The sequence below is a fragment of the Paramisgurnus dabryanus genome, chromosome 20, assembly GCF_030506205.2.
Source record: "Paramisgurnus dabryanus chromosome 20, PD_genome_1.1, whole genome shotgun sequence".
Taxonomy (NCBI): domain Eukaryota; kingdom Metazoa; phylum Chordata; class Actinopteri; order Cypriniformes; family Cobitidae; genus Paramisgurnus; species Paramisgurnus dabryanus.
This window is the reverse complement of record NC_133356.1, coordinates 14,611,363-14,683,451: the sequence shown is the minus strand read 5'-3', so window position 1 is coordinate 14,683,451 and position 72,089 is coordinate 14,611,363. Positions and strand designations below refer to the sequence as shown.

Sequence of the window (72,089 nt, the reverse complement as noted above, 5' to 3'; positions counted from 1 at the left end):
CAGAACAACCCAATACGTTTAACCCACCTATTGGGTAAAACAAATAACCCAACGGTTTTTAGAGTGCAGGCAAAAAAATTGCATAGGTGCTTGCTTATCGCATCTAATCAGCTAACCAAACACAACTCTGCTAAATTTCCATTTTCAAACCAAACCTGCACAATAAAAATCCTCACTCATCCATAAACCTAATCTTTCCTCTCCTTATTGCATTTTAATGAAACAGTGGTGCTTCTAAGCCTTTAATTCTTTTCATTTGTTATGTTTGGACAACTCATTAGCTGTCATTTGTTATCATTAGCCAGAAGTTTTAAGCCCATCTCACCCTAGAAAAGTAACACAGATTATAGTATTTTCACTGAAAAACGTTTCCTTGTACGAACTGATACCTAAGAATGTGTAGGGGAGTGCGGGGGCACAACCTAACGCTTTTTGACTTTGGCTCTATTATTCAAAAACTATTTAAGTGTATTTTTTACACAATCAACACACACATCTCTGCTACAAATGAACACTTAAAGTTTGATTGTGGGACCTACCGTTCTCGTGCAATTACACCAAAAGTGACAGGAGTTCAAACGTTACAACTTACCCCATAGGTGGGGTTCATTGTATAACAAACAGAGGGTTTGTTATAAAACCTGCTAGAAAATGTAGTTTAAACACAAATAATTCAATAAAATTATTAGTCTATATACTAAATGTATATATAGTTTATATATCTGCCTATAATAGATAGATATCCACACATACATACATCCATGATCCTTCATCTAACCATTCTTGTATTAAGCATTAATGCATAGAAATAGATTTTTTTGAAAGGGCTGCACAATTAAAGGGGCGGTGAATTTGTCGATTTTGGTTGCAGGATGTTCATTTAACTATGATGACCTCTTATATAACAAATTATCAAGTTAAAATTGAGTATTTGATTCACCGCTCCTTTAAGACAAAAAAATCATAATTGTGAGTTATTTCTCCTGATGTTGTATTAACAGATTTTATTTTGATAACTAGTAATTAAATTGTTTTCATTTCATTATCATTGTATACTGGAGGCTTAGTTGTAACACTGTGTTACAAAATGCCATGTTAGTTTGTGCCCCGCTCACCCCTACATCGTGTGCACATAAAAACACATACTAATAAAAACTTTTCCTTGCAATGCACTGTATATTTGAATAAAGCATCTGCTGAATATGAAGATGTAGATAAAATAGACAATAGTTCACTATTTAAGCTGCCATTGATTTTTCTGCAATCAGTGCATCTTTGTTTAAAGAGTACTCCAGACATTTATAATAACTTTTAAAGGGGCGGTGAATTTGTCGATTTTATTGTTTTATACTGTTGTCTGAGGTCTACTTATGATGTTCGCATGGTTTTTACATTCAACAACATCAAAAACAATAAGTAATAGGCTATTTTGTAACATGGATTAGTGGCTCTCTGGAGAAAAGCTTCGTTTGAAGGGGCGGGCCGCAGTGAAGACCTGGACGTAAACACCCACTGCTATGATTGGACGGCTTCATTCCCCGTCATTACATGTGGGGAAATGTTATAAAAACATTAATGTGTGAAAATAGCAGCCGAACACATATATGTTTGAGCCACAAAAGATTATGGGTGCTAAAGATGATACACATAAATGACAATACGTAAGTAGAAACAAAACTTTAAACTTGATGTGACTAAAGTACCGTATTAAACACAGTAAGCGCGCATCAGATTATAAACTGCGGCTGATAAGCTCTATCAATAACTTTGTATATTTCTATTGTGCTTGTGAAGTTGCTCTTAGATACACGAAACGTTACATACCACAGTTATATGATAAAAAAGCTTTGTTGAGTGTTTGACCGTTCAAACGCAACTTGCCTAAATTACCGTATACAACACAGTAAGCGGGCATCATAATCTAAATTGCGGAGGATAAGTCCTTCCTTTGCATATTTCTACCGTTAAATTACAATCGTATTGTTAAGTGTTGTACCTTTATTAATCGTTTAATGTTTTAGTAAATTAAAACAGTCAAACATACGTGTTTAGACACAGATGTTACAACAGGACATATCAAGCGATCTCTTCTAACAAAGCAATAGTGAAACGCAGTAACTTAAATAAAGTAAAATGTCTTACTTGCTGTGTCATTTTCGTCAGATCCAATATTAGTGGTGCTTTTAATCACAGTCTCTCTGCAAATCCAGCATCGACTTGCTTCTTTACAAGTGAATCCGCACAGTACACAAGGTAATCAAACACTCCCCATGCGAGCTGGAACTCTTCAAAAACAACCTTTATCCACGCATTACATGTTATTTTCCGAGCCTCCGAATGAAAGTATTCAGCTTCTGTGTTGTTCCCACGCGGTTCTTCCACAACCCAAGACTTCGTTACCATGGTTACTCTATCATAACAGATCACCGCGTCAAAATAAAAGTCTATCAGAAAAAATTTATTTAAAAGTCATTTTGGTTACATTTGGCAATCTTTAAAGACATGTTTACTGATTGAGACACACGTGTGTCACGGGAAGCTGTGGGCGGGGCTACAAAAGTGGTCCTTGTATTTGGCTATGGGGAGGTGCTTCAATTCTACTTTGATGTCATAGATTTCCGAATTCCACACTGGAGTGTTTAGCTGGTTTGGTGCCAAAAACGGTTATATTTCAGTAGCACGGACGTTTTCAGTTCTGAAACTTGCAGGATGTTCATTTAAGTATGATGACCTCTTATATAACAAATTATCAAGTTAAAATTGAGTTTTTGATTCACCGCTCCTTTAAAGTTCCCCCTCTAACATCACCTTGCAAGTAGGGTTGGGCGATGTCCCCATAAATTGGCAGTTGACGATGGTTACGTAAACCATCGCGATGGACGATGATATCGTTAGGCGGGGGGTATTTTAATTTTTCGTTATTATATAATTTTTATTCGTTATTTTACTTTATTACTTCCACTTAAGAAGAGTTGTGCACTTTTTATTTTAATATATATTTTACATAAATACTATTCTGTACTTAAAATCTATAATTTTGTTATTTTACTATCCCAACTAATGTCTCTTTCCTATAGGTTGCACATAAGGGGAAAAGGTAGCTTTAATCCACTGAAGAAGAGTTGTGCACTTTTAAGCACCTTTTAATCTCTTTACATAAATATTTTTTTCTATTTAAAAGCTATAATTTCATTATTTTACTAACCCAACGACTCCTCCGCGCTTTCCAAATTTTGCACGTAAATATCTGTGCATATGTGCCACCAGTACTCCGTCAGAGAGCGGGTCTTCAGCACCGCGGGGAGCAGCCAGCACTTCAATCCGCAGCTTATTAAAACTAGACAAAGTGAACAGGGCCAGACACATCTAAATTTAAACATGGTCTGTGTATGTAAATCCCGCGTTTCGGTCGGAGTGTTGTTCCCGTTTTCTTGTTCTTGACGTTCCCTGAATTCTGGGTTTATATCTTAATCTGCCGCTTCAGTGCAGTATAGCCTCAATGTAACAATGAGCACGATCTCCCGAGACACTACAAAAGGCTACTAATAAATTATTAATATGGGCTGTTTTCTTGTACAAAATTAAATATTTTAAGATAAATGTACAACATGTAAAAAGACAAGATTCTAGCAATGTCAAGATTAGGGATGGGCATTTTCCAGTAATTTACTAATTTTTTAATATTTAATTTTTCGAATATTTAAGCTCTTAAAGAACGAATATTCGTTTATTTAAATTATGTTAATTAAGACATGCGTGTTTTGTATTTTTCATTTTGTCATAATTTCACAGAAGGCTTATAATTAGGAAATATCCACAGCAAGCTAAACTTATATTTAATTATTGCCATTAAACTGCCATGTGCAGTTATCCGGTTAATTTTCGAAAGAGCACCGCAAATAATAAATGTTCTCCGTTTCATTTCGTTCTCCGTGTCTGTCTCTTTATTAACAAAATAAAGTAGACTTTATAACAGAAAGCTTACAAATCTCTCATGATGTGTTGATTCGGGCGGCGGAGAAGCACGTTTAATAACACGTGAGCCCTCACTGAGCCAGTGGCCAAATACGGCGCGGCGGGGACAAACCCGGAGATAAAAGGAAAAACTTAAATTCGTCTGCAATCTGCATTGCCAAACAATCTGAAATACATACAAATTAATGTTCATGTATATTTTACATTTAAGTCTGTAAAAGACAGTAGATGAAGTGAAAAACCATTAAATAAGTTGTTACCCTTTGGTGGCACATTAAAAACAAACAAACATTCGAATAGCATTTTTTAAATTCGAATTATTATTGCCATTCGAATATCCGTGCCCATCCCTAGTCAAGATCAAATGCCCGACATTTCACAGACTAACACACGTCACGTCTCACGTCTTCTATTTAATTTATAGACCAATTCACGCAAAGATATTAGGTTAACTATAGTCTATATAGAAGAGAGTAAGTGTATGTCGACTCGCAGCGGAGTGGGGAGGGGGCGTGGCATCACGATGGTGTCTCTCCATCGTGATGTCAGTCAACCATCACGATGGACGATGATATCGTCTATCGGCACAACCCTACTTGCAAGACATTACTTGGATCCCACCAGAGGTCATCTTTTTCTGAATAGACAGTTTTCAATCCACACCTCCAGTTTTAAGGTAAGCCGTGTGCCTGATTCATTGTGTCCGACAAGAGATGTGATTGATAGTTTCCTTAATCTATTCACGACGGTAATCGAGCCCCTGTGCGTAACCTTGCATAAAAATGCAAATGAACACAAGAGAAACTGCATAAAATACAGTGAGCTGCCCAATGCAAAGATCCTTGGGTGGAGGGTGTGCATTTTTTTACCTGCATTAAAATGTGAGGCCATTTTGGGGTCTAATGAATTAGGTGAAACTATGTAGAGTAGTAGCTAAACTTGTGCAAGGCGGCCAAGGCCAAGAAATGATTAAACCTCAGCCGAACCCGAAAAGTCAAACCTGGGCATTGATCACTACCTTGTGTGCTATATAGAAGTCTCCTAAAAAAAATGTGGCCATTTTAATATCAAGGTACCCTGGTAACTAGGGTTTTATTCAACGCTCCTCCTAAATAATGGTGGTTAGTTACAAATGGAAACTCTCAAGAGTATCTTATGCTCATTCAGGTTTACAACAAAGCGTACACTGATTTTGAAAATGGTTCATTATCCTATGTAAAAGTATGTACATATTAAGCATATTTCTAAAAGTTTATATGATTGAGCGTGTCTGGATTGCTGAGGCATTTTGCTCATTAGGAATTTTTTCCCTTTACTGCATAAATAAAGTTGATTAATTAGCAAGTCAAAATTACAGAGGATGATCAATGTAGAATACATCACTGTCACGGGAGTCACTGAATTTTTCATTTATAACGCAAGCACTCTAATTACTGTGCTAGTTACTTAACAGCGTTTCCTGCAAAACTAAAAAGGCGCAGTCTAGTGCACCACTCAGCTCTGGCCTGTTGCTTGCAGCCCCGCGCATGCAACTCTACTGTGCTTCATTATTAGATTTTAGGTAATTCCTCAAAAACTCACTCTGAACTTTAAAATCCACAGCTAATATATCACAAATTCAACCAGGACACGTCATGAACACACTTCTGCTAAATAAAAAAGTGGTTTCCAAACATCAGGTATCCATACCACACCAACAAAACCAAACATATTACCATTTTAGATCATTATAGCTTACATTTAAACCAATACAATTCTTATTATAACCACTATATTCATTGAAACTTCTATAAACCTCTGTTTTATTCACCAAGAAGTTTTCATACATCAAACACCCACGTGACCGTAAATAAAGTCAATCAACATGGAGCACGTAAGTAATCTTTATCTCGTTTTTGATTTCCCATGTAAGTTACACAGACAAACGTCATTATATTTCTCTTTCTTCTAAAAGTGGCTTTACATGCCATCTGGGCTCCATTAACATCTCGCGTGGGAACAGTAATAAAAGACAGTAATCACTCATAAGCAATTTACTTTCTGAATGTTTGTACTCACAGGAAACAATATGTCGCTAAGTTTAAAAACTAATGAGTGAAATACTCAGAGGCTGCGTTCCCAGTAGACATATTAAACAATTATCACGTTAATATGAAAGATCACTTACTCACGCAATGCTCGCGTCAAGAAATTTGACGTTGTATGTATGATGCTGTTGCATTGTCTGCGACATGTGTTCACGCGTGGACATGACAGACAACCACAATCTTAAAACACGGCAATTACAGCCACAGTTTAACCGTGTAGTTAAAAGAAATAAACGTGGAAAATAAGATTAAAACGTCCTATTAAAGATGTGCACCACGTGCATATTTAAATCACTAGTGGTTGTTATCCACACTCTTAATTTTTTTAAAGTTATTCGTTACGATTTGAAAAGTAAAGCTACTAAGCAATGAAAAAGAAAAAATATCAAAATGTTTCGAAATATATTTGCTTTAAATTACCTGATAAGAAGGACGGCTTTGGAATCGCTCTGCCAATGGCACGTTGATCGTTTCACTTCAGACGGCACAGACATCAAAGTACCGTGAGAGCTATTTGAAAGCAAACTCATCCGTATGATCTCTCGAACCGCTCTCGCGGTACTTTGATGTCATTCTGTCGGTTCATGCAGTAAAGGTCGAACACATCATATAACAATGGTTACCGTGGTAAAACACTGGTTGCATTATCTTGAATGATTTCTAATCCAAGTTGCTCAGAAGTTTGCTCTATGTAATTATAAACACTCACAAATAAATATTTTACTCTTAATAACTACTGTAAATGTCCTTTAGTTAGAAAATATGGGTGAAGCAGAAAGTTTGCGCTGACATGGAAAACTTCAGAAAAAGATATTGATTTCATATAAATGTTATCTTATAAAATTTTTAACTGAAAAGGTGTGTGTGGAATGAAGATGTGAGGTAGTAACTTTGTGTGTGCGTGCGTGTGTGTGTTATGGTGCTGTCATCGGGTTGTGGTGGAGGTAAAGTGGTCTGTGGCAGCTCACTGTGACCAGTTCCTAGTGGTCAGTGGTCCAAATCCAAAAGACTAGATTGAATTTATTGCTACTGGGCTAAAGGTAACAAATACATGCAATATAAAAAGGGAGATGGTGCTATTATTCCTAGATGGATTTTGAGGCTATCTCAAAAAGGCAATCAAATGGAATAGATTGATACTGTGAGCAATATCATTATATCATCATATTTTAAGTGGACATCAGTGCAATAGTGGAATACGACTGGGTGCACTTTAATTCTGTGGAATAAAAGTAGTCTGATGTAAAGACGTAAGCGCTACGAGCAATTTATTTTACCTATGTAATAGTACAGGTAAGTCGGGACGGTGCCTTGATCCTCTAGGAGTCTTTATTAATGCTAGAGGCTGTGAGACCATTAGGACATGCACACTGATTCCTGTTTAAATCTACCTATTTGATGTGTGTGCATGTAAAAATATCTTCATCAGCCAAGGCGGTCAATAGGGATGTTGGGATGCCACAGAGGGCAGAGGAGAGGTTATAGGAGGTCATGTAGAACGACTTTTTGTGACAGCAGCCTCAGATCTCTCTCCTCACTAGACACGGCCACGCTAAACAATAGCCAGCTAGGAAATTAAACACAAACAAAGTCCCCGTGGCAACTCCAGTGTCACCATAGCAGATCCTCTCATCACCACGGATACTGAAACATCAAAGGAGATGACCTCACGCTCGGACATCAACAAAGCCTTGTTATACAGTTACAATGGACCAGAGGAGTACAATGAATTTTAACATGTTGTGAAAGATGGTTTGAAATGGCGTAATTAATAAAGTAAATAAATGAATACACAAAGCAGTTCTTCACAGAAACATTATTTTACAGTCTGTGAATAGATCTTGACTCACAAAGCAGGATTTAAATTTAGCTTAGAAAAAAAATATCTAAAATAATAAAACGTAAATTAAATTCAAATAAATATGCAATTTTTTAAAATATTTATAGGTGTTAATAGATTTATAATGTTCATTTGTCTATGCCCTAAAGGCACGAATCAGTGACATTTCAAATAACTGTTGTTCCAGCAGTAATCTCCGAGGGAAAATGGTGCGAAAGCAGAGAGAAGATTTAAGTAAATGACTGTGTCAGCCTCTATTTATTTGTGACATGACTGCCTGAGGCAGAGCCCGAGGGTAACCATTAGGACTTGGACCATAAAGGAGTCAAAGGCAGAGCTATTGCTGAAAAGTTAGTATGTAATACAGCAACTTATCAGCAAAGTGTTCCCTGTGGAGATATAGAGAGAAAGAGGGAGAGCGAGGGAGGCATTATGGGAAATGAATGCCATGCACTTGCACCCTAGGCCAAATGCATCCACTCCATTAGGGTTATTATTATCCAATGCCAAGAGGATCATATAGAAATGGTCGGTCAGTGTCACCGTGAAACAAATAATCCTAATCGGTTATGGATTAGAAATATTCGAAGAGTTAAAAATCTGCATAAAATAATGAGGCCAACATCATTTATACCCGGGAGCTCATGCTGGCCCTCAGAGGAGACGCAACACAATTTATCGCTGCAATTTAATTATAACAACGCTGCACTTAAGATAATTACATTTATTTACAAGTACACGCATACCGCACCATTTCCATCTGAAAATAATTTTCATTCCATATATTTATAAATATTAAAATGCTGTGTATTTTACAAAGACACCACAGGGAGATGTAAGTGAAGATGAAATGCGAGGCTGAATTAATTAAATGACACTAATGCGGCACGGAATAGAGGATGTGGGGTCGAAACAGTTTGTAAGGTCTGCTAGACAACTGGCGCAAGTCCCCGCGGGGTGGAGATTATGATGGGTTCTGTGTCAGTCAAACAGGGGTAACACAATAACTTCTCTAAACAGAGAAGAATGCAGCCCGAGGCACAGCACAGCCTCCGCCACGGCCTCTTCCGAAGGGGGGACCGCAGCAACCCTGGCCCTCACAAAGAATGCCTGTAATCGGCAGGTTGGCTGGGGGTGATGCCGGGCCTGGGCTCTGCTCTGCAGCAGGCCTGCCGCTATTGTCGGCCAGCCTCAAAGATGCGGGGAGGAGGTTGGGGATTTGAAGGGGGGCACCGGGGGAAGGGAGATGTTTTGAGGACCTTGTGAAAGCCTCGTGCTATTGTCTGGGCATTACAATTGCACTTTTTCTAATCCTTTGTGCTCTCCTGTTGACAGTGGATATTAAGTAAGCAGTCGGACATGGAAAGGATATGACTCCCTCTTCTGTCCTTTCCTTCTGAGGCCAACAGAGGAAAAAAACACGGGTTTACTCTCTGTCCGATACAGTGAGGGCGCAAAAGAGGCGTTAGAAGAGATTATGCTAAAAAAGATCGGGTGAAAGGGGTGGAGCACAGACCCAAACAAAGACCAAAGAGGGTCGGCATGTAAATGAGAGGAAGAGAGAGATACGAGCGAAACGGGAGAAAGAAAAAGCAGAGAGTTTTGCATCATGGAAGACACTTTTTCTGATTCTTCAAACAGATGCTGAGGCAGATGGTAGCGAATTAACAGAAAATGAGCGAAGAAGAAATGAGAAGGCTCATGACTGGTCCAGGGAGGCAAAACATTAAAAAATAAAGATTAAAGTTTGTGTGAGTATTTATGTGTGTGTGTCTACTTCAGAGATAAATAGAGAGAGAGAGAGAGAGAGAGAGAGAGTCAGTGAATACAGTAGGTGATCGTGCCCATATTTGCGTGTGTTTGTGTGAGCGAAGCAGGAGGTGGGCTTGTCCTGTTAAAACAGTTGCTCAGCTGGGGAAGAAAAGAGAATGGGTGGAGGAGCAATGCTCAGAGCTACAGTGTGCAATAATAATCAGAGGCATGAAATTACAAGGGTGATATTCCCCCATCATATACCCCATTCTGGCCCACCATCATTAATAATCAGAGGAGCAATTTATCCACACCACGCATTAACATCAGAAGCCAGATTTCCGCAAGTTGAAGGAGCATTTTGTTGGCAGCGCTTGGTGTTCCTGTAGCTTAGTTGATAGAGCGTTGCGTTTGCAAAGCTCATGGGTTCGATCCCCAGGGAACACACACATAGTGATAAAATGTGAGTGCACTGCATGTTACTTTTAATAAAAGTGTTCACACTCTAAAAAATGCTGGGTTGATTCAATGGTTTTGTAAAATATGGAAAAACCCTAATTAACTTAGAAAATGAACATTTTTGACCAAACTATAGGTGGAAACTACGCAGAATTGTTTTAGATTGTTACTGTTTGCATCACAGGTGCCAAACCTCTAACAAGTCAAGAGCTCATATGACAGTGGGAGGTATGTGATATTTATTTTTTAATCAACATTTATATGGCATGGACCAATAGAACCAGCAGTGAAGCATGAAAATCAATCATCAACTAGCTCAATTAAAGTGTTTATGGGAGAGGGTAGCTTCCAACACCTGTTTTGCAGTGTTTTACCTCTACATAATCAAAGCAGATGAAAAGAGATTAGAAAAATTAAAAATATAAACAAATTGTCGCACAATTATATATATATATAGACTGTCAGAAACGATTGTCCAAAATTGTCCCAAGTTGTCACAAGGTTCTATTATGTTTAATTTAGATACAGTATGTACCTCTGAGGTACTAATATGGACTCTTTAGCTCATTTGCATTTTAAAGGACACACCCAAAACGGCACATTTTTGCACACACCTACAAAGTGGCAATTTTAACATGCTATAATAAATGATCTATATGGTATTTTGAGCTAAAACTTCACATATGTGCTCTGGGGACACCAAAGATTTATTTGACATCTTAAAGGAGCTGTCCGCAGTGTTTCTACTTAAACTAATCCCTTTTCAATTGCCTTTGTGTGAAGGGGTTGTAATCTCACATTAAAATGATCCACTTTGCGGGTTTTGCTATTACCTCTGAAAAAATATATTATTCTTTTTATCTGAAAGTACCGGGCCGGATTTGGCGCGAAATCCAGTGACGTCACCTGCATGCGCGCTCCCGAGCCTCTCGCCTCGTCTTCTGACTTTGCGCTCAACAGCGACAACACTGATAACATACTGAAACGACCTGCTCCCAGCACAACACAAACTCCACATATTGTAAAGAAAAAAAGTTATTTGCTGAAGCTCGTAAGGCCAAACGTGAATCGGATCAACTTCTGACAAAAACACGGATTAACATTGGCAGGGCATTTGAATTATGATGAAACCTCCGCTTTGTTTTGGGTAAAAAAACGGATCCAGAGTTGGCTTTCATCCTTTTGGACAGGTAAGCTAACATTACTACAAAGCATGTCAAATATATTTCGATTATGTGCTTTAGTTTTTTAGATGTTGTTTCGGTTTGCTAGCCTTCGCTTTAGAGTGTTTGCCCAGCCGTCGTCGATCGATGACGTAAAACTGCGGACGCGTTTGTTTGCGTGCGTCCGCTTTTTAAAAGTCTTTAAACTCGTACAGTCTGACATTGATGGAAACTGAGATTATACAGTGTGACATGGACTTAACTACGATATTGATCGCAGTGTTGCAAGCAACAACCTTAAAGAACTATTTAAAATAGCACAGTATATACCGGGCTTTACTGTTATACTAAAATTGTTCAGTGTAGTTCACTAATCGTTTTCGTTAACTTGCTGTAAATTTACCTAAGTAACACCACATTACATAGGCTACATGCAGTCAATTAAACGTTGCAGTGGGAGTTTACATGAGTTTCCAGCATGTTGTGTGATGCTTTCTCCGGTGTGTTACATCTCAGTCTGGCCGTCGCTTATGAGTTTGAGCACGCGCTTGTAAACTTATTGGTTGCAATCTGAAACATCACCGCTAGAGGCCGCTGTAAATTACATACAGCGTCTTTAAAAAAGTCTTGTGCCATGGCCCCTTTAAGTTACTCCCATAAAGTAACTAATTGCGTTACTTAGTTACTTTTCAAGGAAAGTAACGCTTATGTTAGTTTTTAGTTACTTTTGCGTTACTTTTTCTTGGCTGAGGCTTTATCTCTTTCAGGCCTTGCAAGTGTTTTTTATGACTGAAAAGTTCTGCATTCAGAAATTGCATATTTCACCACAAAAATTTCGAGCTCTAGCCTGCCATCTCAGTTTATGACTCAAAGTGTTCTCACACAGGCGTGTACGCATAGAGTGCATAATGTGACTATGTTTAATTTAATTCGGTACATCATTTTTTTATCGAAATTATTTAAAATAAAAAGTAACTTGCATTACTTTTTTGAAAAGTAACTCAAATATTAATGTACACATTTAAAAAGTAATGCGTTACTTTACTCGTTACTTCAGAAAAGTAATATTATTACGTAATGCACGTTACTTGTAATGCGTTACCCCCCACACTGTTTACAGCATCTTTAGACCATTTATTTTGACAGAATTTATAAATGATTTATGTACTGGCACTGCATTGTTGATAAACACTTAAATAGGTTTAAATAATACCTGCATGAACTACATAAAACACTTAGATTCAGATCTGAAGACTCTTTCAGCTCTGAATTCAGAAGAAAATGACCTTCGGTCAATAGCTCCTTTCTCAGAAGGGACCCTTGTGAAAGTAAAGACCAGGGTGTTGTCAGGGTAAAATTGATAATAACAGGCATTGAGTGCTCTCCTCCTGCCCCGAACAGCCACATATATTCACCCCTAAAAGGCCTAATGACAGAAGAAATGCTTTGCTCTGACAACGTGTTGACTGGACATCATCAGCTATTGGCCACATACATCTTTCCTTTTGGCACACAGAGTCGGCTATAGTTTTTTGGAGGGACATGACTGTCCTGCTGTTCCACATTCAACAGGCTCAGTGGTATTGTGAGTGATGCATTGAATTTTATTAATGAGATGAATTTTAAATTAGTTTGTTGAATTACAGTGAATACATTATTTTATGTATGTATGTATTTTGATGCTGGGCTACTTTGAGGGGTTTCCATAGGCAAGTTAAATGTCTTTTCAGAGCCCGAGATTTAATAGCTCAATAAAGAGGAGGTGCTTCATGTTATGCATTAAAATATACTAAAACCATACCATTTTGCCCCCTATGTCTCAGGCCCCTAAACAATGGCTCCCTCCAGTTTGGAAATACAAGCAGGATCATTGGAGACCTGCAGATTAAATGCATATTATAGCAACCATCTTATCAGGCCCACAATGCATTCCTGGAGGCCGACGATTTTCCCGGGATTAATGCCAGTCGGGCACTTTCTCTCCGAGCGCGCTGTCATCTCAGGGATCTGAATGACTGCCACCCATTCTCGTAATCGAGAATGAGCTCATTCCCTTCTGACTGTCACCACCCCCCATTCTGCTGATGGAGGCATCTTTCATACAGACACAGCATGGCACACCAAGGGGAGAGATGCTAAATGAAGGGCAACAGGCTGAGGATAGTGGTGAGTGTGACCCCACCAGGCTTCAGGTTGACGCGCACGTGCACATCCGGCACAGGTGAGGCTGAGGGATGGATATAGTAACACTGACATTTAGAAAACACTCAGTTACCTGTAAGAAAGGACATAAAAAAAGGATGAAATTCTAGAAGGATGAAGGGGATGTTATCTGTAAAGGGCACTGTATGTATCTACAGTCCCATTAAAATAGGCAATAATGGGTTGTTGAACAGAGTTATAGCACATATAGCACAAGCTAGCCGAGTGGGAAGAATGCACTTTGTCTTTAGACATGAAAACAACAGCAGCTACAGTGTTACAATTCCATCAGGGGCCACAGTGAAATTGCTGTTTTTACATTTCTGTATCATTTTTGCCCATAAGGAATATGGATAACAAATAAAATATTCCGGCCTATTGTCTGATTTATTTCTTTTATTATCCGCAAATATCAGGCAGGCAGTTTAAAGGATAGCTCGCCTCATTCAGGGCCCTCTCGCTGGGGGCCTGACAACCTATCAAGTCGGCTTGCATAAACAGGTCAGGATTGTCTGAACATTCCAATATGTTCTACTTTAAGCGTTCAGCATGCGGAATCTCTAAGTAGAGACCGGGAGGAGAAAAAGAGGAAAAATATCCTTGGGGGAACAATGGAGGCTGCTATCTCTCAGATGACAAATGTATGCTGAACATCCTGAAATTGAGAAACAAAATGGTATTAATTTTCAAATAACAAGGGACCAGGAACTTTTCAGGTTGTCTGGCTGTTAAGAGGCTATGCTCCGAGCCCTTGCGCACTGAAAGGTTTTCTATTATTTGTTTAGGAGGCAGCGGGGATTGGTTCAGCTTGAAAGAGGGTTGTCTGTCTGCGTTGATGACACAGTGGGGCCCATGAGCTCTAAGTAATTGACCATTAATGAACTACAAAAGAGTGCCCACTGAGGAATATCCACAAGGGCTCATGGGATATCATAATAGAGGCAATAAAGAGGTGTGGCTTCAATCCATTAACATTACTCCCAGGACTACAATGGGATTTTAAATAGCCAATCAATAAAAGACATCATGACGTTATGCTAATTACGTGACCTTTAGATTACGGAAATCTGTGGATTTCTGGAAACATGTGGGAGATGAAAAATAAGTCGATCACGTTGTTAAGGAAACAAGCAGCTGGGACACTTATTTGATTTTCACAAAAGTTAGGCATATATATCTGTATAATATAAATATTTAAGATTATGGAAACAACGTGCAGATTTTAAATAAGGACAATTTACAATCACAAATTGCATCTGACTTTTACTAAAGTAAATTGCAGAATACCACACCAGCCAGTTTAACTTTTATTTTTTTCACTACTGTAGTTTATACGACACTCTAAAATGGATATCATTACATATCACATCGCTTCCATACAAATACCAAGTAATGTCCTTGAAGGCTAAATAAAAATGGTTCATCATTGGCGAACAAATGGCAAGAGAAATTTATGGCGGCTGATGTCCCTCATCATTACTGCAAAGTACTCAGTAAAATTTCATCGTAACTTTCAGGGAAATAAATAAATTTGGCCCCCTGACCTTGAGGAAAAATGCCAGAGCGGTGATGATGGCCCCTATCTCTTTCCATCACCATCTCTCATTCGCACAGTGTTTCCAAACATACAAGCGGGCTAAAGATATTCCACCTTGATTCGCTCTACACGCGGCCCCTAGAGAGAGACGGTCCCTGCGCCGAGGCGCCCTGTGCCGCCCAATCTCAGGCTCTGGCAGAGGAAAGGAAATGACAGCGCAGGAATATGCAGTGAGCCTCACTTTAAATCAAGATAAAAGACAGAAATGGAAAATAATGGGAGGAACAAACCCCTGGACGGTTCAGTCCCCTAATGGAAACACATGGCTGAAGGCTGAGGTGTTGTCAGCAGCCTGCGCCGTGACATTCCTTTTTGATAATCTGGCCTGCCATAAAATTAGAATAGCAAATACCTCCTGACAAAGATGCATGTTCCCCCTCTATTGTGCCATCATAAAAAACTCGGCTGGTGACTCTGAACGCCACAAACTTCAATTTAAATTTACAGCGCCGCGAAAGAAGAAGTGATATGCACTCAAAAATTTTAATAACCTATTAAGTTACGACTTCAATTTCATTTTATGAATATTTTCCTTGGGGAGCGCAGCTATCACCAGAGAAAGATAGAAATTTAAAAAAGATAAATAGTGCCATTAATCTACAACATTTCTCTTCCATTATCCTTGAGATGAGGAGTTATTTTTGCTCAGATCCTCACGTAATTAGCTCCTTACACTTGATTCACAAGCCAGAAAATGACCATGTTCAGAAAATTAAAAATTTGTCATTAAGTGGAATTTAACATAATACCATTTATCTTTATATATTCCCCGGCTGACAAGCGTCTGCGAGGGAAGTTGATCAGGCTTCAGTGAAACAAATATCTCAAAACAAAGGCATGCGTAAGCCTTGAAGCACTTGCATTCAAATGCACAACATTAGATTCTTACAAATAACACATATAGTAAGGGTGAGGGGGTTATATTATCATGCATTATATAGAATTTTAAGAAGTACTGTTCTTAAATATTATATAAAATTATGAAAAAAATCAATATATTTTTATATCAATGAGGTATGCATTATTTTATATAGGTGGGTGTTTCCAGTTTCGTTGCTTTCTTTGTTTGCTTGTTCATTTTTACTCTGTAGCAAGCAACAGCAGCACAGCTAATATCTAAAAATTAAATGTCAGTCACTACAAAACTTGTTAGACTTTCAGATGAGAGATAATGTTAGGAAGTTTTTAAAATCTAGTTATTGTTTGTCTCTTGGGCATTAAACACAAATTTGGTAAGATCATGACTATGGAGCTCACAGCAGGCTGCCCCATAATATCTAATGGGTCATCAAAGGGAATTGTTGGTGGAGAGCGACCATTTACTCAAATAGTTATGGAAAACCCCATGAGGTGTCACATGACTCATTACCGCCAAGCTCTTTGCTTAGTTATCAGACTCATATGGCTATTAGAAAGGCAGGTTAAAATAGACAGGCATTTGGCACTCTTCTTATTCTATTAAAAAGCTCAAGCTAATGCTGATTGTAATGAACTGGTGTAATGCACATGATCATAACCATAAAATATACTGCCAGCGTAGCTATAAATACAAAGACCTTATTATCTGCAAGTAAATTGCTGCCTCTATATTCTTTGCAATTATGATTTATGACTGCCAAGTGGAATCGTGGCAACGCAGATTACGACATAAATACTGGGGGAGAAAAGAATCACGCTAAAACAGAAAAATTTGGAATTGGCTCGGTGGTCTCTGATTGACCTGCCTGTTTATCTGAGGGAATAACGAGGCTTGACTGGTGCTCAGTGAGGGTCCTGAGAGCTCACACTAAATACAAATCACAAGCAGAAATTCTCCTGTACTTCAAGCCTGTTTCATTAGCACTCTAGCATGAGCCCATGCCAGATTAACCAGGTGAGAGTTACAAAATAAAGCATCGTGAGCATCTAATTCACACAAGGCCCCGCAAAACTTTCAGATCGGGCATGCAGTGCATGCAAGTCATGCATAACCGCTAGATTTAAAGCTAATAAACTCATTTCATAATAATATGTGTGACTATGCCGGCTATCAATCATGATGGGGAGTTTACACTGACTTGATGTTGAATTGAGCCGTTGACCCTAATCAGTCAGCGTGGCAAATATTTGGAATTACAGCGATGAATTTTTTATAAACTCACTTGCAAAGGAGGGAAATATATTCTTGCTATGCATGAGGTTGAACTTCACCGATGTGAATTGCCCTGCCAAATTCAGTGTGGGTGTGCTGTCTGAAGATTGGACAGGGTAGGCTCTCAGTCATAATCCAGGAGCAATTTTCATGTATTGTTCCCCAGTATGTGGAACAAACCCTATTTTGACCAAAAACAATTGCAGGTGACCGCTGCCCACTCCTGAAACCAGCAGTTTGTTCTGTGATACCAGATTACATGGACGCAGCTCTAACAATTCAATGCAAGTTTATTTGTATAGTTTATTGGAGCTGAAAAGAAAAAAAATGATTGCAATTTATCAAATTTCCTTTTATTTTATTTATAAATAAATACATAAAATACCTAATCATCTATTTTAAAAAGGGTTTATTGTAGTAAAAAATGCATGCCTGTACATTGACCATCAAAGTATTTTTCATAAGACAATGCACCCCCCAAGCTATTACACCTGCCCTTTACAAGCCTGATGCCTGTGGCCCGAGTGCTCAGACAAGCTGGAGAGATGAATGGAACATCCACCATTTGGTCCTCATTACATTTGGCCACAGAAAATGGATTTTGATTTTTGTCACAGCTGCTAACCTCCTTGGGCCCATTCAGGAAGACTTGAAACCTGGCTTATGACAGGAGACACAAATAAGAATTATGGACATAATCTAAATAAAATAATAAAATATGTAACATCCAACAACTAAACTGAGTGTTTATAAAACGTGATTAGTGTTCAATCATATTTAGTTATAAGTATAACTATACAAAAACAATTTTGGACAAATTTTATTAAACAAGTTTTATTAAAAAGCAAATATGTCATATTTCTCTCTCTCTCTCTCTCTCTCTCTCTCTCTCTCTCTCTACACACACACACACAAAACAGCAACAACAGTGCACTGCTTACATGCAACTCGCATCGATTCGGCTCCCGGGGGCCCAAACCAATTTCTCTTGTTTTCAACCCGTCTCCTGCCTGAACCTGCAACAGCCATCAGACCCATTAATCCTTCCACCCAAGATGACTATGACTGATTTGGCCGCCAAACAATCAATTTGTATCTCTCTCACTCATGCCTTCTCTTTTGTGGATGTAAAGAATATCATGAAAAAGTGTCAACTGTAACAATTTCCCAACAGTGAAGTAATAGAGTAATACGACAATCAGCGTTTGACCTTGGGAGACAACTAATTCATCTGCCCATCTGTCTTAATTATTTCACTTTTCAAAGAGAAACTACATAAGTCATTCAAACCTCTGTGGCCGACATCTCCTCACCCGTGTTGATTTTGCTTCTATTGTTTTGTGTTATGTAGGACGGACCCAAGAGAGACCTTTGATGGACACCAGGTATATCTAAGCATGGAAGATCCAGAATGTATCCCAACAAAACCTGAAACACATCACAGACACACATCTCATCATTCAACAACAACAAAAAAGTATTCTTGATGGTTCTGCTGTAAACATACAACGTAAGTTTGTTTTCCTAACACGCTGTATTAAGAGCCTCAATGGCTACTAGAGCAGATTATCATGCTCATCTTGTGAAGACGAACATGAGGCCAAAACCCCCCTCTGAATGGTTAGGAGCAGAAGGTAGGGTCGGCCATGTCTGGGAAAAGCTGCAGAGGAACATTTGTCAGGAGACAGTGACAAAAAGAGGGTGGAGGGTGGGGAGGCAAAGCTCCACACTATTCAGAGACAATTTGTAAGCACGGCTGTTGAAGTCAGGCCAGAGACTGGAGAACAGCTGGAGCCCCACCATGATTGATAAACGTGGGCCCCAAGAACTTCATTTCGATGTGAATGAAGACAAAAGCCCGACAATGTTCAGCGAGTGTGTAATGTTAGCGTCATTAAGTGTCAGCTCTGGACATGCCCTGGCTCTCAGATGGGCGACTGAGAGATGCCATGAGGGAGGTCAAGACCCATGCTAATTACCATTTTAGAATAAACCACTCTTTTGTAGCTCTGCAATTATTGATTTACCTCTGTGTATTGCAGTAGTATTTGTTGTGCATTATAACATCATTATTACACTATGGGAAATTGACATATTATAAAGTACAACTATAACAATTTAATACACAACATATTTATAACATCATAGTAATATTCACATAAAAATGTACATAATAACTTTCCATAATAATATTTTATTTATTTAAAGTAATGTTTTAAATGAGGTTAATTTGTTTTTCTGGTGATGCCTGTAATCAGAATTGGCAAGATAAGATCATGGTTAAGGTTCTGTCTGTATGAACTAACTGATTTATTGAATAAATATATTAGCACAGTTGTACAGCATTATTTCAAATGTTGATCACAAAATGTATATCATAAATCATAATCATCACAGCATTAAGACACACAATAGTAGATACAGTAATCTCATATCTTATTTACATATTATTGTTCACAAATTGGGGTCCACAAATTGTATTAATTAAAGACTCAATGAAAATTCAGATTAAGTGTATTTCTCATAAAAATATGGTGTCCATCCTATGAACAGTGCACAAACCAGCCTGATCTGCACGGGAATTTATACGTATTTTACGATTTGACTAATTTGTATGAATTCGTGCAATGTTAATTGTATGATTAACATATGAAAAACAAGAACGAAATCCCACCCAAAAATATCACAGGCAAAAATAAAAGTGTGTGGTTGTACAAATTAATACGAATTAGCCACATTGTAAAATATGTACGAATTGTCATGAGATTCTGTTTGTACAAACAGCACAATTCCAGTGATAATGTAAATCCCATTATCCAGCATGACTTCCTTAAAAAATACTCCATCAACTTCGATCACAGTTGATCTATGAAGATCCAGCCTGATCTGTAAACTAATTTGTACGTATTTGTATGATTTGGCTAATTTGAATGAATTTGTATGATGTGGAGCGTACACAAACTCACAATTATCATCAAAAACAATCATAAAACACCACCCCTAACCCAAACATCACAGGCCAAAAGTAAATCGTACAAAAACATGATTTTAGTGTGGTTTTGCGAAATTAATACAAATTAGTCACGTCATAAATACGTACAAATTTCCATGAGATTGCATTGGTACTAGAATTGTGCTGTTTGTACCAATGTAAATCCCATGATCAGGTTAGACTTCCTTAATATGCTCTCTTAAAGGAACACGCCCATATTTTGGGAATTTAGCTTATTCACCGTATCCCCCAGAGTTAGATAAGTCCATACATACCTTTCTCATCACCGTGCGTGCTGTAACTCTGTCTGACGCAGCCCCCGCTAGCTTAGCTTAGCACAAAGACTGGAAGTAAATAGCTCCAGCTAGCAAACTGCTCCCAATAAGTGACAAAATAACGCAAACATTTTCCTATTTATGTGTTGTGATTTGTATAGTCACACCGTGTACAAATAACAACATGATATGAGACACAGCGATCTTTTAACAGTATACATACTGGGAACTATATTCTCTGAAGACAAAACACTGCTACGTGGGCGGAGTGATTTGCACAACTCTGACCGAACTCTCTGCTCCTCACCACGGGCTTCTCGGGTGCTGCGAGCAAATCACTCCGCCCAAGTAGCAGTGCTTCTTCGTCTTCATATGACATTGTTATTTGTACACGGTGTGACTATACAAATCACAACACATAAATAGGAAAATGTTCGCGTTATTTTGTCACTTATTGGGAGCAGTTGCTAGCTGGAGCCATTCACTTCCAGACTTTGTGCTAAGCTAAGCTAGCGGGGGCTGCGTCAGACAGAGTTACAGCACACACGGAGATGAGAAAGGTATGTATGGACTTATCTAACTCTGGGGGTGAATAAGCTAAATTCCCAAAATCTGGGCGTGTTCCTTAACTTCGGTCACAGTTGATCTATGAAGATCCAGCCTGATCTGCACAGGAATGTGTACGTATTTTATGATTTGGCTAATTTGTTCATATGATGCGAAACGTACACAAACTCACAATTATTATAAAAAACAATCTTAAAACACCACCCCTAACCCCAACATCACAGGGGCAAAAGTAAATCATACAGACCATAAGATTTAAGTGTGGTTGTTTGATTGAATTAATACAAGTTAGTCACGTCGTAAAATACATATGAATTGCCATGAGATTGAGTTGCCACCAATGTGCAGTTTGTACCAAGGTAAATCTATTTATCCAGCTTGCCTTCCTTAAAATGCTCAAAGTCGATCTATGAAAATTGGCTTGTGAGCAGAGTATCATGCACTGGCAAATAGTGCTTTGAAAACATTGCCTATTGTGATGATGTACAATAAGTACCTTTATGTAAGTGAGATTTCTGCCTAGACTACAAAGTAAACACTCTCCACCAAACATAGCTGTCACTTCACACAGATCCTTCTCATTAACAAGAAATCTTTCATTAATTGTTTTTAAATACTTTTTGTGAAGTAACTATATTTGACTGTATTGCTATATTGAGTAAAAAAAACTTTTTGGGTTGGTTTTAATATTAAAATATTATATATAATATTGTATGAGATAAGCCGTCCTAATATAGAGAGGTGGAAAAAGGATGTTTACTTTTTAAAGGGTTTTGGAAAAGGTTTTGGAAACCTGGGAAACTTAGGATTGTGGTTTACAGAATCAAAGCAGGAAAAATACAAATACATATCAACGGATATTTTCACCTTGAGCTGGTGTTCCACTCCATTTGGTTCAATGATGTATGTCATGATCATCACCATCAGGGTTTGTCTCTTCATTTGTTTACTGTAGAGCTGTCTGAAAGATGCATTGATTAAAACGTATACTGTAGCTGCTGACAAAGATTCAAACAAAGCATTTAGCTTATTGGATGTATTTTCTTACTGTTTTCAAGTAAAGTTAAGACAAGCAAAAACATTTTTGGGCGGTTTCGCGGAAATGGTTTGGATTAAATCCCCCATTTCCGCGAAACCCCCTGTACGGCTTGAAAATAGATTTGAAGCACTAATGAGTTTGGGTGAAGAATCCCCAAATGTTAATGGACACAGATCACGTCAGCCTGTAGCTTACAGAGCTAACAGACGCTCAACATCATATAGGCAGCGGCGCTTCGCTCAGACAGCAGCCGAGCCAAACACGCTGATAGTGGGTGACAATATTATCAGAAACTTTGAAAGCAAGGCTACCCGTACATACTGTTTTCCTCGGGCAACGGTTTCTGATGTTAACAAGGAACTTTGCAACATTCTGATGAAACATAAGTCTGTCAGTCGGATTGTCATACATGTGGGAAAGAATGATATTCGAAAAGAGCAGTCTGAGCTCCTTAAGGGGGATTTCAATGAACTTTTTGAAACACTTACAAGACTGAAAGTTCAATTTTTCATCAGTGGACCTCTTCCAGCCCGAGGAACAAATATGTTTTCTCGTCTACTAAGCTTAAATTCATGGCTGCAAAAAACCTGCACCATGAGAGGACTGAATTTCATTGACAATTTCAATATCTTCTGGAGTCAAAGGCAACTTTTTAACACAGATGGTATCCACCCAAACAAACTAGGTGCTAGGTTGCTTAAAGACAATATCTTTTTCTCCATGCATCATCCATCAGCTGAGTGTGCCAGTCCACTACTGAACAGCGGAAATGACCACAGGATTTTACACCAGCATCTGGATGGACATTCAGATGACAAGGATAAAACTCAGCAGTCACAACTACTGTTCACAGACACAGCTCAGGCTGAGCCCTGCCCACAGACCTCGCTACAGCTGGATTGTGAATCAACACCCAAGGACGTTTCTGTTGATAATGACCAGAGGAATGATAACACTCCCTCCCAGCCTTCAGGAACACCAGAATCACAGCTGATGTCGTCACACTCTCTCTCCCTCTCTCCAACATCACCACTTCTGGGCTTTTCAGAGAAAATGGAAAAACTGGTATCTGCTGGAACAAAGCTCTCCCACTCTATTGCTGCGAGTCCCCAAATATCAACCAAGAAACGGCGGGCTCCTCAACCACCAAAGCCTTCGGGCCCAGCCCGCCCTCCCCCTCCATCTCAGAGAGCACTCCGACCTCTGCCTCAACGTCAGGGATCACACCAGCCCTCATCTGCGAACAGCACTGGTAACTGATGTGTGTTGGGTTCCCGCTACGTCAGCAGTAACAATCAAAAATATTTTAAGAACAAGCGGGCGCCCGATGTCCCTTTAGCTTTCCCTATCTCTGTCCTGACATGTGATAGAAAGATGAAGGCCGTCTCCAGCCGCACAGCAATTCTATCTAATCTACTGCCTATTATACGTCATTCTGAGATTGATACAGTTCCAAAACCAGTTACTGTTAAGTTAGCACTTCTGAACATCCGTTCACTAAAGAACAAATCCTTTTTAGTTAATGATCTTATCACCACTAACAACCTGGACTTTATGTTTCTAAATGAAACTTGGTTAGATGACAGCTGCAGCGCTACAGTCCTCAATGAATCAGCCCCACCCAACTTTACCTTTATAAATGTCTGTAGAGCTGTTAGAAGGGGTGGAGGAATAGCTGCTTTATTCAAAGATGCCTTTCAATGCAAGCAAGTGTTACTTGGTGATTACCAGTCTTTTGAATATTTGTGTATTGCTCTAAAAGGTACACCACGCATTCTGTTTACAATTATTTATAGACCTCCCAAATACACCTCAGCATTTGTTGATGAATTCACAGAACTTTTATCAACAATTTCCTCTGAATTTGATTATTTTGTTATTGCTGGAGATTTCAATATTCATATAGACAATTCAGAAAACAATACTGCGATTGAACTGTTAAATGTTTTAAACACTTTTGATCTGACCCAGCACGTGCAAGGTCCTACACACAATCGGGGACACACTCTTGATCTGCTCATTAGCAAGGGTCTAAACATTTCATCCACTGTAATCAAGGATGAAGCGCTATCTGACCATTTCTGTGTTTACTTTGATTTATTGATCTGTCCTGCCACTGATGCTAGATCTGTCTATATCAAAAAAAGGTTCATAAATGAGAACACCAGTGAGGTATTTATGAATGCTATGTCAATGTTGCCAAACATATCCGCAGACTCTGTTGATGTTCTCCTTGAAAACTTTAACATAAAAGTTAAAGATGCTATTGATGGTATAGCTCCAGTTAAGGTCAGGGTGATCACTGGCAGACGTAGAGCACCCTGGAGAAACACAACAGCAGTACTGCACATGAAAAGAACTTGCAGAAAAGCTGAACGTATGTGGCGGAAAACAAAACTTGAAGTACATTATAGCATCTATAAGGACAGTCTTCGTGCTTTCAATGTAGAACTAGGCACAGCTAGACAGACCTTCTTCTCCAATATTATAAATAACAACATAAACCACACTCGCACTCTTTTTGCTACTGTAGAGAGACTAACAAACCCCCCAAATCAAGTTCCTAGTGAAATGCTCTCTGACAACAAATGCAATGAGTTTGCTAAGTTTTTCTCTGAGAAGATCAGTAATATCAGAATGGCAATCAATACGACCTCAAATTGTACTGTGGTCAGTCAGATATCATTGCAACAACCTCAGAAATTAGCCATTCTCTCAGAATTTGACATAATTGATATAAAAACCTTGGAAGAAACAGTACAACATCTTAAAGCATCAACTTGCAGCCTTGACACTCTCCCCACATCTTTTCTCAAAAAGGTGCTTAACTGCTTAGAAACTGACCTCTTAAAAATAGTAAACACCTCTCTGATCACAGGCACTTTTCCAGAGTCATTAAAAACAGCAGTTGTAAAGCCTCTCCTAAAAAAGAGTAACCTAGACAAAACCATACTTAGCAACTACAGACCTATCTCAAATCTTCCGTTTATAAGCAAGATCGTTGAAAAGGTTGTTTTCAATCAGCTGAACAAATTCTTAAACTCAAATGGCTATCTGGACAACTTTCAATCTGGTTTCCGTCAGCATCACAGCACAGAGACAGTGCTCATAAAGATAATAAATGATATTCGCTTAAACTCTGATTCAGGTAAAATATCAGTGCTGGTGCTACTAGATCTTAGTGCTGCCTTTGACACAGTAGATCACATCATACTCTTACATAGACTGGAAAACTGGGTAGGGCTCTCTGGGATGGTTCTCAAATGGTTTAAAACATACCTACAAGGAAGAGGTTACTATGTGAACATAGGTAACCATAAATCTGAGTGGACATCCATGACATGTGGAGTCCCACAGGGTTCAATTCTTGCACCGCTTCTGTTTAATTTGTATATGCTCCCACTTGGTCAAATAATGAAAAAGAACCAAATTGCTTACCACAGCTATGCAGATGACACCCAGATATACTTAGCCCTGTCACCCAATGACTACAGCCCCATTGACTCTCTATGTAAATGCATTGATGAAATTAACTGTTGGATGCGTCAAAACTTCCTCCAGTTAAACAAAGACAAAACCGAAGTCATTGTATTTGGAAATAAAGATGAAACTCTCAAAGTTAACACATACCTTGACTCTAGGGGTCTAAAGACACAAAATAAAGTCAGAAATCTTGGTGTAATTTTAGAGTCTGACCTTAATTTCAGTAGTCACGTGAAAGCGATAAGCAAATCAGCTTACTATCATCTCAGAAATATTGCCAGAATTAGATGTTTTGTCTCAAGACAGGACTTAGAGAAACTTGTTCATGCTTTCATCACCAGCAGGGTGGATTACTGCAATGGACTCCTTACGGGGATCCCCAAAAAGACCATTAGACAGCTGCAGCTCATACAGAACGCTGCTGCCAGAATTCTGACCAGAACCAAAAAATCTGAGCACATCACTCCAGTCCTCAGGTCCTTACACTGGCTTCCTGTTACATTTAGAATAGATTTTAAAGTATTGTTACTCGTTTATAAATCACTTCATGGCTTAGGACCCAAATACATGACAGATATGCTAACTGAATATAAACCTAACAGATTACTCAGATCATTAGGATCCGGTCAGTTAGAAATACCAAGGGTTCACTCAAAACAAGGTGCGTCAGCATTTAGCTTTTATGCCACCTCTAGCTGGAATCAACTTCCAGAAGAGATCAGATGTGCTTCAACAGTAAACACTTTTAAATCTAGATTAAAAACACATCTGTTTAACTCTGCATTTACTGAATGAGCACTGTGCTGCTTCACACTGACTGCACCTTTAACTCAAGTCACTTTTACTCCTGTTTTATTCTTTTTAACATTTTAAACTGTTTTATTAAAATCACATTTATTTTCTTTAATTGTTATTTTAAATTCTCATGTATCTTTGTCTTTATTGTGATCTTATCGTGTAAATCTTATTTCTACTTTTTCTTTTTCTTTTTTATATATTGTTTTCTCATTTCTGTGTAAAGCACTTTGAATGACCTCTGTGTATGAAATGTGCTATACAAATAAACTTGCCTTGCCTTGCCTTGCCTAATCCAGGATTAGGCCTTAGTTATATTGGAATATTTTTAACACCATCTCAGGAGAATTCGTACATATTTTACAAGTTGGCTAATTCGTATTAATTCATATGACCACATTTGTAACTGTTCGTATGATTTGCCTTGCCGTTAGGGTTGGGTTTCGTTTTAGTTTTTTTCTTAAGAATCGTCCGTTTTTGCATGATTAACTTTGTATGAATTCATATGAATTAGTCAACACGTAAAATATGTACAAATTCTTGTGAGACCAGGTTTGACATTTAAGTAGATTTTTAAACAACCCTCACAAAGAACAATACTGGTGTGCATTTTAACACAAAACAACAGCACTTTTAATTATGTCAATGAAAGGTGTCTTTGAATTAAGGCAGTTCATGCATTTAAGTCTGGGACTATATAATAAGCTCTGTCTGGGAACCCGCCCCTTTATATTTTATTAAAGTGTGTACTAAGTTATGAAACCAAAATATAAGATCATGCATATGATATGTAATGTTACATTCTTTACATGCACATTGCAACTGCAAGACATTTTTGCACTTTCTGAAAGTTTGTTAATTTATTAAACAAAACTTTTAGACTCTTTTCTAAATTGTTTGGCCTAATTATGGTCTGACAGTTATGATATAAGTTTAGTAATACATATTTGATTTATGTCAACCGTCTTAGCAGTATTTTCCATTTTATTTGGAAAAAAAAATCCAAGCTCACAAAAACCCAAGGCAATATGGCAAACACACAGATGCTTTTTCCTCACTAAGTCAGAAAAGCAGAACAAAGCAGATACATCTATTCCTGACCTATTAAATGGCTGGGTACTCTTATGGACTTGAAAAGCAAATTGAAAAGTTTTTCTGTCACTGTGTAAAATATAGATGAGCCTGCAGTTCATAAAAATCGCCTATTGTTCTGTTTTAATCCTAAAATTCAATTGGAGACATCTTTATGGCGACAAAGTGCGTCCCTGGGTCATCCATTCAGCAGTACTATAGGCCAAATTTCAACTGCCATGGCTCACGATGAATGAGTGAATATTGATGAACATCTACAGGGGCAATCTTTTTTCTCCTCTTTTGGCGGGGCGAGGGAGGAGAGAAGCGTCTCTGCGGTCTCGGGGGAGGAGTGCACCTCTCTCAATATTCAGAATATTCTGGTTGAAGTTCAGAGAGAGATATCAATCTCACTTTGAAGCGCCAGGCCTTCATTTGTTTGTGAGAGATGTGAGGTGTTCTCCAGATGACTGTGCCAATTCTTCAAAAGCCACTTACAGTAGAGACACTCACTGTAGCGTTTGCTTTTGTTGCCCAGGCTCAGATGACTCTCAAACTCAATAGTGAAGCGTTGATTGAACCAGTGCACCCAATTCACCTGTGCGTTAAGGGGAATGCACAACTTTTGGTATGACAAAGTGATGTTGAATGCAAAGGAATTGCCTGAAAATAAAGAAAAAACAAAAAGAGAGCGGAACACGGGAGTTAAAATCAAGCAAATAGCTAGAATAATTTTTTTGTTAATTATTAATTTATAATTTAAAATTATTTGATCTTTGCACACTATAAAGGGTGATGTGTTTGTCTTAATTTGCATGTTATCTTTCTATTTAATATATCCATAAAAATACTTTTTGTTGGTGTAGTGTTATGCTATTACTGTGGGTTCACACCAGCCGCGTTTGAGGCGTCAAATTCGCTTCTACCGCGTCTAGTTTGCCGCTTGAACATTTTAAGTTTACTCACTTCATTCACGCGTGAAATTCTAGCAAGCAAGCTCCTGATTGCTTAACGCGACGCGTTTTTTCCGTTAAAGTTCACATTTTTCAACTCGTGCGTTTCCTGCGGCCAACGAACTAGACGCGCAAACGCCTCATTCGCGCTGCGAGACCTCCAGACGCGCGTCAACACGTCTTCACATTTACTCGCGCTTGACGCCTCTACGGTGGCTGGTGTGAACGCAGCATTAGGTTGATTCAGAAGTGAAATAATATTTTGAAACCTTGTAATTTAGTAGTCACATGAAGTAAAACGTGTTAAGCATAGAACAAAACATTTTTTCAATTGTTTCCCCATTTAAAACTGCAATCCATAACTTTTTCATGATAAAAAATAAATATAATATTAAAGGACAAGTTCGGTATTTTAGACTTAAAGCCCTGTTTTCAGATTGTTTATGGTCAAATAGAATGGTTTTGACTGAAATTTCGACATTTTCGGCTGCCCTGAGAGTTTTCGCATGTTTGTGTTTCAGCTCAGACCTCTACAATGGGTTTAATGGTGCACTGGAACAATCCTTCCTAAAATGCATTAAACTTTCGTTTACAAAGACGTGAAACTCACCGAGTGGTCAGGGGTGTTCACTGGTATGCTCACACAAAAATCGCTCCAAAAGACGCATTCCAACAGGTTTTATCGTAGTTTTTACCAACTCCATTGACTGTATTAGACGTCCTGTGAGGTACGGTATTACTCCGCGCCGGGAACTTTGTTTCTATTCTTGCAATTGGCAAAGGCGGATTAGCGCCACCACCTGGGCTGGAGTGTTTATTATTCAAGCTCTAAGCGGAAGAATGTACGGGTGTGAGGCGTTTGGGGAAATAGGTCCACAAGTTAACAACGAATGCTAAAACAGCTGTTGGAAAGCATCTTTTGCAGCGATTTTTGTGTGAGCATATCAGTGAACACCCCTGACCACTCGGTGAGTTTCACGTCTTTGTAAACGAAAGTTTAATGCATTTTAGGAAGGACTGTTCCAGTGCACCATTAAACCCATTGTAGAGGTCTGAGCTGAAACACAAACACGCGAAAATTCTCAGGGCAGCCGAAAATGTCGAAATTTCAGTCAAAACCATTCTATTTGACCATAAACAATCTGAAAACAGGGCTTTAAGTCTAAAATACCGAACTTGTCCTTTAAGGAAGCATATAAACATTCAAACTGTCTCTTTACCTTATACCAATATATACATGACTGTAGGATTTATTAGTTAAAGATGAGATTCCGAACTGTCAGTTGTTTTTCAACAAACATTAAAAAGAGCACATATTGTCTGATTCATGTTTTCAAATTTCCTTTGGTGTGTGTGTATTAGTACATGTTAAACATATGCAAAAGGTACAAACCCCAAAGTAACGATGACGCTAATTATTGTCTCCAACGTAAAAAAAAAACCTGGACTAGAACAATCGCACAGATTGTAGGCAACAGTTTACTTCCTGGGATTGGTGATGTAGACAAGACCGACATTATCATAATTCCTCCCGCTTCAGACTCACAGCCTGTAAGTTAACTCCTGTTCACAACCAAATCTTTCAAACATGGTAAGGAGTGTCATGTTTCCGGCTGACGTCAGAGTTATTCAGGCCAATCACAACGTACAGATTAGCTGGCCAATCAGGGACACAGAGCTTTTCAAATCTGTGCATTTCAAGGAGCTACAAAAATGTACGGTATGTGGACAATAATGTGTTTTTTAAACCATAAACCACGCAAACACATTGTATTATACCAAATACACAATATAACGTGTGTTTTAGCAACGAAATAGGTGCTCTTTAATGAAGTAAGTACTTGCAATTTTATGTTTCAAACAGAGATGGCGATAGAGAGGCAAAAGTTACAGTCTGCAGCTTTAAAAAAATTCACAGAAACGATGCACATTTTTGGGTATCATAAAACAGTGAGAATAAATGTTGCTGAAAGCCATTTTGAGAAGAATATACAAATAATTCCCACTATGCTGTTATTATTTTGTTTTATCTTAATATAAAGATTTAAATGGCATAAACATTTGATATGCTAAACAGCCATTTCAAATAGCTGTAAACATATTTCATTTCAGTAAGTGTCCAAACAACTGTCATTATTTTACACGCATAATAATTACACATGGCAAGATATAAATCAAATAAATCTTTCATTGTGCTCACTTCAGTGGGCTTTGATTCTCACTCGCTTCTGACTTTACCACAGAAATATACCACCCACCAGCATTTATAAACACATTCTCATGGCTGTCAATTTGCCTCTATTTTTTGTCACTTTAGAGAGGATTTCATCACCTGGAGGCTCCACTTACCACAGAGGTGCTGTTATTTTTCTTCTCTTTGTCATCAACACTTGTTTTCAGAGTGGTGGCATGTGTTGTGTGTGTGCGTGCGGGGATCTTGGTTGTGGTTTTAGCAAAGCAATGGGCCATGCAGGCCTCTCTGCGAGCGTGTTTATAAGGGGAGTCTTCATGGCCACTCAGTTGAGCCTGGTTTACCAACACTATTGATTGCAGGTGATGTTCTGGACAGAGTCCATCTGACCCCATAGGGGACTTAAATACATCATTGTCCTGAAGGAGGACCTCAGGAGACCTCCTGACCATATCTGAACACACACACACACACACAACCACTGTGTATCTGTTGGGAAAATAAACTCATCAGCACAGAAAGAATTAACAGATTTTCATGTCTTTTTATGTTTAAAAAAAAAACTAGGCCCATTTATGAACCTCTTTTGTGTTGTACTGTAAGAGCTTTAATTTGGAACATGCCAGGATAGAAAAACATTGGAGTCGTTAAGATGGAGAAAAAAAAACATACCTTTTGGGATCTACCTTTTAGATATGCATTATCGTAACACCATTCAGTTCTTGTCTTTTGATTCCCTCGAATACTAATTAGATTTCTTAATATGCAATCATGTTAACATTCAGGCTAATTTGCGTACCATGCATCTTTGTTTTCAAACACACCTTTGAGCAATTGATGGAAATCCAATGAGACGTAGGCTTACCTGCCATGAAACAACCACAACTAGCGTCGACGCAAGGCAGGGACAGGGGGAAGTACGTTTTAAATTAATTACCATCAGGCCCCATGTTACCGTTCACTTTTGTAAACAAACATTCTAATATGCAGTAATTAATTAAATCTGCCAGTCTTTCCCTCTCTTCTCATTGATCTTTCTTTGTTTTAGCCTCCACATCTACTCGAGATCTATCCAATGCAGGTGAGAGATTTATTTTAAAACACTACTTATCCATTCTTTATTCATATTTTTCCACATTTAAAGAATAAAGTAAACGTATTAAAACTATAAAATAACACAAATGAACTATATGAATTATGTTAAAATATATAAATCAAAACTGTTATATTCTAGCATATTTAAAGGAGTCAACATTTGCCCGTAATTTGAAAAATTGTACTCTTCCACTCTAAAAAAAAATGCTGGGTTATTTTCAACTTTGTGTTTGGTCAAAAAGGCAAAAAGGGAAGAACCCAGCCATTGGGTTAAATTAACTCAGAAAATGTTTATATTTGACCCAACAATACTGTAGGTTAAACAAACCAACTGGTTGGCTTCATCCCTTTTGACCCACTGATGGGTTGAAAATAACCCAAAGGTTAGAGTGTGGCATTTTATTAAGCAGCTTCTTTACCTGTAGATGCATTTTAAAATGACTTTAAAAAAATCTCCATCTATTCTTGGCTTGTTTTTTAACCCAGGACTGGGTCGCAATTGGACAGAAAACATTGCTGGGTTAAAATTACCCAAAAACATGTGTTGTTTCAACATGGTTGATTAACAATAACCCAGCAGTTGGGTTAAAACAACCCATTATTTGGGTCATTTTAACCCAGCAATGTGTTCTGTCCAATAGTTTTGTCCAATAGTTGATTCGTGTACAGCACTTTAAGCCTCCGCGGTTTAAAAAAAGTGCTTTATAAATAAAATTTAATTTGATTTGAAAGTGACCCAGCACTGGGTTAAAAATTTAGTTTTAATGAAAGAAATCAATATGTTGGCGCAATTATTTTTGGTCTTTACACTCTTTTACACCCAAATTTTGGGTTCTTTTAACGCATACGTGAGTCAAATATGGTCAAACCTAACAATATTAGCCCAAATGCTGGGTTGTTTCAACCCATGGTTGGGTAACAAAAACCCAGCACAGGGTTAAATTTAACCCAACCATTGGATTTGTCCATATTTGGGTTGAAACAACAACAAAACATTTTTTTAGAGTGAAAAGACATTCCGAACTTAAAAAAGGTAAAGAACATTTCAGGCAAGTGTTTCTAAACTTTTGAACAATAGTGTAGGCTGGGTTGGGTTATTTTTGACCCATAATGGGTAAATACACCACTGGGTTAAAATTGACCCAATGCTGGGTTGTTTTAACACAACTGCTGGGTTATTAGACCCCATGGTGGCAAAACATCAACCCAACATTGGGTCATTTTAACCCAGCACAAGGTCATTTTTAACCCAGCATGTGTTCTGTCCAATATTTACCCATTATGGGTCAAAAACAACCCAGCCATTTTTAGAGTTTATTCATTGATAAAAAAGCTGGGTTGTTTCATCATTTCATCTTCAGGTGGATCCTAACCAAACTTAAGTCTCCTTCCAAGAACCCAGAAAAATCTAAACGCAATTTGCAGCTAATAAGTGTTAAGCTTCATGAACTTTTTTCAAGAGTAAAAATGGTCTTAATGCTTTATGGAGAGAAGAGCCTGTTGGTTTTGGCTGTAGCTGAGAGCTTAGGGGCCTCCTCTGCTTTTGGCCAAATCACCAGGAGTCCTGGGCAGGCATGATTGCTTCTCATCATGAAGAATAATGTTTGGCCTGGCAGATCATTAGGGATGCTAATTTTTGTTGGCTTTGTGATGTCACTTCTGATATTCTGGCAATCTGGCGGGGATTACCCGACGCGGAAGTACAACCTGGTTTGCCAGGTTCCATTCCTTGTTTCAGCCCCAGTCGAAGCTCTAACGCCACCTGCCTGCTAATGAGCGCTGGCGTTGGGGATGCCCATGTGGACCACGTAGCAGAAAGAACCATACACCACCATCACCTAAAGCTTCATGTGAACGATTGTGGCACACGGCGTGACAGATGTTGTGCAGTGTAGGGACTATTAGAGAGAGATCAAAGGCACAGATACAAACAAACCCCTGTATGATTCACCTCTGGCACAGAATCATCCATTCAGAACAGAAATGATAAGTCTCCTCGGTCCTAGAATGGATAAGATGCTTTGTGCAAATGAAATTTATTTACAGTGTACACAGAACAGATCTTAATTGAGTCTTCCATTTTGTTTCTTGAGAAAATAAAATTAGAGCATCTATTCATATATTGAATAGAAGAGGATATGCCAGTTGGAAAATTAACATCTATTGAAGCATCAATTGGAGTACCACAGTTTTCAATATGCTAAAAAGGATCTCATGCTTGCTTGTTGATAAGTTGAATTTAAATTAAGACAGTCTGAGCTAAAGCTGTGACCAGTAGAGAGTGCTTATAATTTGCAATATAACACACCACTGCTGTAATTTTGGAGAAGTGCAACGCTTGCCAGGTGAGCTCCTTTTGAAGAGTCCATGCAAATCTGAAAAAAGCCAAAAAGTCAATTACACAAGCAGCTCATGCGTGCGCCATTGAAAGCCAGTGATGTTTTATTGAAGAGGTCCTTTAATTCAGCCTCACATGAAATCCAGCGCTGCGCACCTTCTCCAGGAGAACCGGTGTCAGGTGACCTCCCGGTATCCAGAAAACAACTCTCAGGTGGTCTGCCACGCTCCAATAGGCCGCCCATTTACCCCCATACACCCAAATGCATCAAAGGAACCTCTAAGCATATCAAACTAGGCTAGTCTTGGGTCAACTCCACAAAGAACGGATAAGCCTTTAACCATATCCAAAAATAATTTGCAGTATGACGTGTTATTAATTGTGTATCAGGTACTGTCTCTCATTCTCCATTGGGCAGTGCTGACTCATTAAGGCACAGCAAGACTAACAAAACAGTAATTAATTACAATTACAAAAGAATCAGATGTAGTTGGTCTCTTTGGCCACAGAGGGATAGATGGGAATTTTAAAATGTGCAGTAAATGGGCCCATATTAGGAGGTGTATTAAAGAGCGGCTAGTGATTTTTAATACATAGGTCAGCGTATATTCGATCACATAGGTAGATTTATAGATAGTGGTATTTACGGCACGGCATTATCTAAAAGATAATCTCTGCACTCGTAGCAAACTATATGGCAAGCTGTTACAGAGGGCAACATGCTGTCGTCGCAAATCAATCTGAAAATAGAAGCATCTGCATCTGGAGATGGGGCTAATGGAGGCATTGCCTTGGGTGTGTGATGGAGACAGCTTATTTTTTCCATGTGATTATCCTAACAGTGCTGCTTATATACAAATGTAAATGGGCTGCTTAGAAGCTCCCCCTCCCTCCATGTTTCTCTCTCTTTCTCTCGCTCTCTTCCATCTGCTAGACAATAGTTTTTAATCTTTAATCCATGAGCAACCACTGAACACCAGTGAATTGCAAATTACAGATGTTTTACTGTCTCAGCTATTTTTTTCTCCCCCGTTTTGCTTTCCAGCTTCCCACTGTCAGTCAGTGTCTCGCACATATCCTGTGCCATCATGGCACCATATGACACTGTCATCATTTGGTAATTAAACCCGTACTGGCTTTAAATATGAAAAGCTGGCAAGGGGAGATGAGTTGATGGGGCTCGCTGTTGTGGAGACCAGATTTCACGAAACCATCCAGATTTTCGCAGGCAGAATTTTTACTTTTCCTCCATAATTTATTTTGTCTTACTTTAGCATTTGGTGGCCTTTACCAGTATATACCAGGGCAAAATTTGCTGACCCACCATTTTCTTAACCATCACATCTTACTTCACATTATGCCATTTTTCAAAGATGCAAATGGAATCAAATTGTGACTTTATTTAGTAAGAATAATGTTAACAGTAAAATAGGGCTTTTACAAAAACAACCTGTAAATTTCACATAGAGTGGCATGCAGTTTCCTGAGGCGTCATAAATGAGTCAAAGACACAATATTGTTCACCCCTTCCAAAAAAATAGGCATGATAAATGATGAGTGCTGAACTCATAGGGTGTGTGAACTCCCCGTGCCATTCTTTAAAGAGGAAGGGAGGATGAAACTTATTTAAAGCCAAATCTGCCAGAAACTGGGACATATTCAAAAAAGCCTTGCTGTACTGTATGTCCGAAGGGGCTGGGGAGAACAGAAGAGCTGCCCCATTAATCTACCACAGCCTTTGCTTTGAGAAACTGTGTGTACTGTTGACCAGTGCAATGGACTATGCAATAAAACCATAATCAGCCACTCCCTGAGTTTTCAATCTGGAATCACATCGTCTTCAATCTATGCCCCATCCAAATGGATGATAACAGGAGAGGTCTCGCATCCATTACGGATACTCCAACAAGCTTTATTGCCAATCAAACACGGCCCTGTTCAAAACCCTCCTTTGGCTTCTTCTGTACGCCGGACTTTGCTGTTATTTCTGAGTGCTGAGTGTGGGAGAGACGCTCTCTTCTCTGTTATGGTTCGCAATAGATCAAGGTCACTGTTTCTGTGATCATTACACCGCTGAAGGTGACAGCCTGCATTTGCAGGGAGATGATCAGAGGCCAGTGTGGGAGCTGAGCGGTCCTGTATTCCTCAGAAGGATAATAGATATGCACTCACACAGACAAGCCCATTTACAGTGAACCAAAGCATCTCTACAGCACGGGGGAAATCCAAGTCACTCTCTATCAAAGTTACCAAATGCTCAAGAGGCGCTGCCTGTGAACATCTCTAAATATAAAAAAAAGAAATATAATGTACATTTAAATTAAGAAGTTTTGCATGGTATGCATTTTGCAAAAAGAATGAAATCTTAAACCTTGTATTTAACAATGTAAGTCCTATATGCGTTGTTAGGGAATATTAAAATCATGCCATGGGGTGCAATGTGGAGGTCGCTGCTTTCCATATTGCAGTCGTGTTAGTGGAAGCTGTTTCCTGTCTGTTTTAAACAGTGGCAGCTGGTTTGAGAGCACCCTGGGCTGCCTCAGGCTCCAATACGCGCACACACACAAATGGCAAATGAATATTCATTATATAGAAATATTAAAATACATTTATATAAACACATTTTTATTTTATTTTATAAATAGTAAATATTAACAGTACATATACAAACAAGACTTAAAACCTATATGCATTACTGGCATTATTGTCCAGATAAATATTATTCTTTTTGTGGTTCACTTGACGTTTGATATACATTTTTATTATAGGGGTATTCTTTTTTCGATTTATTTACAGATAGGAGAATCAGTAGAACGTAAAAATAATAAAAATATTAGTAGTATAATAGTACGAGACTATTATTTTTTTATTAAAATTAAAATAATAAATAAATAATATAAAATAAACATGTAAAGTGGAACTATTCAAACAGTACCATTTATGTATTTATTTATTTATTTATGTAGACTTAGGTGTTAATACATTGCTTCTCACACTATACGCGTATTCATCTGATTCGACATAAAACCCATAGCTGTGGTTTATTGCAAAACGCCAACTATGCGAGGAGAACAGTCATGCGGCCACAAAGCTTCAGTACATTAAAGTAACAAAATGACACGGAATTATGTTGTGAGCAATATGGTTGAAATGTTCAATGCAGATGCATGTATAGCCCCATCACAAATGCACATATAAGTAGAGCGGATGAATGGAAACTTCAGCCAGAGTTTAACAGCGCGAACGATCGGGAAGAAAAAAGACGAAAGGGATGATAAAGTCTACTAACTGGAACATTAACAGACAAGTAACTTGCAAAAATGCCATATTACCATATCCAAAAGAACGACAGAGCGTGGTAAAGCCATAAAATTGTACATTAAATTATTATGGCCTCTACTTCGCCTAGTTAACAAACATTTTGTGCGAATCCACGTTTGTCAGAGTTTAGGGATGTACTACGTCAGAATTGTGGTTAGTGAAGCCAGAGAGAGGCAAAGAAATCGATTTCATTAAAACATTGGTGGACGCCTTGTTACATGTGCAATGCTCTACATCAGACTAATTTAATTGGCCTGTATGTTAATTAGTGGCAGAGACGTGTAGGCTAACTCTTATAATAATACTATGGTGAAAGGCAACATTTATTACATAACGATATAGCACAAAATAACTTTATATTCTCAAGCTATTTTAACATTTAATCCCTCAGAGATACATGTTTTTTTTTTCTTTTGAAGGAAATGTCTTTAAGTAGTTGGCCAAAATACTTATTATGTCAAAAGACGTTAATGAATTATTTTGTAGTGATTTATAGATTTTAAAGCGTGTGATCAATTCAATGTGTATCTTATATTTCAAACTAATAAAAAAATTACAAGTAGCCTAATAACTGCTGATGATGCACGAACTGCAATGTTTTTCACAAAAACAGGAAACGATACATTGGTTTAAAATACAACCATCTTCCCAAACAAATGACTGAAGGCTTGTTTCCTTGACAGGGGGAGCACACCTTTGACTGCTCAACTGAAAACTTTGGCCCTTTTTATGTAGTCTGGTAGGTCGGGTGGGGTTACCGTGCTCCATAAGGTGGATATAGTATCTTCTATAGTAGTTTGCTTAAAAATAGTGTACTGTTTTGGTCTATATTTTAGTAACATATAGTAACAAATAACATTTCCAATTCCAATAAATGCATATGTCAGCAAGTTGAAATTGCATTGGCAATAAGCTTTTAGTATACAGAAAGGGTAACAGCAAAGTATAATCTTAGCTTTTTACGAGTAAACTATATCAAACATTTGAATGACAAAGTTTCTACAATCGAAATAGTGCGCGATTTTAGGAAAGGAAAATCCGCATTCATAAATAACTACAGTTTTGTTAAAATGTACATTTAATGTGAATTAAAAAATTAACCTTTTACGGATGTTTATCTTCCTTGATTCACAGTTGGTGGCAGCCTAGCAGGAGTGATGTTCGGAGGGAGGGGGTTATGGTCGGTGTGTATCTGTGTATGAACATTTGTAAAATGTAAAAAAAACATAATCAAAGGCCTTAACCTTATGAATTAAAAAAAACCTTGCATATTATGAAACTGAATATTCCTACTTAATTGCAGATTTTAAATACGTTAGTCCTACTTCGGTTTATACCCAGTATATAAACTCAGAGCCTAAAAACAACTGTTAATTAAAGTTATTTAAATTATCCAAACATATGATAAATTGTTTTACACGTTTATCTATTGATTATTATAGTATATAAATTATATGTATTTTAAATGACTATATGACATATGATTATTTCAATATATGGTAAACAAACTAAAAGGTTATGTCTGCTATATTCTTTATTCTTCTTAGAAACATCACCTGACAAACGCCACTAACACAAATTTAAATCAAAATCTCTTTATATAACACGCAGAAGTGTGACCTCAAAATATATTAACAAGAATTCAACTGGCATATTATCCGTTTACAAGTCCCTCCTACCGAGAACAGGTTCACCTTAAAGTTCAGCCAATGAGCATCACGAACCTGTTATCACAATTATTCACGCAGCCCTTAGGCGAACTTTCTGACCCAAACTTCATAGTTAACGAGTTAACGATCAAAACAGTATTACACAATCTGAAGGGGAGCACATAAGCATATAGATGTTTTCAAAAATCATGAATATTCATCAATACAAGTCCTACCTTTGAGTATCCCAAACGCAAAAGCCTGCTTGCGGATCTTGCATATCTCCATAGTCTCCCTCTTAAACTTAATGCAGTAGTTTTATTCTTTCTTTTTATACAACACCTGCAACGCTTTATTTGCTTTGATTGCTATTTTCCATCCTTTATCAATCTAGTTCACTGAAGCAGGGGTTGCTCTCCTTTTTTGTTGTCGTATAAACCGTTTAGTTTTGGATGATCGGTCAAAGGTTGTGAAAAGCAGCGGGGAGAGGCAGGACGCCCAGCCGAGGAGGGAACGCAGGAGGCCGGACAGATCTAGTGGGCTGCATCGACGAAACGGACCATTAGACAGGGGAAAGCCATGGCTCACAGCTCTGGTCGATCAGGTAAACTCAGAGCTCTCTTTTTTCGTCTCAGTATTTATTTTCTAGCTGTAGGGGTGAGTCGCCGTCAGCTCAGGTAAGAAGAACGTACAGTAGTAGGTGTACTTTACAAAAACAAACTACTTGACCATCGACTAACCTTTATTGACCGCCTATAATGTAGCGAATGCTGTCTGCTTTTATTGTACTGTAATTTAAGTGGTGGAAAGTCTGACATTGTCATTCTGTAAATGTAAAATGCCATCTGATTCGCGCTGGGATTTTATTCTTCTGCGATATTATTAGCAGGGCCCATGTGTTGACATAGTAAGTGCTTACTGTAATCCATATCAGTACTACAGCGGGATCTCCCAAAGCATCATTAAAGAAATTATTAATGTTTATAAAACATATACGCCTGTTTGCAATCGCATGCAATGTTTATGCATTGATACTGTTTTTCAACATTACCAGCATTGATATTATGATAAAGATTATTATTGTCGCTGTTTCTGTCGTTCGGATAATTGAAGACATAGATCATATGCTAATTCACCTTTCTATTTTTGGTGTAAATGAGAAGATCAATAAAAACAGTTGTAATAATGTAATTAATTATGGTAAAATTAAAAGCAAGTACAAAATCAATCTCTGATGCTGTAGACAGAACTCAATTGATGGTCCATCTGTTCACACTATAGACAACATGAATGGGTAATCTAAAGACACAGCTGATATCATGACTGTGGCGTTGTGTTGTTTTGGTTAGAGTGATACATTTTTGGACAACTTATAATGAAATGCTGGTTCTCAAAATTTTATTTTGTTAGTCATTATTATATAAAAGATAATTTAATTACGTAAAAAACTATATAATCGTTTGTAATTTAGGTATTAGACTATTTCACGCTATTGAATAGTTTTAAAATATTAAGCATATAACAGCCGCCATAATATCATTACTAATAATAGAAGTAGTAGTTATTTATTATCAAATATTTATTATTATTATTATTATTATTAATGAAATTTATTATTTGCAAATTAATTCAGCTTTATTAAAAAAATTATGCAAAGCCTTGAAATTGTAGTTTTCTTTTTTCGTTCCCCAAGGAAAACATAGTTGGACACATGTATTTAATTATTTATTTATTTTCTGTAGCTGTACAACTAAATACCTCTTATAACAATTTTAAACAATCCGGTTACTAAAAATCACAAGCTTGTCATTCTTAAAATTTCATTGTGGTTTAGTCTTGCTGTAAGGATACATACGTTTGCTATAGCGCTTTTAAACTGAGGTGGACACTAGGTTTGTTGAGTGGCAAGTATCGATTGGTGACGTTGACAATATTACAGTGACTGAGAAGAACCCATAGGCTTTCGAAAAATGGAACGGGATTATTTTCTGCGATTTCATTGGAAGTTCATTCCAGTTTAGGTTGGTTTATAAACTTCTGTGGCACATACCAGAGACGGTCAAAAAAGAAGCACTGTATTACCTGCAATTGAGTATCTCGCTCTCTCTTAATTTTTTTCTCATAAAACTTTTTGTTAATTAGAAGTTGATCTTAAGGAAAGTGTAAAATGCAGCCTTAAAATGATTTTGCAGTTAAACAAAAACAAAAGCAGCCTTAAAATGATTTTTCAGTTATCAGTTTAATCAAAAGAGCATGATTTGTATAACTCTTTCCTCTTTGTCCAGCAGCTGGGACAGGAATATTATCCCATAGAAAATATTTGTAACAACCCTTTAAAACAATGTGACAATGGTCGCATTAAATATAATGCTACTTTCTATATACAAAGTCACAATTTAGTATTCAAAGGCCACTATGATCAGTTGCAATTAGTTTTCCTATCATTTAACAGGAAGTAACTAATATACTAAAAGGGTGTGAGGGCAAAAAGCTGGGGTCTTGCGGGGAAATAAAAGCAGCTTTAAGGGAAATGTGTAGTCAAGTGTGAAATTACAGCCCATGGTGTTACATATTGTACCAGAAGCTCCCTCCAAAAATACTAACAAAAAGAAGAAGCGTCCTCAAATTTGGCCGGGAGGCATAACATAACATGGCCTCCTGTTCTTTTAGCCGAACCCACAACGGTCACAGTGCGAATATTTTATAAATCTAAGTGCCTTCCTCAGTGAAGCTAAAGCTTACAATACCAGTTAGCAAATGCATTGTTTTTAAACACAGTATTTAGGGTGTTGATGTTTAGATCTATGTGCACTTTCCATTTAAATTTTAAAAGTATATCACAGTAAAACAACAATAATAAATGCCAAGACGACGAAAGATATTTATAACAAAAATGTTTAACTATTAACATGTTTGTTAATATGTTACCATCTGCAGAAATGGAGAAGTGCAAAACGATTGCATTGGAGTCTTGTCGGTTTATAGCATTTATAAATAAAATACAAAATGCGACTTTTATATGACTTTATCAGCTGCCTCTTCTGTATTAATAAAAAAGCATGCTAACAGACATCATGTAAGGATTAATAATCAAATGAGATTTTTCTGAAACTAAATTTTCTTAAAAATAATACATACAATTTTTTGCCTTAAAATAATATTTTTCTATTAAGTGACAAATTTATTCGATAAAATTACAACATGCCTTATAAGACTGCTTAAATGTATATGCATAAAAACTAGGGACATATTCAACTAATCGTCGTTATTATACTAAATACTAAAATATGTAAAGCCTGGTAAAGCCGTAATAAACTAGCCGATCAATAAACAAACGGATCAATTCATAAGACAACTTTGTATCTCAGTTATAGCCTGCTTAACATTTTTCGTCATGGGCAACAGCTCAGTTTTACATTAAAAATAAAAATACTTAAAACTTAAAAATCACCAACAAACATTATGTTCATTGCGTGTTATAAATAATCAAGAGATTTGTTGAATACCCATAAAACAAACTTCAAGAGCCTTAGTTAAATAAAGCAAACTACGCAGCGCCATCTACAGAGAGACCTAGAACACAACAGAGCAAACTGCATGGTCAAGACACAACCTTTCACTAACATGTATGACAAGCGGCAAACCTTCCTTGTTATAGTATCAAAAGCAATTTAGATAATATTACAGTAATTCTCGTATGTCAGCAAGCTGTCAAATGCACGAGCAACTTTCTGTCAGAAATTGTGATTATATATCTGTGCCTATCTTTCCACTTCTTTACTGTATTGTTTACGTTTTTCACATTCCCCACAAAATAAATAAACAAAAGCCAAATAATTAAATAAAAAGCATAATACAAAATACAATAAAAAATGTTTATCGACTTAACATAATTGATGTTCTACAAAAACATGCGATAACAGCGAAATAAGAAAACTACAACAAGGAGGTGATGCAAAACATTAAATATGATTTTTGGACCTTCTTCCAAGCAAACGATCTTTTAAATTGTTGTCAACTTTGCAGCACTGCGAATATACGTACACTACGCAATATTTTACATTCAGTTTCAACGTTTAGTTCACCAAAATGATTTAAACATGATTTACTTAGTTTGACAACATATATAGTTAAAAATACCACGATGCTCGGTCGCTGGTGTTACCGCTTCCTTTCCACTTGTCTTTTAATTTCCTCGATTTTTTAACCCATCTCTCCTCATTTCCCTGTTTGCATCCCTCCCCTTCCGAAGTGTCAGATGAAGAGACCTCCTCATTTGGTGCTCCAGCTTTTTGCGTTGGCGAATCACAAAGTGTTGGAATCTATTGCCTTTGTCTGACATGTCATCCATCTCTATGCGAGGGGGGATCTGGGGAGGAGGGGGCGGTGGACTGCAGCTTTTAGAAACAGACACACTGAGAAGAGGGGTTTCAGTCTCAGCCCAAAGCTTCTAACAGGCACATCCCATTCTTGAAGAGAGGGGGACCGAAAGACACTCGCCGTGTCCATGTTTTTTCCTGTCATCCCCGCACAAATCTGACTGTACCCCTTCTCCATATCGAGGAATTTACACTGCAGTTTCACCAGAGGACACTGGAGGAGACGCAACCACAAATGCTTGCGTTCCCTTAAATATGTAGCTAAAAATATTAAGTGAACGACTGATTACGCTTGCGGTTCTGCGTAATTTTTTGAGACTCGTGCAGGACATGATCTGCACCTGACCAGCCTCGTGTCTTTATTTGATGGACTGAACAGCACGAGATAAAGTTCGTGGCGCGCCGAAGAACTTCTGTACACGGGCATCGGAAGCATTCTGCTCTGAACGGATAGCAATCTTTATTAATTCCCATTAAAGCTACATAATCAAGGCGAGACGGCGACCTCAGTCGATTATCTTTCCTTCCTTTGCTATCCCATGGATATTCACTGCAAAGCGGACCCCTTCTCGGCGATGCACCGTGAGTAAAATAACAGTTTATTACTTGAAAATCTCTACCTGGTTGGCATACATGCAGTCTAAATTTTAGTGTTTTAATTTAGTTGATTAAAGTATACAACCTTTCCGCTTTAAGGTACCCACTATTGCTTAGTACAAAGATCTTAACATATTTTTTTCGAATGATTGTTTATGAGGAAACGAAGAATTGTTTAATGATTTATACTTCTTGCCCCGTTAGGGAAATAGTCAGTGTACAGGCGAATAGTAAGTGTACATGAATATTAGTGGTTGGTTATCTTATATTTAGAGGCCTTTTGTAGTTTATTAGGTCAAAAAGTCGTTTAAAAAGACAATGTGTGCAATTACAATATTAAGCATAATTTACAATTAATTATTAATTATCCATCGTTCACATAAAACGTGAATGAATCACGCACATGTAGCAGAAATATTTTTAATTTTTAATCAGTCAGGCCTGGAAAAGGTAAACACAATGGCACATGTGGAATTAAAAGGGATGTATCCGAAAAAATATACATATAAATCTCGGTAAACACTATCGCGATAACACCACATTATTTGCAAAACATTCGATTATTTATGGAATATTGCGTGTGGAAATTCGGACAGCGAGGCGCAAAATATTAAATAAAAAAGTTGCTTAACATTTTAAAAATGACAAAGAAAATGTTTGCTGTCATGTGTCAATATATAAATTAATTAATAATATAAAAATTAGTTATTTGTGAATAATACTGTATTGTAATAAGATGACGGAAGGCCTGGGTCTAATTTAAATAATTAATTCTTAATTATTTTGCAGTAGCCTACTCCATGGTTGTAATATGAGTTATCAAAGCACTTTTTAATTATTTACAATAATTGTGCAAGGAAAATTAAGCAGGTTGAAACATAATCTATGCGACATGTGTTTGGCTGCAATGGAATAGTAGAGGAAAATACTACCTAACTGCAGCGGACTTATGTGTAGAATAGAACATGACTTGATCAGTTTTCAATCATTATTACGTACAAAAATATAGCTATGAAAGTAAAAAATATTATTATTATTATTGGGATTGGGATATAATTATTATTTATTATTACATATGCAACATGTAGTAATATCCAATATAACTATTAGTCGTATTTATTTAAAACCGTTGGCCAAGTTAACGTACAACAATTTTTTTAACTGCATGTGAAAAAGGCATAAATGTCTTAACAGTAAAAAGTTTGATCATTTTAAATCGCAGTACAAAAAATAAGAGTAAGAAAACAATAAATTACGCCAAAGAGGTCGAAAAATTCGTTTTATTATCATTATTATTACAGCATTACTACAAGTTTTATAATTTTATAATTCGTGGTTCACACATTACTTGTGCACAATGTTTATTTGTATTTGTGTGTGCGCGCCCCCGTGTAGAGTGTGTTAAAGTGGGTACAGAGATAGAGAATTAAACGCCTTTAGTAGCCATGTTAATGATGTAGCGAATCTTCTATATGTATGTAATGTTATGCTTTTTGTGTCTGTGTTGTTGTATCCCATATAGGGCACGGCGGTGTGAACCAGCTAGGAGGGGTGTTTGTGAATGGCAGACCCCTACCTGACGTGGTCAGGCAAAGAATCGTGGAGCTCGCGCACCAAGGAGTCAGACCTTGTGACATCTCAAGACAATTACGGGTCAGCCATGGCTGTGTCAGCAAAATTCTCGGAAGGTAGGAAAAAGTGCAAAACCATTATTTTCAAAATATATTCAAAGGTTATTGCTTCATGTAAATGAAATATTAAACATTATTGTTATGTATTATTAAGAACGTTTGTCCCTTTTAGTGGAAAGGTCTAACATTAAATTAATTAACCTAAATTTATTGTAAAGGAGGAAGATGTTTTCTAGGAAACTGTTATAGATTTTTGAATTTTTTGAAATATTTTTCAGCTATCAAAAGGATCTTATAAGGTATTCTGCACTTTAAATGTTCCTTAGAAATATGAGATGTGTTGGTGGCATGTATTAATCGTAGGGTGCATGGGACATCAGTCGCTGAGGAAACATTTTAAATACATGGATGATTACGATTTTTAATTGCAGCCTACGATTGTTGTTTATTTAATCCCCAAAACGTGTGAAATGTACGTATTTAAAAAAAATGAAATGAGCCACAATGCTGTTCCTACCACATTTTTTTCATAGGTGAAAAAAACATATAATCGTATTAAATCCCCCAAAATGCAAATAAACAAAAAAAGGCAATTTAAAAAATGTATAAATCATATTCATAACTTACTGTTAATAAATAAACAGTATGCCACACGCTAGCAAAACCGTCAGTCTGCCAGTATTGTGTGATGTCACGGAATTGTTATAATAACGAAGTATCGTCCATCTTTCTCCAGATATTACGAAACCGGCAGTATTAAACCTGGAGTTATTGGGGGGTCCAAACCAAAAGTGGCGACGCCCAAAGTTGTGGATAAAATTGCAGAATACAAGCGGCAGAATCCCACAATGTTCGCCTGGGAGATCAGAGACCGACTGCTTGCCGAAGGCGTGTGTGACAATGACACTGTACCAAGCGTTTCATCTATAAACAGGTAAAAGCTATTTAAAATTTAAAAATCACATTCGAAGCCAATTTCAAATTTCAAATGATGTGAAAAGCATGATGTCATAGAACGAGATGTTGATTCCCAGGACATAAAGAACACCATTTGGTAATGAAAGCTTGATTCTGTACTACTCTATTGATCATCAGCAGAGTTATAAAAACGGCGAATCCTAACACTAACGACCAAATTATCCTCTAGTCTGAAATCCTTTACTGGAAAATGCGGTTTATGGGTAGTACCCAATTTACGGTGCTTATTTTATAAGGGTTTTTTTTTTTTTCGTTTTTAATTTTTTCTCTCGGGGTGGTCTCAAATGTGCAATTCAATCCCAAATCTGTCCACAGCCTGCATAGGATCTATAGCTGAGCCGCGAAAATCACATCTGTCTCGATGAAAACCAATCAATACTCTGTAACCAGATCCACTGGCACTGGGAAATACGCAAGCAGACCGATCACTGCCTTACCCGTAATCTCATCCAAGTAAAGAAAAAAATACTACGCGAAAAACAAAGAAAGTTTCTGTGCGCTAAACAATATGAAGAAATGTTAAGGAAAATATTTTGCGTACTACTTAATATATAAGGAGTTTGTTTGTATTATTTACATGTTGACAAAAGGCATACATTTATGTATTCGTTTAAAACACTGTGAGCGCGTAAGTGTTTTTTTAAGCTCTTAAACTTATTAAGGAAATTTGAGCCTTACTTCTCTCTAAACAATATAATACATGGCACCTAATATGCAGCCCTGCATTACCTATATTCAGAAACACATTAAATCCATCAGCTATAGAAAATAAAGTGTTAACAATTAGTTAGCATTTTCTTATTTCTCATTAAAATAAAAAAGCTTAGCTAGACAATTCCAAGTGTGTGTGTGTGTGTGTGTGTGTGTGTTTGGTGGGGACTTAGAGAAGAGTGAAAGAACAAGGTGAAAAAGGCCTACCTGCAAGCAGGAGTAATGAACTTTGGTTAGGAGGCACTGTTCCATAGAGCTAGCCAGCAGCATTACATTTTAATGAGCTGAAGAGAGATCATGGGCCGACCCGCATAAGACATTTCCTAGAAGAAAACTGGGAGAGAGAGAGGCTGAAAAAATTCATTTCATGCACTATGACTGTTTAAAAAGGGCAATTTGAACAGGTCTCAACACATGTATACGGTAAATTTAAAATCTGCATTAATGACATGAAAGAAGAGCCAATAAACCTTCATTTCCAATGATATTCGAATTATTACCTCAGAGGAGGGCATTGTACGGACCATTGTTTATGTGGAAAATTAATATGTATAGCGATTTAGTAGGTGTTGAAATATATTGTCTATTTTGCTAAATGATGAAAGTTGGGTTTCCTGTGTATGGGTACCAGATAAGATTTGTGTCTGTAGAGTAAAAACATCAGTTGCCACAGTAAACATCAGTGCTGGCTGTGTGAAATGGCTAACTGGATTGGGCATTGACATAGATGTGACAATACAACTTTCCCTATATTTTTATCAGAATAACTTAAGTCGTTGGCCAAAATTAAGAAACATTCATAGCTAACACAGACTTTAGTTGTCTAGACCAATTTTAACCCTTGCGCCATTTCAAACAGGTGTTCTAGTACTACATCCAAAAGTATTCCCTCTCCACTGAGCAGACTTTAGAGCCAGGACCCTTACGCACCAAATCGCTTAAGAGGTTGACCTCTGCTCTGTTGACATTAGAAGATGTCCCGGCTTTAAGCACATTTTCTCTGCATGAATTATTAAAGATTACACACTGTCTGGGGTGTTCTCCGTGTCCTCCACACAACAAGAAGCCACTGGCACACAACCAGTTCTGAGACCTCCTATCGCCTGGATCCTATAGCGTCCTTTCAATAGCATTGATTTATATTTTCATATGTCTACAGGGAATTCTCAGCACCCTGGCAAGTCATTAATTCACACCTTTCAAACCGTTCAGTCGATAGCGAGAACATGAATTCATGCTATTGAATTTGTGTGGCTAACGCAAGTCACAAGGTCATATTGTAGTTTGGTCAGATGTTAAAAATTATATGAAAATTGTGATGTGTGCTTATCCAATAGGGCCATCTTAATAGATTTTGCCATTTAACCACAGTAAAAAACAAAACAAAACAGTGTACCATTGTCAGTATAGTGAATATTGTTTGTTTGTGTGTGTGCGTGTGTGTTATATCATTTATTATATATATCTATATATCTATATGTATTATAAATATATACTACTATGCTCTGTATAATGAATTTACTAAAATGTTATTAATCCTACATTTAATCATTATACTGAAATCTTATCTATGAAGACTAAATTCTGCATCACATGTGAATGATGAGCTGTTCAGTAATGAAATTTACAGCCACATTACAGTTTATACAAATGTGAAAAATGTGTAGCCAACGAATATAAATGTGTTCCTAGAATGGTGACAGCTTTTTCTCTTAAAAGCGTGTCCCAGATTAAAGACATCAGATGCTGCAGTGGGCTTTGCTGGAGCAATGAGACACTATTGCTTTCCTGTCACATATAATTTATAGCCCTCCATTTGCATCTGTTCTTCTCTGCGTCTAATTCCCAACTTTTTTATCCCCAAGTCCCGATCAATAGGGCCTCATCCGCCCTGGCACCCCTGAATGTTTGTGGTAGAAAAAATGTCGGATCTGGGAAGTCAGTAGCCACACTCTACAAGCAATCTTCACTTGCTTCAGTGAGGAGGAGGATAGAGAGAGAGAGAGAGAGAGAGAGAGATTGAGATAGATAAAGAAGCAGAAGGAGAGGGAGAGATTATTAAAGCTGAGGCCAGTTCGAGGCAGTGAAGCTCATCATTGAGGTGAATTGATGTGATTTCATGCTTTGTTTGCAAGATCATTCAGACCAAAGTGCAATGAAGACTTTCCCCCATATCACACCTTCGAGGTAGTGGGACTTTATCATATTTCTAAAGATGGGATCCCATTTGATTGAATCCACTTTCTCTGCGGTAGCTCCCGCGATTGGCCCTAATACCTTTCGATTGGTTATTTGTGACAAAATCACTGCATCTTTATAGCAAGGCCCAAAAAACAACAGAGTTTTACGCACGCAACAGGTCATAGCAGGCCATGCGAAAACTCACCATAAAGTTATCTGGTATGCCTTGTATGTGTTCATAGTAACTCATCATGTTTATTAAAATTTTCCAGGATAATTCGAACCAAAGTCCAGCAACCTTTCCATCCATCTTCCGATGGCACAGGAACGCCTCTCTCCACAGCAGGACACACTATAGGTAAGAACACATCAAAGTAAAATTCATGATATCAGTGCCATCAATTATGCTGATGACCTAATATTAAATCGTTCTTGGTAAAGGTGATCTTGAGAGCAGTATATGTATATTAACCTACTCCTTTATGCTCTCTCAGTACCCAGCACAGCTTCTCCGCCTGTGTCAAGTGCTTCCAATGACCCCGTGGGGTCCTACTCTATTAATGGCATCCTCGGGATCCCTCGCTCCAACGGTGAAAAGAGAAAACGCGATGATGGTAAGAGACTGGATTTCTCTCCATCGTTTTTATTCCCCCCTTACTCCTTTCCTAGGCCTCTCTACAGCCCCCTGTAATTTCCAATTTGTGTGGGGAGATAAAGATGGTATTTTGATAGCACTGGTCAAAGCATTTTGTAAAAAGCGCTCTCAAGTGACTTGTTATGTAGTAAAGCAGATTGGACTATTTCATTCAGCCGGGTTGATGCTCGGCTGTTTGTAGGGTTGTAGCACATTTTATTTGATGATACAGTACCTCTGTGCAAACAAGAATGTGCCTACATAGCATGAGGTACCATCATTGGTCTGAATCATGACAGTATATGTACTTAACATATATAACTTAAAGTCTAAACTAAATCAGCAACGTAATGCAAAAGATGCATTACGAAATGTGCTAGAGCAGACTGGAATTTTAAAATAAAATGTGAAGAATACCAGAAATGTGGTTATACTGTAAAAACTTTAAGCTTATGGGTTTTTTGTGTTTGTAGAACTTAAATAGTGTCCAAAAAGTGAGCTAGCCATGTCAACATTTTCGCTCTTTTTCTAAATGAGAGGGCATATACTGCCTAAGGCCTACTGGCCGATCGGCTCTTCATACAATCGCCTTTTGAATGCTCGTGAATAAACATCCATGTGGCACTGGGCCGAATGGGAACGTAGAAAGTGCTGTAGTCAAAGGGAGGGAGGTTGAAGTGGTTGGAAATGATCTCTTGAAACATTTATCAAAGCAGGGCTACTTGCTTCTCTTATGTTTCCATCTCTTTAGTTCTCTGGAGTGGCAACCACTTGGATGGGAAGAAAATAGGATATTGTAAGTTCTGTTAGCCCACCTTCTTTTTGCTTGCTCAAACACGAGCCTCTCGAATCTGATCAAGTGCTCTGTGAGGGTGTGTGTTTTTGTATGTGTGTGACTGTGTGCATGTGTGGGGTGGTGTGTAGCGAGGGGGGGGGTGTTGAGATGTAGCGTGGTGATGCTTAATGATATCTTTATGGAGAGAGCTGTAGATCATATATAAAGACTGTGAAAAAGCGACTGTGGCAAATCACATTCGCTACAGCATGGCATGCCAGGGCTTTTCCAGTGTCGCTCTCATACACCGTTTGCTTCTGAAAACAGAGAAGGGACATAAAATAAGCGAGAGGGGATTTATCCAGCCAAATGCCAGCATCGGTAGTTATTCCTAGTTTGATTAGAACTGACAGGACGTGAAGAGTGGATGAAGGGGTTGAGTGTAATTGGATCATAAAACACTAGGCGGGAAAACATGAGTTTACTTGTGTGTGCAATATCAAATTTGATATCGCTTCAGTGAGGATTATTTTCCCTGTGATTATCATTATAATGACGGGAGTAAATATTCCCGTTGTTGCCAGAGTGCTTCCGTCTTTTTGACCTTACACAGGTCTTTCTCCAGGTCTAGCAACACATTTTCAAGGCAGTAATCCTGGGTGAATATGCCATGCCGTGACCCTAATGAAGATCTCATGGCGGGTTATTTGATACAGTGCCAAATGTCTAAAAAGCTTTGTGTTATTTAAACTTAGCCCTTATTTCACACCGAGACATCAGGGAGGCCGAGCGACAGCCAGTGTATGGATTCAATTTCATAGCAGCCCAGCAGCCTTGGGCTACCCGAGCCTTATTTGGCTGGGTAAAGCCAATCTTGCCTTCATTAGATGATGACATGGCAGAAAGTATGCTAGTCCGATTTAAGCAATAGCAGCACAGATGCGCTTTGTAATGATTGCAACGCATGTAAGACGAGGTCAAAAACAGCAAGTTCCCAGGATAAAAGGGCCTGGGGACCATTTTCAAATATAATGAGTTATCAGTGCTTGTTTTAAGGGGTAACAATTCAAAAGCCTTCATATCTGATGATGGCAGTGCCCTTTAAAAAAGATCCCTATTACAAAAGTGATATGGAGATAATGTAGTGTGACACGCGTTATGTACACCAGGTCTTTGTAAGAGGAGCTTCAGGGACACAGGTGTCATAAGAGTCATTAATCTGTCATTTTCATGCGTTACTGCAAATTAAAAGTAGCTCGTTGCTCGCCGGCTACGGGCGACGTTCGCGTGGCGCCGACCGTCGAACGCATAGGTTGGGGGGAGTCTCCTAAGATTAGTTCTTTGGTGGCAATAGCTCTCCGCAAGTTCAACATAGTGACATTTAAGAGAATTTGCAATTCTGCAGAGAAAAGCTATTAATTCACAAATTAGCACCCCCCTTCTTCTATCATGGATGTGCAAGCTATTGAAGAGACAAAAGAAATAGCCTAAAGGGGAAGAGAGAGACACAGCCCTATCTGTGTAAAGATTGGTTTATATGTCTGCAAGCAGTGATACCAATTATGCCAGCACACAGAGAATGCGCCTCAACCTTATTGCTGCCTTCACAGGCCCTTCAAACCATTGCCAGATTTATTTGTGTATCTCATTATGGAAAATAGAATGCCTCTCTTGCCAAATGCATTAATGGCAAAAGAGGGAAATTAAGCCTGTTTGGGATTTCTCATTTGTCAAAGTTAATACTTTGTTACAAAACGACACAAATGAGTGAACTGAGTTAATTACTAGCATACAGGCATGATTCACGTATAAGGAACGTATTTGCGCGCTTTTTTGTTCTCACCTGGCCTTGTGTAGGGTGATTAGTGGGTTGGTGTGACCCAGCGTTCATCTCCAGACTGAAAAAACACAAAAGGGAGTTTTGGGTCTTAAGGGCGGCAGCAATAAATTCTACACAAAAAAGGAGAAAGTGACACTTGAATCAGGTGTGGGAGTGAACAAGTGCACGTTCATAACAGAACGAAATTAAAGCGAGATGATTTAAAAAGCATAGCGGCGTATTTATTTGACGTTACAGCGATAAAGAGATTACATCTGCACTGCCCGTGCCGTCACGGTACGAGAATGCAAAAGTTTCACTTTGCAGCTTGTTTGTTCATCTGAAAGTAAACTCGGCACACCTCGAAATCCCCACGTTAAAATTGCTTGGCCCGCAGCTCGAACGCTTTAACCTGCGCTTCCATTTCATGGCTTGTGAGATTCTATTGTGTCAATATGGATTCAACTTTAAAAAGAGAATAGAAATGAAATACATCCAAACCAAGAAATGGATTGGCCTCAGTCTAAATCGAATAAGAACATCCCACCGATTTCATCATGATGATGGCCTCTGTATGAAAGAGAAAGCTCAGATTTGAGCGAGGCTGCCGAGCGTAACCGGCAGAGAGGAAGGTGCCGGGCTCCTTATCAAAGGACACAAAAGGTCTGTGCCCCCCGCTCCGCCAATACATCTGCATTCAAGCAGACCCGCTGCCCAGCCGGCCGACCGACCGCCTTGGCGCAAACCGACGCCTTGAAAATCTGTAGCACAAAAACATCTTAGGACTCGAAGAGGAATCATGTCAGAGAAAAGTCAATTATGAACACTGATGCTGAGAATTAATGGTGCGCTGCATTACGCGGATTTTAAAAGGAAAGAGAGCGAGAGCGAGGGAGAGACGCATCCATTAATTGCGTTCCAGAACGCTGCGTCACATGAGGCCGATGTGCTAAATGACGGACCGGGTGTGAGTACAGTAAAGGATGCGTGTTATGGGTGAGAGGAGAAACCCACGCTGACAGCGGTAGACCGAGAATGAAAAAGGACGAGGAGAGCAATCTCCTACTGCCAGCCAGCACACTGCTCAACACCGCTAAATTGAATTAATAAAGCCTTTAAACACGCTGTAACATAACAGGAAATTAACAGCCCCGGTTGTGGCGCTGCCACCTCTCTCTCTCTCTTCATATCATCAAGGGTTCAGCAATAGGAGGAGACACAAAGAGAGAGAGAAAGAGAGAGTCAGTCTACTATTGGTCTCATATTGTTTGGTTTTGCTCAGGTTGAGTAATTTGCTTTAAAATAAATCCTTACTGCATATTAGATTTCATAAATAGAAGATTTTTATCAACAAAAAAAAAGAAGTACAACCAAAAGCACCACTTCCTTATTGAAAACTAACATCTGAATTTGCTCACCAGAAGACGAACGACCACTTGAATTATTCCTCTCATCAGTATACCGTCGTAAACGTCCAACTAAGCGTGAGAGTAAACTAATACCGAAAAACAAAAACAAGAAATGTGTGATATCAGGTCAAGGGTCAGGAGGGTCACGAGACCCTTATTTGCTTTTCAAAAAGCTCTCTCTTTCGGACGGTCTTATCTGATGGGATGAAAGCGGGAAACCAAGGGTTGTTCCACTAAAAGAATGTCACACCTGCCTAGACAACCGTAAATATACACCTCCTAAATCATAAATGTTTCTGATCGCAAATGAAAGTCATTTTGATGGTAACTTTGAAATAACTGAAAGCACGTAAAACTTAAACACACAAACATCTATTAAAATGACAAGTTCACCATGATAACCCTTCACCATATCTTGGTCTTAGTTTTATTTGAACTACCTTCTCCAGAGGAGGAAGCCCCAGGGAGTCTTGTTTTATGGACTCTGGTTATCTGATCTGACAGAGCTCCAGTCCCATAGCACCAGAGTGCTAATGCAGTGGGATGTCAAAACAAACACACTCAAGTGTCCCAATGAAATCAATATAGTACAACCATAAAGAAAGCACTGATGTATACAAGAGTTTGGCCATATGCATAGCCATTCATAGAGTTGAAACTACATTATTAGCTATTCCAGATGCAAAAAAATCTCCCTTGAACGGTTGCGTAAAAGCTTAAATAACCTTGATCCAACCCAAATCTCCTCTAACTGTAATGTAAGACACAGACCAGCCCCCCTAAACAGTTCAAACTGCAGCTTTGTCCCCGTTGTCGACTAGCGTCCCTGCGCGCTGTGGGCTTTTGAGTATGGGAAACATGCTGCACCAAAGCAAATGACAAACGCCTGCTTATTGATCGCGGTTCGCACTTAGACCAGCTGATAGAAAGTAATTAATGACTCTATTTTCTTCTGTACCAAAGAGAACAATCGAGGTTTATACGGCAACAACGCACAGCCTTATAGAAGGCCCCCAAGGGAGCCGTCTATAAAAAATGCCTGCGCTCAAATATGAAATGCATGGCAAGACTCAGATGATGCTGGGAGAAAAAGCAAAAACAAAACAACCACAACAGGAATTAATAGCAGATGAGAAAACTTTGCCTCTGTGTTGCTTAAACACACTCGCGGCAACACAAATAAACCCGCACCCACACAATATCTTCTTATCACAGCTCTCTGTGGATCTATTTCTCCTGAAAGTCAGTTCATCCCATGGCCCCAGCCATTGAAAAAAGGTCAAGCTGGCGGGTAGAATGGCAATAAAGCCCCTGAAATGGTACTATCAGTGGAACATGATTGATCAATTGAATTCCATAGCACAGAAAAATGTGGGATTAAGTAGAGTATTATACGCACAATGAGTTGAGGCATGATGTTCATTTCAAGTTCATTTCGCCTCTCTCCTGCCACCAGATCAGGCAATCAATAGGACCCTTGCATATCATATATCACTCCGCTCTCGTGGAGGAGAGAACATAATCTGCTGCAAATTTAGAATGACAGATTTGTAAGGGAGCAAAAAGCCCCTCCACCACCACAAGAGGCGGCATGCAGGGCGGCCGAGGGTGCGCGGACGTCCGTCGAATGTTTGCAGAAGGCGAGAAAGCGAAGGCACCTGCTTTGGCAGGGTGATGAGGTCACAGGCTGAGGGAAACTGTTCATTTGTTTATAAAGAGGAAGATGGAGGGAAACACATAAGCTGGCAGTCAAGCTGTGTAATTGTATTCAAGCTGGGACTGGCCTCCCATTTTTCCAAGGAAAAGCAATCTGACAGTGAAAGCAGCATTACATTCTAAGGGAAATTGTGCCGTTTAAATAATAGCTCTCCATTTTCCACCAGCACACTGACAGGAGAAGCGAACACCCCCCTATCCGAGTTGCTTCCGCTCATGCTAAAGCACATGGCATTCCCAACAAGTATATGTTTGCTATGAAGTAATCCATCAATTACTGCAGGCCCATCAGATGATGGTGCTGATGCTGAGCTGGGGGAGGTGTGACTCTCTTTGCACCGTCCACATCTCACTCTCTCTTTCTCTCTCTCTCTCTCTCTCTCTCTCTCTCTCTCTCTCTCTCAGCCCCATGTGCTCTATCTTTCCACTGCTATTAGGATCAGTTTGAGACTAGCGCTGACTGAATTTCAGCTGATATTCTCCAATCTTTCATCCTTGCTCTCTGCACTGATGCTGAGAGGTTCACTAGACTTAGCGGTTATGGGGAGTGTGGGGGGTGGGTGCAGAAATGGGCCCATAATGACTGGTACTAGCATGTGGCCTTGTCCCTCTCTCCTCTTATAGATGGTTCAGATGGCTCTGGCCCAAACAGTGATTCTCAGGGTAGCGTGGAGAGTTTACGGAAGCACCTGAGGGCCGATGCCTTCACTCAACAGCAGCTGGAGGCTCTGGACCGCGTGTTCGAGCGGCCGTCGTACCCTGACGTCTTCCCCACGTCAGAGCACATCAAGCCAGAGCAGGTCAGTAATACTGAGGTTAATAGACTAATATATTACTAATTACGATGCAAATAACAAAAACAGATTCAAAACTTAAAATTTGAAGTCGGTTAGCCAGTCTGAGATTAAGAAAGTTTGAGAATTTTAAAATGCTGTGATGTGCGAGCGACCAACTTAGCTAATAATATCAGAACATATTGGATACGACAGATGAATAATATCTTATAGAATCGAAACTTGTGCATCTCCTTCGAACTTGAATGAAAAAAATGGTGCATTAAAGTCAGATCAATTAAGCTTTCGTTATTTACACATCAACAAACATTTTATTTACATAACATGAAATATCATGTTGAACTGCTAAGCTAGCTGACGTTAAACATATTGGCACTGGACAAGTAACAACATTTTCAGCTTTTGTCACTATAATATAAAGTGCTTTTAATTTAAGAGTTTGTTGCAGTCAGAATTAAAAGTCTAGTTAAAAATTATGTAGCTAAAAAACAAAAATATACACCCGCTTGTATTTACAAGCGCTTATTTAAAGATTTCGACTTATTATGATAGATAACCTTTATTTACTTTCATTAAACTATCAAAAACCACTAACTATTAATGTTTCCCTTGAAACCCCAAGTAGAGGCCCATAAAGCAAAAGCAGTGGCCTAATTGAGTTCATTTTAATTTCTCTCCGATCGCAGAGAATTACACTGGTGATAAATCAGGTGGACAGCCCTCACCCCTAGTAGAGGGCCTAATTTGCAGCTAATTACAAAACTGATTTCTACTGGAAGATCAATACCAAAACGAATTGGAAATGACTTGCAATCACAAAGAGAAGCTAAGAAGGTATTAAAAAAGGCAAGGAAAGAGGCTAAATGCAAGGGAAAACAGCCCTGGAAGAGTCCAGAAAAATCACTTTGAATTTAATGTAATATTAATCAGACTACATTCCCATTTATTGGTCCGTTTCTGTGCCCCCTTTCTAAAGAACGGACCTATTAGACATTTGTCTGCTGTGTGAGGCCGGGCATTAAAAAGCCATTTTGGAAATGCTAAACTCAATGGGCTCACCCCTCCCACACTTCTGCCAGCCATTTGGTCATCCTTTTCAGATGGCTCTTCAGTTGCCCCACGCCCAACTTGCCCCTATCTGCATGATAAAATAGCTGTTGTGCATCTGAGGCCAGACCAAATAGAGAGGAACATCCGCTACTGGCCAACTGAACATTTGTAGGAGACAATTAGAGTTCATCTGGAATAGAGACAGACAAGTCTGAGGTCACGGCATTTCCCTTTGGGAGATCTCGGTCCTATTGTGATGCACAGATGCACATACACAGACATACGCACGTAAGAGCGAACATATGTATGTTCACACTTTAATACACGAGGAACAATGGTGGCCGGAAAACTCATCTCATTTGTTGCATTTGTTACAACAAGTCTGCATTTATGAAAAAATCCGAAATTTGAACCAGCACAAAACTTGACCGATTCGTAATTTAAGTACGCAATTTATACATTTTCAGCTAAGAATGTACTATAAAAGTAAAAATATATTTTATTTTCTTAAAAAACAATAGAGATCAGTTTTTGTTTTTAGAATAAGAAAATGTTTACACGAACATAAAGAAAACAATTACAAACGGTTGATTCTGCGTCTCACAACGAGGCCATGTTGGTAACGTAACAAAGCGGCCCCGTCTCCTCCCTTGGCTGGTCAGGGGAATGACTGCAGTCAAGCACAAAGAGACAGCTGACACCCTTTCCATTCAGTCTGCTCCAAATCCTACTCTCTGTCCCGCTCACAACCTTAATGTATGCACACACAGTTCACATTAACTCTCACCAAAACACACAGGCACATATCCACTCTAATGCTAACCCAGACGGGACGACAAAAAACTGTTTAGTTTAGTTTAACTTGATTTTAACGCATTCCTAAACTCATATTCTAATACCAATAGCACTAACTGATGAGCAATGTTTCAAGCCATTGTAAAACGCAGATAAAGCACAGTATATATACCTATTGTATTGAACAAGTGGTTGTGTGTTACAGTAATTTTAATATAGTTAATGCCAATGCACATCCTTTATCCATAGTGAAATCATTGTAAACGCACAGCCTCTCGTGGATTATTCAATATTAACAGACTAACCCTAATGCCATAAAAACACAATTCTCAGCTTAGCAGAAAATATCACCTTAATAAATAATGCTTGGATCACAAAAAATACCTACTTAAAAGTGTCCCCCTCCCCTCATTGGCAGGCTAATGAATACTCGCTACCAGCACTGAATCCTGGACTGGACGAAGTCAAGCCCAGTCTGTCGACCAGCGCCAGTTCAGATTTGGGCTCCAGCGTGTCACAGAGCTACCCGGTAGTGACAGGTAAGAATGCTGTCCCAACTGACCGCTAAAACACTCAGGACTGAGCTGGCAGGGGGGGTTCATTTTCAAAGTTAATCTGTGCGGCTTTTTTATGTGCGTTGAGAGGAAAAGTGAGCTTTATAAGTTGAGCGGACAGGTGACTGGAATGTGACATGTTGATTTAAAGTGGATGGATTAGTGCCGTCTCCTCCGTGGGGCCGTGCAATCTAAACAGACAGGTGCCGTTACTTGCATGGAAGATCCAAATATTTCGAGTGATGATTGAGGTTTGATGACCAATCCCAGGGGGATTTACAGGGGGAAGTGCCACTTTCCTATTCTAAAAAACTGAAGCAGACAGGACTCTTATCTCTGGATTTTTTTTCTCTAGCTCATATCGCCTAGAGTGAAATATTCAAGCACGGTTTGGCCTTCAATATAGCAGTGTGGTTTTTGACTCTACTTGTCTCCTCTTGGTATGCGGTGGTTAATGTCAGCCTGGCTAATTGAAATATTGTTTCATTGTTGCGCCTGTTATTACCTCAGAGAAGGTTAAGTTTACTGATAGCCAACTGTCGGGCTGAGATTAATACGCTGAGCTTTTAATAAAATTCACATAATTATGCAGGAGCCATCAAAGCCAATGAGTTCTGTGTGGGTGGAGGACAGGATGATTGAAAATTGCTGTGCCCCCTTCTCACATGATAGCTGGATAATGTTATGTGAAAAGAAAGAGCTTTTTTCCCCTCTCGCTAATATGTGGGAGGTAAAGTTCCCTCCAGAAAGTTGGGCCTCTGGAGAAGAAAGGTGTGTTTTTGTCCTTTGTATGAAAGCAGTCTCGGTCTGGGGAGCACCCTCATGGCAGGTGGCCTTTCTTGCACCTGGGACGGGACACACCGGGGGTCTTAGTGGAGACCACCTCTTGCTTAGAAATCTACTTCCCTGTAGAGAGATATTTTGAAATATTTTTATTTTCTTTTAATGTTGAAGTTTAGATTTAAGATTATGCATTAAAAATCATCCCGGGTGTGTTAAAGGTTGATGCATTAGTGTGAAAATATGTGATAAGTGCACGTTCCAGCATCATAAATTATGCTTAGTATTTTCTGAAAAATCTAATATGGTTGCAATTATTTTTCAGAATGTATTAGACCCAAATAGCTTTTCTTGACAGACTCAAATATTAAGTGTTACATGTTGTATTGTAAATTACTTGTGGCACTAATAACTTCATTTATATAAAAAAGCGAGCGAGCAAGTGAGGCGGTCTGAGGGTGCAATAACCAAATGTTATGGTGTACCAGTGTGTGATAAACTGGAAATAAGAATAAGGGCAGAGTTAAAGGAGGTGCTAAATTACCCTACACATTTACACTGAGAGCTAATTCTGAATAAATTACTCCCTCTCATTGGATAGAGCTGGAGATTATGCTCATTCCCAGCAATGTTTTCCTGAGCCAATTAAAATTCACGCTGCCATTGATCTTGTTGATTTTATGTCACGAGATTTGCATAATCTATTAAAGATGAATGATTAATGAACTCTTCATTACAAACAGAAATTGGAATTTTAAGGGCACTGTAAGGCATAGGAGACATGTTTGTTGTGTTCACTGTTTACCCAATTAGTTTTAGGGGTTACTGCTCAGTACCTAAAGGCAGCCAAAAAAGAAATAAGAAGGAATTTCCAGTGCATTTCAATTTAAGGCAAACACTGGAAGTTATTTTGGTTGTGTCAGCTCTTAAAATAATATGCATAAAACTTTATATAAAAATAGTAAAGTTGTTTTAACATTATAAATTAATAATACAATGAATACAAAAAATTCCCAAATGAAATTAAATAGTAACAGAATAGACAAAATGTGCTTAAGTCTTATCAGGGGCAATGCATGACCCTATGAGTCATGCACATTCCCTGCTTTCATGTGTTAACTGTAGAGGTAAAAAAAAATGAATGAATAAATAATGATTTATTCAAACTGCAGTAAAATGCCTGGATGCTGTCCAGACACGGCCAACCCTTAAAAAAGCGCTTGCACATACCTTTACAATGAATGACCGGCACGGCTTCTGAAGCACCGTCCCTGCCGAGCCCTATAATGGAAGTCTTCCCGGTGCCAGTGGGATGGTACCATGTAAATGGGCACCCCTCCGACCCGCAGCAAACCTGAGCAGGTGCTGAAGGCTTCCCCCTTGTTCCAAATCTCTTCAGAGACATGGGAGGAGAAATGGGGGGGGGGGGCTGAAAGCAACAGAGCTCAATGTCTGAAAAAACACACATGAAGCAAGAGAAGTTAGAAAGAAAAGCAGCATACGCAGGCAGAGCGAAAGAAAAGACTGCTTTGTGTCGGCTTATTCTGCTGATGAACTCCGGCTGAAATATATCCGCCAGAGAGCCATTTTTTAAGTGTGGCCCGCTATTCTCCAGTGAGCAGCAAACAACACGCTGCCGGCTAAAGCTGAGCTACCTGATGTGTGGCCCGGTGACAAACTGCCTCTGTCTGGAGTCACCAGAAGCCCCGGCAGGCCCTAGTGCCCAAATTAATGTTTATTTCATCCCCACAATAGCACACTAACCTTTGAACACACATTTGATAATGAATGACTTTTAGAACTTATATTGGGGATTCGAGCAATTTGGCTGTCCAAACATTACATTGCCGTAATTGATTGGGGTGAAGCAGTCTATTAGGCTTTTTTCCGTGGGCTCGTGATAAATTGCCAGATCTGGAATGTCGAAAATTGAGGTCAAAGATTTCAGCGGCTGTTATTGTAACAAACAAGAAGGTGTCCGTGAATGTAGTATTTTTAATCTTTAAAGACTTAAAGGCAGAGCGAGTTTGGGGTTTAAAAAATCGTTCTCTCTCTCTTTCACCCACGAGGACAAACGTGAAGACCTCTATAGTGCTGGTTCGTGTTCAAATGTGATGTGCCTCCACACAGACCGGTGTTTATCTTCCATCTCAGTAATCAGGAGGTTGACAGCCTTCCTTTTTGCAGGTCTTGCTTGTCTCCAGGACAATAAGCAACAGCACCTCTGATTAGTTTCAGAGTTCAGTGATCTCGAACACTGGGTCTCGGTCAGCGTAGCATCTGCCCTCGTTTGCTATACAACGGCAAAGCGGAGATGGTGAAAACGGTAGGCCTAATGCCTCCGACAACCTCCCTTCTTTTCTCCTTTATTGGCCTCTAAGGTTTTTATTTTTGAAGTTGGGCTTTATGGTCGTCATCTTCTTTTCGGAAATATAGCCATCTGAGCTTCACATCACCGGCAAAATAATTTTACATTCTTTACGTACCCCGCTATTAGAAAGTCATATTTATTATGTATGAAGAGTCAGCTGTTAGTCACGGAATCGGATGGGAAAAGAAATTCTGCCATTGATTTGTGTGGGAAAGAGGCCAGTTAAGTTGCCTGATTTCCTGGCGTAAGGTCGGAACGGGTTGTCAGGGTTGCGTCTGACAACAAGAAGGCCTTATCTTAATGAGGGACTCTCCGCACATAGCTCGGTTGTAAAACAACAATAGTTGGGAAGCAGCTAATGAGGCTATCATGAAGCTGTGAGAGCCCTCCCCACAGACCACGATAACAGCACAGGATGTTAAAGAGGATGAGTGGAGAGAGAGAGAGAGAAAGAGAGAGAGATGAAGACAGAGCTCATATTGATTGCTCGAGCTGCAGTGACAAAGCCACTAAGATGAAAAATGCCAAACATCATCAGCCAAATGATATTAAGGCTGGTGTTGCAATGGGGCCGTTTCCCTACTTGCGTGTTTTTTCTTGTTTTAAGATGTGGCTCTGTTTTTCTTACGCTGAAACCTGAGGGAAATCTCTGTGCATTTGTGCTTGATTGATCTGTGCCGTTTTTGTGCCGTTTGCTGATGTTATTTTAGAGATATTGCATGAAAATGATTGAGCAATTTATAGAAAGATGTACCTGTTTATTTATTACTAAATAGATTGTCTAACAGGTAAGATTCATTTTGCTCATTGGACTGGTAATTTCAATCAGATTTGTGCTGGATAGAAATGTAACTTTATTTAGATTAGAAAGTTGATAGATGACCATAATAACAGCTTCTGTTATGAAGCAAATTATCAATTTCTTTTATCTGGAGTTCAAAAAGATATAGATTACCTCAAATATTTTTAACTATGTGTTCAACTGAAGAAAAATCTTTCACATGCCCTTTATCTGTCACATTATGTACGCAAAACCTACACACCAACTTTTCCTGGCTTACCATAACCAAATTCAAATGTGTTTTGTGACCGTTCAGCTCTTGAGGTTAAACCCCCTGCACGTTCCTGAAAAATTGGGTCATAAGAACACAGCAACTTTCATGCAAATCCTTATTTTTCCCTAAAGCGCAATGTAGCGTCACAGAAACACCGAACGGCATCAGCCGAATTTCATTTCCCTTTTCTTTTACCACATCCATTCAAGACCTCCATCTGTCATGATTCATTTTTGTTTATTTGCTGAGTGTGAGCGATTGTGCATTGTCTGACTGTGCGTGTGTGGCTTTTTGTTGTGTTTCTTCACCTGGCAGAGTTGCATTCATCCTCGCTGTGTGTAAAGCAGGAGCCGCACGAGGCTTCCCTGGCTCCGTTCACCCCCTCCTCACTGGCAGTCTCGGGTCTAGCGGAACTGTTGCCCCTCCAGCCCAGCGTGTCAGTAGATGCCTCCACCCCCTGCTACGGTGCCTATGCCCATCATGCCCCCAGCTACGGCCAGTATGCAAGCCAGCCTATTATAGCAGGTACAGACCTAAAAAAAAAAAAACAAGACCAGAAAATGTACCCTGCGCTGGTTGGGGGGAGACAGCTACTGTCCTACTGTAGGCTTTTAAAACTTCAGTCTCAATCTACTACATTTTCTAACGTTTTAGTTACAGCCTTAAAAGGGCATATTGTGTGCACTAGTATTGAATTGAAGCTCATGTGAATGTGATTGTGCATTACTCTTAAAGTACAACATTTGTTTATATTTTCATCATATTTTCCATCAGAAATCGGCTATTTAAACATAAAAGGCACAATATCCCATTTTCAGTCAATTACAGTTTATGATATAATACTCCTAGGGCAGTAGACTAAAATGCACGAATAGGTTATCACCATTTTTACATTACGTTTATGCATTAAGCAGATGCTTTTATCCAAACATTTGCATTTTTATCAGTATGTGTGGGATTCAAACCCACAACCTTTGTGCTGCTAACACAATGCATTACCAATTAAGCTACAAGAACATAAAAATCTACTTATGTTGTATACTGTACACAAGTAAGCAACTTTGACTGGCGTCTCTAAATAACCACTGGGAAAAAATTTCCCTGTGACCCTCGCAGGGTCCTCTTTCAAACAATGATTGGGACCTTGTGAGAGAACAGTTAGGCCTATGTGCTCCAAAGTTTGAGCCAGCGGGATCGCTAGCCGTCACCTCCAATTACAGAACTGAATATGGAGGCCATTGGCGCTTTTGACTCTCTGGGCTTTCCAGCAGCAGTGATGCCACCAGCAGGCCGTTGGCATTCTGTGCTTCTCTCTGTTAAAACATGCAAGTGAAAACAGGCCGGTAGCGCCACTCTGTGTAATAAAAGAAGTTAAGGCTGTGTGACCTGGAAAAAGCTCTGGAGGCGTTTTTTAGCTTCTGCATGCTCATCAGTTTCTGAAGTTGTGAATTTAGGGAGAGCTGATCTTTATCCACTGCATGTTGTTGTAGTTAGCCATCGTCGTTGAGATCATCCCAAAAAGCAAAATTCTCAGATTTTTTGATTAAGAAGGCTTACATGATTTATACATTAGCGTTTTTATTATTCTTAATATATGTTTGAATACATTTTTATTGATCTGCAAGGTGATCTCTCTCGGGTGTTACTTTTGCACTTGAAGTAGTTTAATGCTTTAGGCGCTTTTCCACTTTATTCTATGCATCATAAAGTTTAATGAATTGAAATATGTGGTGTTCGCTATTTTCCTTTTTACAGCATATGAAGAATAAACTGTATCTGATAATAGTACAAATACTGAATTCACTAATGTTTATGATATTAATCCTAAAAATTCAATCAATCCTGCCTGACTTTTCTTTTCAGTTGAACATTTTGGTTCTTAAGAAGATGAAACGTACGAAGATATTCATTATTCAATACTAAAATTATTGTTTAATGTAAAATCTCTTTATCTCTTTACAGGTCGAGATATGGCGAGCACGACCCTACCGGGATACCCACCTCACGTTCCCCCCACTGGGCAGGGCAGCTACCCCACCTCTACACTTGCTGGAATGGTGCCTGGTAAGAGTAATTACTGTTTTTACGAGGACGTTAATTTTAGGACAGCTCGTAATAATTTCAGCGAGTCCTTAACAATCGATCATCTTTGGGAAATCTGAGGTCATGCAAAGCCGATGCAAAAAATGTCTTAAAGAGAATAAAAACTTGCACTGCTGAATACAGCATATATATATAATCCATCAAAAAGTGACTTGATAATAAGAATGCATTAATATGTTATTGCATTTAAACACTGTTCTTTATCATTAGTGCAAACTTTTTTTTTGCTAGTTTAAAATTTTTTCACATATAATTAACTTGCAAAAAGTCAGGGAGCATATTATAAATGAGAGTTAAAGAGAAGTGACACAAAAGCTACAAACATATTGCCCGTGACATTTCTGGTGAAGCTAATGTTTATTAAACAGGATAATATTAATGAGAAGCACAATATTAATGAGGATAAGATTAATGAGGTGCCTTAATTGCAGGATGGTAGCAGACTGATGGGCAGCGTGAATCTCACTCACGTACATCAATACTCCGTAAAGGAGCCTCAGCCTATTGGCTGTTGAGTAGAAAATTAGCTCCTTTCAATAAGTGATCACGCACACATAAGTACAGGATATAGGACAGTTCCACTCAGGTTCCAGCGTTCATTTCGACGCTCTCACGGGCCATCGATAAACACGGCTCTCACCAGCGCTGTAGAGCGTATCTCTTTCCCCTCTACTTAACCTGCAGTTCAGGTTCACAGCAAACAGTTAAGGGTCACAAAACAGCGGGCGGGAAGGCCTGTAAATATTTAAATCACTATCTCTCAGAGGGACCCCACTGCCAGGATGGGATGCAATCTGGCAGCAGATTGGTGCCCTCTTCGTCAACAGCACAAATATATTGTACAGTATGCAAACGCTTGCAAACACACAGCCCGAGGGTTGCCTGCGACATGTAACACTTCCTGCTGGTCTGGAAACGCATCATTGTACGTACTGTAGAGCCAGGGGCTAACATCAGTGACAAAGTTGGACTCGAAGTGCATGAGCGCAAAGATACAGTGTTCGAAAATTGGAAAAACAAATATTTTACATCAAACACAGAGAGGGATTTTTTCTCGGTCACCGTTGAGTGCCTCAGATAGAATCAAGCCCGTCTTTGGTTACCATGGCCCACGAACGTGAATACTTTTTTCGGGAGCAAATTTAATTCAGTGACAGGATTCATTTGCTGGGCAAACATATCTTTACAGGTACATCAAATATGTTTTCATCAAAGATTCATTTTCATTGGTCACACAAGCTGAGAAATCCTCTTAAATCCCAGAGCCGTGGGTTTTGTGTGCACTTCCATTCATCTGGCCCTCGAACGACTAAGATTTAGTGACAGACCCCAAACACTGTTAAAGCAAAAGCCATTCCTCACCAGCTTCATATAAAACCCTGCCTTTATTGTCTCATAAAAGAAAGAAACGTGGGGGACCAACAGCATTGCTCACTGACATGGACAGAGCCGCTTCCTGAAAGTCGAATTCGGCTGGAGAAAAAGGGGCGAGCGCATGCGAGAATAAATCCATTGGAGCGTTTTTTTGAAGCCAGGCTTTGGTGCGGGCAGAGAATAAAGAATCTTAAGAGTGCGAGACACAATCAAAGAACCAAACTTCAAAACCCTGCTCAGAATTAATGTAACAAATTCAGCCAAAACGGCAGGGCGCAGAAGAAAGGACGGGGCACGCCATCTGCTAGCTGGTTCAGTGAAACAATGCCAATTGCTTCAGTTCTAACATACCCAACTATTGCTAGAAATTTACCAGTAATGTTTGAAGCACTGTAGTGAAGATAAACACCAAGCATGCCATTACTTTATTGTGGATGATGCAATGTTTTCTAGTACAGAGGTGTGATCTTTATTGCTAACCCATCATTTTTATTCGATTTTAGGAAGTGACTTTTCAGGAAATCCCTACTCTCACCCACAGTACACAACCTACAATGAAGCTTGGCGGTTCAGCAACCCCGCATTATTAAGTGAGTATTAACCATTTTTGCCTATCCCTTATGGGATTAGTCACTTTAAAGTGGGATTAATATAATCGCATTTTACAATGGCATTATTTGCATACAGCTTTAGGCACAATTTTATTTCTTTTACTTCATAACACACTGTGTCTCTAAATTAACTTGAGACATGCATAAACCCTTTCAGAGCGTAATAGAATATTCTTTTGTTTTATGTGACGTAAGATGCTATTTCTAAGCGAAAAGGAGCAGGAGAAAATTACTTAATGCCATCAACTAAAACGCCTTTTGTTTTGGAGTGGGCGTAAATGTTGTCTTACTATGGTTTCAAACGCTCCGCTCTTCTGTTAACTTCCAGGTTCCCCTTATTATTATAGTGCCGCATCCCGGGGCTCCGCCCCTCCCACTGCTGCCACTGCCTATGACCGCCACTAGTTACCATGGCAACCCAATCAAACTGCAGGACCATGGCCGCAGCCTCCATATCGTACCAGTCTGAAAGCCGTTAAGGTCAGAGGGATTGAAGAAGGCTACAGAATCTTCAGTTTCATGGGGCCGAGATCGGATTAGGAGGGTCAAGCAACAGCGCAACCCCTCCCTCCATCCCTCCCTCACCCAGACATCAACTATACCCCCCGCATCATCGACACTAAGGCTCTCGTTCTCTAAATCGGTGAACAATGACTGAACTATTTCCTGAAAGACTTCTGAAAGATTCTACAAAAATATATATATTATACAAGATATAAAACAAGACGAACCGTGTGAAGAATACAAAAGTAACAATTGATGTGTTGTTGTTTTTTTCCTCTCTTTAAATCAATCAATACATTCCTTTACATGCTGTGTTTAGTATCGCTAACAGTTCACACACACACACACGCAAGGTTGCCTGAGGCCTTTAAAAAGTAATTTAACCATGTCCTACCATTTCACTAGTGTCTTACCTCTCATGGACAGAACAGCAATGTGTACGAGATCAAGAGAAACTGCTCAGTTGTCTGTCAAACAGAACAGTGAAACACTTTTAGAAGCCATCACTGACTCGTGGTACGAAATTACCAACATGATTTAACATTTTCTGTGATACACAATCAAAATGGGAGAGAGAAAATAGAAAAAAAAAGAAAAACAGGTCATAGAGACTGTTGCTGTACATGACCTGAAATGAAATCCGTATATTAAATTATTGTTTTGGTTTAGCTGATGGTTTGTGTGCGTGTTGCATTTGTGTGTGTGTGTCATACATTTACCGGATATTTCATTTGTTCATGTCTCATATCTTATATCATGATTGGTGCCGCTTTTCTTGTTTGCACTATTTTGCAGTACTGGATGAAGTACAGTAATCTTCTTACATGTAATATATTCAAAGGTCTACTCAAATTGACAGAGTAACAGCAACGTCGGAGAAATATACACTAGCTGTTTGCCTTTTTAAACTTTTTGTCTGTTTTTTGTCATTCAGTGTAAATCATAAAGGAACAATTTCCATCATGTGTATCTGAGACAGATTCTGGCTCAGTACCAATGTAATTATTCATGATATGAAGTCATCGCTTGTACAACAACATCAAAGTTCAACAAATGCCTTACAGCTTTTTAATTTATATTTTTTACGTTTGTTTGGCTAAAGTCCTGAGAGGTAGACATGCATGTAACCCTTTTGTGGTTCAACAAACATTTCTAAATGCTAAGTGGGATATGAAACCGGTCCATTCATACACTCCTGGAAATGTAAAGTGAATGTACTTTATACCACGTTTGCCAAAGACTTAGTTTGATATTTAATATTTTATTTGCTGTATCTGTCAATAAAACAGTATTATGTTTTAATATTAGTCAATACTGATTGTATGTGATAATGTTGAACAAAAGGACAAGATCCATCTTAGCCCCACAGCAATGTACACAAGGAAGGTGAATTCTGTTTGTCATTTAAGGATATTTAAAGGTATGTCATTTGCAACAAACTGCTGCTTTGTAGAATGATTTGTGTATAATGTGAAAACAATTCTTCTATGTATATAAGATCACCTACATTTCACCATTGCAGTATCGTACTAATTTACCGATTCCATTTGTAGATATGAGAATTGAAAGAAAAAAAAAACATTTGACATTACATGTGTCTTCGACGTGTTGGGCTTTTCTAAAACGCACAACAAAAAGTTTGAAACCCGCACCGGTGGGTTTCAGATGCTGTCACCACATGTGCGGCTGTTTGTATGTTTTGTTTTGGTTTTTCTTAACTTGTTCATACTGTTTAAGTCTCTATGCAAATTAAGTAAAATGGTATTCTGTATTCTCCTTTATTGCTGCATTCAATTTGACTCTTTCATTTTGAATTATCCCTACATCCTGAAAAGGATGAGCCTGTAGAAATTAACAAATACATTTCACATGCCTGGTTTTGTGGATTGTTTTTGTACTTTGAATCTTGCTGTACTTTTAAACATACAATTGAACATAATATACATTACTTTAGAGCTATGTTGAGTTATTAGACCAAATCAAAATTCATAGCATGCAAAGGAAAATCAAAACACACAAAAAATATACACACAGCACAGACACAAATTTAAATTCATGCATACACAAATCAACTAAATATTTTGGTCTTTATTCAGTCAATTGTTCGGTTAGTCCCGCTTAGAATAAAGAGATTTTACAATGCTCACTGCAATTTACATTTGTGTTGCGGTATTTAATCGTTTTCATTTTAAAACAAGCAAACAGCAAAAGGCGAAGCTCCTGACCTTTCTTCGAAATAATGCAAAATATGTATTACAAACATAATTTGTTACGGACTTTAAAATTTAAGATGAAAATATGTAACAAAAGACACATGGCCTCAGCCATCACCTTATTCAACATCTGTCCAGTTCTTTTTTGGGCATATGAGAAATAAATTTTTTGTATGTCAGCCTGTGACCATAGTGGTGATTTTTGAGCCTTTCATGAGGGAGTCATTCAGAGTTCAAGACTTGTGAATGCAATCTATGAACATCATATCTGTTAGCCTTTAGTAAAAAAATGTCACAGTGTGTGTGTGTTAAAGGGATAGTTTATCCAAAAATTTAAATGCTGTCATCATTTACTCACTCTCATGCTGTTCTGAACCTATAAGAATTTCTTTAGATATTTTAATAAATTGTAGGCACAACATTTAAAACAACATGATGATGACAGAATTTTTATTTTTGGATGAACTATTTCTTTAAGAGCAGAGATATGGGGCAGGATGATATTGTAAATGTTTAAAAAAAAAAAATATTCACACAAAAAGAAAAATACTAGATTTTCAAAGCTTTATATCTCAGCGCTTCAAAGACTCGGGAGAAGGAAGATGCGTAGTAGAGATAACGTGAGAGGAACAAACCACAGAAGAAGTGGAAATAAGGAAAAACAAGAGAGACAGAGTCACGGAGCGAGGAAAGAAAGTGTAAGCAAAAGAAAGAGAGAGTGTAAGATCACAGTGAGAGTGTAAAACAGAGTGTGGACTATTTAATGATGCATTGGCTTCTCTCCGCAGCCGACTGCCGCCTGCAGCAGCTCTCCTCCTGCCCGAGCAGACAATCCCACCCTGCTGTAATTCAATTTTTCTGCCTATTGTTTATTTCATAGCTCCCCTGTGAAGCATCAGAAGCCGCTGTTCTGTCAGCCTTTTACTGTCGTATATGTTTGTCATTCAGCCCTTGTTAAAATAACGAAAAAAGGCCTGCCTCTGTTCTTCCCCCAGCTGAGAATTCCCAGTGGTAAAATTATTCCATTTAGATGGAAACTTTTTTGTCACTCCCCTGTCTAAATTGGCATATCTGCTTCTTTTGCTGGAACCAATAAACTGTGAACCCGGATGCATCTGTCAATCAGGCTCATCTTTACTTTAGCATGCCAGATGACAACAGGGGAGATGGGAAAAAAGCAGCAGAATGGAATCAGCTGATTGGCTCTCATCAGCAAGGCATTACAAAAAGCACCTGTCATCCTCTCGGCTCCTCAAAAACTGAGGGGCCCAGGCTCTGTGCTGCTGGAGCCGACTATACAAACAAATGAGAGAGACCATTCGGGAAGCTGTGTTTTTTTTAGGCTAAATAAAAAAGTAAAGTTTAAAGTTTATGGGGATCCATACAGTACCTAAGCCATATATTTTGCTATATTACATTATTATACAGTACATAATAATTTCTAGTCGCAATGTATTTGTACACTCTTAAGAGTTGCTGGGTTTCTTCAACCCATGGTTGGGTAATATGGACAAACCCAACTGTGGGGTTAAAATTAACCTAAGCTTGGTTGAATATGCTAAGTTAAATTAACCAAATGGTTGGATTTGTATGAACTTTTTCAGCAGCTTGTTAAAAAATGTATCTAATTCAAATGATCCATCCAAATTTTAAAATAACAAGCATGTATTGTTAATAAACCATAAATAAGCTTTATGAGTATATTACACATTATGATCATTTGTTGTTGTTTTTTTAAATAGTATACCAAATTTACAGCAAAAAAGAACAAATATTAAATGTAGATGGTTTCAGCAGAGACAACATAAACAAGCGGCTGTCGTGGTCCGCACGTAACTTCCGGTAAACTCCGCTAAGAATAAATAACAAAAAAGTTCTTTAAACGTAGTTTATTTATATAACAAGCAAAACAAAACACAGATTACATAGGAAACCAAAACATTTGTTATTTTCGACGAGGCATTTGTTCAAGAGATCAGTTTAGCAACTAGTCAGACCATAAAAAAAACGAAACCAGAAGTAAAGTTCGCTTCGAGACGTGTATTGCGTCAGCGCACATGCGTCCGATTAAACCGTCTAT

At 38.5% G+C, this 72,089-nt stretch overlaps 1 protein-coding gene across 9 annotated transcripts; it reads left to right on the top strand.

Annotated features, from left to right (window-relative positions):
- Positions 1–41,158: 41,158 nt before the first annotated feature.
- Positions 41,159–69,577, top strand: pax2a (paired box 2a). Of its 9 annotated transcripts, XM_065296598.1 has the most exons (12): positions 41,159–43,936; positions 45,474–45,639; positions 45,861–45,881; positions 46,319–46,516; positions 49,725–49,810; positions 49,947–50,066; positions 50,838–50,882; positions 56,430–56,605; positions 58,863–58,983; positions 65,167–65,268; positions 67,185–67,271; positions 67,640–69,577. In XM_065296598.1, the coding sequence occupies exons 1-12, from the start codon at positions 43,894–43,896 to the stop codon at positions 67,759–67,761; spliced, it is 1,287 nt and encodes a 428-aa protein (XP_065152670.1). In that variant the 5' UTR covers positions 41,159–43,893; the 3' UTR covers positions 67,762–69,577. The 9 variants fall into 9 exon arrangements, with proteins under 9 accessions (XP_065152670.1, XP_065152676.1, XP_065152674.1 ...); XM_065296599.1 differs by lacking the exon at positions 45,861–45,881 and having other exon boundaries at positions 41,161–43,936; positions 45,462–45,639; XM_065296600.1 differs by lacking the exon at positions 45,861–45,881 and having other exon boundaries at positions 41,162–43,936.
- Positions 69,578–72,089: the final 2,512 nt, after the last annotated feature.

Coding starts and splice junctions, on each gene's coding strand:
- pax2a (XM_065296598.1), top strand. CDS start 43,894: ATGGATATTCACTGCAAAGCGGACCCCTTCTCGGCGATGCACC. Junction 50,067..50,837: donor AAAGAGAAAACGCGATGATG/GTAAGAGACTGG, acceptor CCATCTCTTTAG/TTCTCTGGAGTGGCAACCAC. Junction 58,984..65,166: donor GAGCTACCCGGTAGTGACAG/GTAAGAATGCTG, acceptor ATCTCTTTACAG/GTCGAGATATGGCGAGCACG.